The sequence below is a fragment of the Callorhinus ursinus genome, unplaced genomic scaffold, assembly GCF_003265705.2.
Source record: "Callorhinus ursinus isolate GAN/ISIS: 27379988/994484 unplaced genomic scaffold, GSC_fseal_2.0 scaffold18, whole genome shotgun sequence".
NCBI classification, from domain to species: domain Eukaryota; kingdom Metazoa; phylum Chordata; class Mammalia; order Carnivora; family Otariidae; genus Callorhinus; species Callorhinus ursinus.
Window position 1 is genome coordinate 12939282 of NW_027397080.1, and position 67977 is coordinate 13007258.

The following is a 67977-nucleotide window of genomic DNA, read 5'->3' on the forward strand; positions in this document are numbered from 1 at the left end:
CCCTTGACAAAAACCTACCATATACCTGGCATAATGCTGTGTGCCAGGGGATCCAACCGTGAATGGAGGGACAAGGTCCCTGCCTTTACAGAACTCATAGTCCAGCAGGGGAAACAGATGACATGTGTAAATAGACAACATATTTTCAAATAATGATGCTGTGACGGAAATGCAAGGCCATGGTTTGGAGCGATTCGGGGTGGGTGGGTAGGGCTGCTTTAGAAGTGTAATCCCGGAGGCCTCCTAGAGGAGGTGATGTTGGAACTGAGACCTTCCTGGCGAACTGGGGCAAGGGCCAGGGGAAGAAGGATTTGGACTTTTTCAAGAAGACCCGTGTTCCTCCAATGTTCCTCCAATGGGGATGGGGTGAAGGTGGGGTAGTGGAGATGGCTCTGGGGAGGCTGGTAAAGGCCAGATCATGTGGAGCTTGGAAGGTCATGGTGCTCAGTGCAGCAGGAAGACATTGGAGGGTTTAAGAAGAGGTGCTCTGATTTACATGTTAAAAAGAGGGCTCAGTGGCCTCCAGGAGAACAGATTGGGGCTGGGAGGTAGAAGTGGGAGCGTGGAGATTAAAGAAGGGAGGTCCAGGCACCAGATGTTGGTGGATTGGATTCCCGTGTTGGCAGTGGGGATGTGAAGAGTGAAGAGATTTGGGATATTCTGGGAGGTAGAAGCAACAGAACTTGCTGATGGCCTGGATCCCAGTGCCTAGAACACAGTAAACACTCAATAAATATTTGTTGAATGGGTGAGCAAAGGCACCTTCTAGGTGGCAGGCTCTTGCATGCACCCTCTGGTGTAAGGTGTGTGTGAGGATCACCCAGGACCCTAAAGATCTTTCCTGCCCCCTGCCCTGGGGGCCAGAGAATGCAGCACTGCCCAGAGGGCTGCATACGAACCAGATGTTAAACTTCTGGGAGGATCTGGCTAGAAAGCAACTAATCCTCCCTCCTCTCCTTGATCTACAGCACCAAGAAAATGACAAACACCCAGCCTGGGCTGCCCCAGGCTCCTAACCCATTTGGCATCTGCAGCAGGAAGAATGGAAGTTAGACATGCAGGACCTCTCACAGGCAGAGCGGGACAGTCCACCTTTTCCAGGTACCCCTCCAGGATCCATGACATCTACAACAGTGAGGTATTTGTCACATGAGCTCCAGGACAGACCCTGGTAGAAGACTGTCACATGGATTTGGGTGTCTTTGGGAACATGTTATGAGCTTCTGATCGGTATCTGGGGTGGGGTTGGGGGATTCAAAGGGGACCTTGGTACTCAGAGCTCTGGGCTGCCATGGGTGCCTGGCTGAGTGTCAGTGGAGAGTAGGGGCTGAGGGAGGGACACTCCTGGGTCCCACTGGCTGGAAGGAAACCTGACCAGGCTCTGGACCAAATAAATTAGTGGGAAGAGAAGAACATTTTCTCATCTGCTTATTTTATTTTATTTTTTAAATTTTTATTTATTTATTTGACAGAGACACAGCGAGAGAGGGAACACAAGCAGGGGGAGCGGGAGAGGGAGAAGCAGGCTTCCCGCCTAGCAGGGAGCCCGATGCGGGGCTCCATCCCAGGACCCTAGGATCATGACCTGAGCTGAAGGCAGATGCCCAACGACTGAGCCACCCAGGAGCCCCTCTCATCTGTTTAAAGGGCAATGAAGCATAGCAGTGGCTGGCCCAGTGGGAGGCAGGGCTGAGGCCAGGCCAGTGAGGCCAGGGTTGCGCCCCTCAGACCCACTATCCCCTCCTGAGCTGCCCTGTTGAGGGCTGTGCTGCCTCCAGAATGGATCACTGGTGGTTGTCATTGTTAACCAAAATACGAATTAACTGGTACTAAAACAATGATTTAAACAGGCGCCTTTTAGGAGCACAGCTCTTGCTACTCCATATCCCTTATGCCACTGGAAGCTGGGTGAGATCATTTATACCATTTCACAGATAAGGAAACAGAGGCTCTGAAAGCTGGAGGGATTTTCTCAAGATCACCTCGGGAGGCAACGTGAGAGCATGGTAGAGAGTCTGACTTCTAGTTGCCCTTGGGGGATGGGTCCCCCACCTCCCATCAGAGGTTCTAGAGGGAGCCCCAAATGGGGCTAAAGGGCTGGAGGTCATTGTCCTTTGCCCAGTCTTTGTGTTTCAGCGGAGGGGTGGGCGGGAGGTATCCCTTTCTTCTGCCTAAACCCTCCATGCTCAGGCTCTGACTGGGGCCCCTTCCCTTGCCCAGTCTTTGCCCTAGGCTCCCTAGAGGCCCCTCCTAGGGCTTAGACTTGTTCTTCCCACCCCCGCCTGGGCTGTCAGAGAAGTAATTTCTCTTCAACCAGCTGGATTGGAATATGGAAACAATCTGTAATTACTCCAAGTCCTCCCGGGCGGCATTATCACCAGAGTGAGTCTGGAAGGGCAGGGGCTCCTGGGAAAGGAGGTGGGGAAGCCCTGATGTGGGGAGGCACCTCCGGGAGAGCCTTCCAGAGGTTGGCCCTAATCTAGCCTGCTGCTGCACAACCCCTGGGAGGTCTGTTCTCTCTACCCAGCTCCTGCAGCCCTTGCTGCCTTGCTGACCTCGCCACCCTGCCCCGTGAGCTCCCAGGTATGGTGTACCATCTCTGTCAGTCCCTCACTCTGTCTGACCACCTGTCTTTCCCAGGGCATACATTTTTGTGGCTGAAAGAATGGGGTTGAGAAGTCAGAGGGCTACCAAGGAACACAGAAACAGACAAAAGGCTGCTGTCTCTCCAGAGCCAGCCCCTCCCATTACCCCTGCACCCAGCTGGATCCTGGGGGGAGAGGGAGGGCCTCAGGGATCCAGCTGCATTACATCTGCAAGAGACCTGCCTGGGTTTCTCTGGGCTCTGGGTCTCTAGTATGTTAATTCAATGAATACTCATAAAGAGGGAGGCAGGCTCCCTGTGGGAGTGGAAGGGGCTAGAGCGCTGGAGTACAGGGTCCTGGAAGCTTCTGAGGACCTGTCCTTACATCCTTGTGCTTACCTCATATCCTGACCACTCTCCCCACCTTTGCCCACCTCATTAAGGCCGAATTCCAGCACCCCCCACTGCCCTTCGCAATGCCCAAGTAAGGAGGCCTGGGATCTCCCACTGCCCTTGGGGTGGCTCTTGACACACTCTGTAGATGGCAAGGCCTGCCTTGGCTTTCACAGTAGCGGCTGAGCCTCCAAACCCAGAGACCCGGCTATGTTTGAGAGTGCCAGCAAGAACCCAGGAGCCCTGCCTGCCAGTGCCAGGCGTAAGGCACAGGCTTCCTTGGGCTCCCGCTGGGAAAGGAAAGGTGCCAGCCCTCCTCCCTGTCTCATACAGCCTCGTAAATTCCCTTAAGGTGACAGGTGAGATTCCTTCATCGCCCCTTATTACCTCCTTCCATTAAAGTCGATAATCTCTCACAATCACTCACAACAAATGTCACAGAGACTGCTGGGGGGGGGGGGGAAGAGACAGAGGGTGTGAACAGGGGGCTTTCTCTCTGCCTCTTCCTGGTACTGTCCCCAGGGGGACGTGGAGTCTTCTCGTCCTGCCCTGGTCTCCAGGGTGACACAACTCAAGGGGCTTCAGTGGAGAGGTGGGGTTGGGATTGGGTGGACTGGGGACTTCCTTGCTTCCCAGGCTTAGCTCTCTCCTGGCCAGAGAACCTTCAAAAAGTAGGGTTCCTGAAACCATCCCAACCCTCACTGCAAAGCTGCCCCCTGCTGGCTCCTCCTCTGACCAGAGCCATCTGATTAACCTACTTGTCTTTGGCCGAAGTGGTGTGTCCCTCGTCGGCCCACCTTCCTGGTGGCAACATGCCCCAGGCCACAAAACCACCGGACCAGGGCCCTGAGCCATAGGCATCTCCCTGGGAACCACCTTCACCATGTGGGCTCTGGCCCCACCCAACCGCACAGTGCCAGGCTGGGGAGGGGGCAGGTCCGTACATTCCGTCTGCTTCTACGCAAACAGATGCAACATGGGGGCGCCCCTGGCACAGGAAAAGGCACTTGTGGGAATAGACAGGCACTCAGGAAAACATGTAACACACTGCACACGTGTAGCATCCCCGTGCCTAGGGACATGCAACATTGCAGTTCACACTAGAGTATGCACCAAGCATACCACACTGCAGCGCACATATGTGGCTCCTACATACAAGTGACCCAGAGCATTCAGCACGTATGTGGCGCTTGTAAGCTTGAACATATATAGCATCTCTATCTATAGGAACAGCCAACATACATTCCAGACCTGAGCACATGTTAACACACTGTGTATGTGTGTCGCGATTGCATGCACACAGCCAGGCAACATTGCAGTGCACACATAGGGCACCTGTGTGCATAAGCATATGCAAAGTTCAGCGCACAGGAGTGGCACCTGCATGCACAGGGATATGCAATTTGCAATGCACACGGAGGAGGGTGGGGCAAATGTTTCAGCCCCCCCCCCCGCCCCCGGGCCCCGGAGACCCTGTCTTCAGGTGCGCGAAGCTGCCTTCCGCCTGGGGTATCGCTGGAGGGGCGTCGCGGATCGCCGCATCCTGCGGTCCAGGAGGCCGCGGGCGGGGCAGGGGCTTACCCGGGGCTTCTCCCGCGCCGGCGCCTGGGGCCCAGGGCGGGGAGGAGGAGGGTGCGCTTGGCTCGGCTGGCGCTGCTCCCCCTTTAACAGGAGGCGGCGCGCGTCGCCCCCGCCCCCCGCCCCTTCTCCCGCGGCTCCTCGCGCCCGGCCTGGCGCGCGCCCCCTCCCGGGCCCAGCCCGCGCAGGCGCCGCGTCCCGCCTCGGCCGTCAGTCGGCCCGGCGCGCGCTGCGGGCAGCGGCCGGAGCGGCGGGAGGAACCGGGTTTGGCGGCGGCGGCGGCAGTGGCGGCGGCGGCGCTCGGAGATCGAGGATGCGGCGCCGGCTTTTGGAGCCCGGGGCTGCGGCCGCCGCCCGCGAATAGGAGGCGGCGCGCGGCGCGGGCGCTGCTCGGGGCGGGGGAGCGGGGGGGGGGCGGCGCGGCGAGGAGGCGGCGGCAGGAGCCCGCGCCCGGCCCGGCGCCCGCCCGCCCCACGCTGCTCCGCGGCGCCTTTTCTGCACCCGCCGCTCCGCGGAGCGGGAGCCTCGGCCCCTCCGCGCCGCTGCCGCGAGCTGCCCCGCATCCGGCCAGGCCCCCGCCTTAGGGATGGCAAACTTGCGCCCCGTGGCTGCCTCCGCCAGCGCCGGCCCCCGCTCCTGCTGCTGACGGCGCCCAGGTGAGTGCTCGGTCCCAGACCTCGACCCGGCCCTGCACCGAGCCCTCCCGGCGCGGTCCCGAGTTTCCGCACCGGCCCTGACTCGGGGGCGCTCCCCTGGCCCATCTCTGTTGAATCCTCCCCCTCCCGAACTGAGTTCTTTCTGCATCTACCCAATCCCATCTCTTTGGGAAGTTCCAAGCCTGGGGCCGAGGCCCCTTTCATCTCTGGTGAGTCCCTTTTCTACCCCCTTCCCCTTACCCATTTTTGCTAAAGCCCTCCCCCACAATCCTGACCCCGACCTTACCCTCATTGCTGTCTCGAGTCTCTTCCTATCTTAGCCTGGATCCTGGCAGTGCGCCCCCCACCTTCTTTAGAGCCCCTTTCTCCAACCTGCAGCTCGACTGTGTATTTCCCCTTAATCGCCCCTCCTCGTCTGGATGCCGGACCCTGCTCCTCCCCTCCACTCATCTCTGCCCAGAGTCCTTCCTATGCCCATCCATGTCTGCCCATAGTTACTGCCTTTCCCCGCGCCAGTACCCCGACCATGCTTCCCTTCTTATTTCTGTCCCGATGCCTCCTCCCCCATATCTGCCTGGAGTCTCTATCCCTCGCCAATCTCTGCTGCAAGTCTCCTCCTCCTCAGCCTGGACTTGGGGCCGTGTCCCCCATGTCTGCTCCAAGCCCCCTCCTCTCCGGCCGGGTTCTCGACTGGCCCTGCATCCCTGGCTCCCGTGTCCATCTTTGGTCGGAGTCTGTCCATCCCCCATCCTTCTCTTCCCACCCCTGGGGCATAGAGCGGGGCACCAAACGCACCCTCCCGCAGCCCCGGGGTCTGGCATGATGGGGCGGGGGCAGGGGGGGTTGTAGGTTGTGAAGTTGGCGGCCACTCCCGCAGTCAGCTCGGTCCGAGGGAAGTCCTCTGCGCCGCGGCCGGTGCAGAGCGGGCGAAGAAGGGTCTGGTGCCCGCGGGGGGAGGGGCTCCCGGGCCGGAGATACTGCCCGCCTCACCAGCTGCCGGCCGGGCCCCTGGGCGTCCTCTGGCGCCCCCTGCCCGCAGCCCCGGACCCGCCGCCCCTTTTCCTCCCGCGGGGTAACCCAAGGTTTCCGCAGCCGGAGCAGCAGCGGTGGCTGCGGGACTGGCGCTGGGAAGTCCCTGGGGAAGAGGAGGTTGGCGGGCGAGGCCGGGTGCCCCCTCGTGCTAGCCGTGCGGAACAGTTCTGGTTGTCAGACCCTATGCTCTGGGGGCAGGGTGGGGTGGGGTGGGGTGGAGGGCTTATCCCAGCAGGGATTCAGAAGCCCTTTGAGCTATCAGGGACAGACCAGCAGGATTGGCCTCTGGATTTGAGATGGTCTGGATGGGCTTGTTTAGGCTTGGGCAGGTGTCCCCAGGGAGCCTCTGTCTACCCCATGGCAGTCCCCACTAGGTGGTGGGTGGGGGCAAAGGTGGGCTCAGTCTGGTTTGGGCATGGCATAGGCAGGGGAGTCCACCTGGCCCTGGGACAGGGCAGGCACCTGGGGAGTGTCCCCCTTGCTGCCATAGGGGTCAGTGTGGACTCTGGATGGGTTATGCCTTGATGGTGGTGGTGGTGAGGCTTGAGTGACGGTCTTCCCTGGACTGAGACTGACAGATTTCCCCCCTCTTCTTCCCTTCTCTGCTCACCCCCATTACTCTTCAGAAAGGGAGAGGTCTAGCCTGGGGTGGTTGTGTGTCTGGTAGGCATTTCTGTAACTCAAAATGAGGTCTCAGATGGTCTCTGCACTCTTTTCTCCCTCCCAACGCCCAGGTAATGGAGCTGGGTAAGTAATTAGTAACTCAGCTTTTGACCAGATGACCTGGGTTCAAAAACTGTGTGACCTAGGCAGACTATATAACCTTTCTGAGCTTCATTTGGTTCTCTATAATATGGGTCAGTGATAAACGCCTCATATAGTCGCTGGAGAATGAAATTAGATTGTACAGAGTGTTTGGCACCTAGTAATGCTCAACAATGATGGGTTTATTGGGCTGTCTTCAAGGCCAAGGTCAGGCCCCTCTCCACACTACTCCTATTCCCAGAGAAGTGCAGAACAGGTTCTAGTGACTTCACTCTAACCCCCAGGATAATAAAGCCAGAAACTACCCAGCTCCCAGAGTGGATCCAGGGAGCCTGTAACTGTCAGCCTATCCCCTCCCTCACCCATCCTTCACCATCTGGGTGCTCTGGATCTGCTGGACTGCTCTGGGATCAGCTCTGGCCAGAGGGGCATCAGTGAAAGCCAGGCCAAGGTCTCTGAGGTCCTGGTTCAAGTTGGGGAGGTAGGATAAATGCAGGGAAGAAACCCAAGTCAAGGTCCCCAAAAGTAGGCTTGCCTGTTAGGGGAGCCCACGTGGGAAATCAGCACCAGAGGAGCACATGGTGCTCAGAGGAACCTCTTACCTCTCCCCAGGGGGTCAGACGCCATCAGGAACTTTCCAGGACAGTTAGTGCTCCAGGTCAGAGTTAGGGGGCGACCCGGCCTGAGGGCCCCGAGTTTGAAGAAACCTGGCTTTGCCGGGAGTGGCTTGGTGAAGGGCGGGTAAGGGGGAGAGAGGCGCTCGAATCCGTGGCGTTCTGCTGCAGGAAGTCCTCTGGGCAGTGTGGCTGGGCCTGGGTCCCACCGGGGAGTGGCAGCCTCCCAGCCTCCAGTCTGCCCGGGCAGCCCTGACATTGGGGAACAAAAGCTTTCGGTTCCTGTAGCAACGGCGGCTCCAGCTGCTGCAAAGTTCCGGGGAGGCGGGCGGAGGGCGGCTGAGTCACCGCCCCCTCCCCCCGCCGCCCTCGCGGCCCCGCCCCCCGTCTGCCTCCCCGCGGTGGGCGGGAGGGCCCCTCCCGGGACCGAAAGACCCCTGAGCTAGAGGAGGAGCAGCCTTCTTGGCCGGGTGGAGAAGGCGGGGCCGCACTCGGGGGAGCCCCCTCCCCTCGGTCCTGCCCACCAGCTCCAGAAGCTGGATGGAGGTGTGCGCCCTCCTGGGTACCAGAGCTCTGGGAGAGGGGTCCTTGAGGACCCTGCCACCCGGCCAGTGCATGGGCAGGGGACCCGAAGGCCCCGAGTGGGAGGTCCCCGCCCGCGTGGCGGCCTGGACTCGGCCCTGCAGCGAGCGCCCGGGAGGCGGAGGGTGAGTGACGGGCCGGCGAATTGGAGCTGCCAGGTGGATAAACGCGACCGCGGTGCGCACCGCCGCGCCCCTCCCCCACCCCCGCCGCCCCTCTCCTGCCCGCGGCCGGGGCTCCCGGCGCTCCGCCACCCAGCGCCGCTGCTCCCAGCCCGCAGGGCGCAAGGGGCTCGATCCCGGGAATCCCGGAGACCCAGCCCTTGCCCTGAGGTGCCCCCCGCCCCCGCTCTTGTCCCTGCCAGCTGCTGCGAAAGCCTCCGATTCCCTCACTGGGGCAGAAGGGCAAGCCCGAGACCGGGCGGGCCTGTGGGGTCTCAGTGTGCTTGAGCAGAGGGTGGGATTCTCGGGTCTGCGGGCGGGCGGCAGGCATGCGGGGGAGGTAGCCCGAGGAGCGGGGGAGCCCCCCCCCCGCAGCGCACACATCTCAGCCCACTGAAGTCCTGAGGGAGGAGGCCTTTTGATTATCCTCTCCATTAACCTCCTGACCCAGGAAGTTCTTCCTCAGAGCTGAGCTCCATACCTGTCCTCTCCAGCTCTTGGGGCACGTTTGTGATCTTACTGGGCTTGGAGGTGGCAAAGCCATTTCCGTGGTTCAGCCCAAAGGGCCTTTCCAGAGATACCGGTGGACCTCAGCAGGGAAGCAGGGAGAGTCTGTGAGGTTCTCAGGCAGAGGGGAGAAGGGGAAGGGACTGTGTGAGTGCTCTGCCTGGGCCAGGCTCTGTGCCAGGAACTCACTGGGAGGTTGAATGAGAAGGTGGACTCCATTGCACAGAGGGGGAAACTGAGACTCAGGGAGGGGGGATCACGGCTAATAACCACCTGCCCAGCCTGTGAGGTAAGGATCCTTCCAGGTCCCCTCCCAGAAGAGGCTCTCTCTGACTTAGCTTGGAATTGTGCTGTTTGCCTTATTTTATGGATGGGGAAGGATATTAAAATAAAGGGCCCCAGAGGTCTTATGTCACCACAGGAACCACGAGGGTCATACACACCCAGGGTGAAATTCCAGAATTGGTGTGAAGGGGGTGTCTGAAGGAGACTGATTGGAGGAGGGGGCTTGGGCAGGGTTTAGAGGTGGCTCAGTTGTACAGAAGCCAGGCTGTGTCTCTGAGGGTCTGGACATAGCACTTCTTGATGGGTCGGAGCTATGGAGGAGGGAGCAGCTGAGGACCAGGAGGTGGGATTGGGGGGTGGTATCTGAGCCCCCAGCTTCAAGAACACACAAAGGAAGGAGCAGCAAGTCAGATCCTGCCTGACACTTAGCTGGCATGTGCTAAGCCTCAAACAGCCAGCTACCTGTGTGTGTATTCACACGAGAGAGTACATTTGCATCTCTGTACAAGTGTACAAGTGGCTGGATCTTTACACCTTGTACATGTGAGTGCCTGTACCCTGGTGTGCGTATGAATTCACGCATTTGTGGCTTCACTGATCTGTGTGCGTGTCTGTGTGCGCATGTGTCTTCACGTGCAGAATGCCTGGGAACACCTGTCTTTTCATGTGTCTGTGCATATGTGCTTTTGTGTGCATGTCTGCATGGCACAGCAATGTTCCAGCTTCTGTGTGTGTGTGTGTGTGTGTGTGTGTGTGTGTGTGTAGATTCCTTACCCTGCTCTAAGTGGGGGAGGCAAGGCCAGTTATAATGAGCCCCCACCTTCCCTCTGCTGAGCTGCAGCTATGGCCTGAATTTTGCAGCCTGCTTAAAAATAATTGGGGGCAGCGGGGGGATTGGATGTCACTCATCATCAGCTCCTGGCTTCACCGGTGCTGCAGCAGGCTGGGCGGGCTGGACAGTTTGGGACACGCATGATGTGGGGCAGGGAAGGCCAGGGCTCTTGTGTCCCTTTTTCAGTTCTGGCGGGAGGAGTGGAGACACAGCCTGTTCTGACTTCTGCCCAATAACTCCACATGGGTCTTTGGAGGAGGCTGGGGTGGCTCCTCCCCAGGAAATGAGCCTGCCTTGAGCTTGTCCCCCTATGCTCCCTTTCCCCCATGGCTGGGGAGGGGCAAGTGCAGGATCTGGGGCAGTGAGGAGTTCCATGGATGGTGCACAGGGATTGGAATTCTGGGGTTCTAATTCCTGCCCTCCCACCCTCACCCCTCCAGCCACTGTTGAGGCTCCTAAAGAGCCAAGGGGAAATCTGTGCCTGGGGAGCCTCCGGGTCTTGGGAACATCTGGCCACACCTGTGAATTATCCTGTTTGTGACTCAGTTCCCAGGGCTAATGGCTTGTCCATCGGGCCTGAAGCCTGGGCAAGGAAGGGGACAGAGCAAGAGGCTATTGGTGGATGAGGGGGAACCCCAGGCTGGGGCTTCGGGTCCCGGCTTCCAATCCCACCTGGATCACTCTTGTGTGATCTTGAGCAGGTCGCCTCCCCTTTTGGAGCCTCATCTTTTCTCCTCTAATGTGGAGCAACCAGGCTCTAGGGGCTCATCCAGGGCTGTGAGCTCTGCTGCCGGCACGGAGGAGGGAGGCAATGGGGATCACCTCGGGGGCAGGGCTGGAAGCCGGACTGAGCCAGCCCAGGTGCCAGGCTCTGTTTTCTGGACAGCTAGGGTGGAGGCTGTGCAGGCTGTGGGCACTGGCCTGGCCCAGTGGGTGGGAGGGTGCCTGCAGGTGCCCTGCCCGCCAGGTTTTGTCCACTTGGGGCCTGACCGCCCTGTGTGTCTGTCAGGGTATGGCCTGAGCCCCTGGTTGCCTGCCCACACCTGGAGCACATTCACACCTGCTGGGGGTTCGGCTCAGCGCGGCACTTGGCGGGGAGGGAGAAATCAGTGAACTCTGGTCTCCACTCCTAGGAGCTTGAAGACTCCTGAGATGAACGAGCTAGCGCGGGGGAGACAACAGGGGATAGAGGTGCTGACTGGGGCTATGGACTTGCAGGCAAGGGCTGCGGGAGCTGTGAGCTGCGCAATAGCTTGGTGGCCTTACTGGGGGTAGTGGGCCATGAGCCAGGCCTTGGACGATAACCGCATGGCAGGAAGGGAAGAGGGGTTAAGGGGAATACTGCACCCATTTTGCAGGTGCCTCGCCCCGTTGCTTCCACCAGGAAATCCACCACAGCGGTACTCATGACGTTCATACTTGCGATGCCCTCCGTGGGCATGGCTCAGGTGTGCGCAGCCCCTGGCACACCGGTGGTAACTCCTCCCCTTTCTCGCCCACTCAGTAAAAGCAAGCGAGTGAGGATGACATTGTTCCGGGAATAACCTTGAATTGCTCTGATTTATAAAAAAGCAAATCGTTGTCAAACATTGCTCCTTTGACAATTACCGCTGGATTACGCGTGACACGCCTCACAGCTGATCACGATACACTGCGACTGAGAACGGGGGTTCTGGAGAATTCCAGTTGGGTGGTGGGGATGGGGCTAGATCCAGGTGTCAGGCCGGATGCCTGTGGCGGGTGGGACTGACCGAGGAATCACAGGGTGACAGAGACAACAACGGATGTTTCTTAAGGGCTTCCAGAGTCAGGCACTCTCCCGCGTGCCTCCATTTTACAGGTAAGGGAACTGAAGCTCCAAGCAGTCGAGTCCCCTGTCTAAGACCACACAGGTGGATGTGGGTGACTTCAAAGTCTTCCCCCAGAGGCCCACCCCCGGCAGCGAGGAGGCCGCGGGAGACCGAGAGCAGTGCCTGGGACTGCTGACCGCCGTCTCTCTCCACAGGGCAAGGGACATAGGATGACCCCAGCCTGTCCCCTCTTACTATCTGTGATTCTGTCCCTGCGCCTGGCCGCCGCCTTCGACCCCGCCCCCAGCGCCTGCTCCGCCCTGGCCTCGGGCGTGCTCTACGGGGCCTTCTCACTGCAGGACCTCTTTCCCACCATCGCCTCTGGCTGCTCCTGGACCCTGGAGAACCCTGACCCCACCAAGTACTCCCTCTACCTGCGCTTCAATCGCCAGGAGCAGGTGTGCACACACTTTGCCCCCCGTCTGCTGCCCCTGGACCACTACCTGGTCAACTTTACCTGCCTGCGGCCTAGCCCGGAGGAGGCGGTGGCCCAGGTGGAGGCAGAGGCGGGGCGGCCAGAGGAGGAGGAGGAGGCCGCAGCAGGGCTGGAACTGTGCGGTGGCTCGGGCCCCTTTACCTTCCTGCACTTCGACAAGAACTTCGTGCAGCTGTGCCTGTCGGCAGAGCCCTCGGAGGCCCCGCGCCTGCTGGCGCCTGCCGCCCTGGCCTTCCGCTTCGTCGAGGTCTTGCTCATCAACAACAACAACTCCAGCCAGTTCACCTGTGGTGTGCTCTGCCGCTGGAGTGAGGAGTGCGGCCGCGCTGCCGGCCGGGCCTGTGGCTTCGCCCAGCCGGGCTGCAGCTGCCCCGGGGAGGCGGGGGCCGGTCCCGCCACCACTACCACGCCTCCAGGCCCTCCGGCTGCCCACACTCTGTCCAATGCCCTGGTGCCTGGGGGCCCGGCCCCACCCGCTGAGGCCGATTTGCATTCAGGGAGCAGCAATGACCTGTTCACCACCGAGATGAGATATGGTGAGTCTGAGCAGGGCCCTGGTGGGGTTGGGTGTGCCCAGGGGGCCCTCTGGGGCCCCGTCTTGGCAGATCCCCAGGCCATTTGTGTGGTCCTTCACCCCTGTCCCCTCTGTGTCTGTCCTTGTCCCGATGTTGGGGGACTTACTCTCGAAGAGTTTGCAGTCTAGGTGGGTGAATGGGGGGCAGAGATCGGCCAATGCGGTGTGGTGAACCGAGGGAGAGGACTCCACACACTGGGATCAGGGAAGTGTGCAATCAAGGAAGGCTTCCTGAAGGAAGTGATACAGGAGCAGAGATCTGAAGGACAAGTGGAAGCCAGCCAAGCCAAAGAAGCGGTGAGGGCATTCCGGGCAGAGGGAGCAGTGCCAACAAAGGCCCCAAGCTGGGAGTGACCGTGGCAGGTCCTGACACTGCAAGTTGACAAGTTTGCCTGGAGGCTGGAGAGTAGGCAGGGAGCAGGGATGTGTTCCTGTCCTCACAGGTCAGTGATTTTTGGCAGTGGCCCCAGGGTCAGGGCAGAGGGCGGTGCCCGGGTGAAGAGGCCTGGGCTTCAAGGCTGCCTTGGAGGGCTGGGCTGGCTCAGCTCCCAGCATCCCCTCTCTCCCCCTCTGGGCCCATGTCTTCTGGGACCGAGGCTGCCAGCAGCTAGAGCTTCCTGCTGACTGGGCAAAAGCTCTGCGAGCCCTGAGTCCTACAGGCTCTTGCTCCCGCCACAGCCACCTTCTGCCGGCCCTCCTTCCTGCAGCTTCAAGGCCCCTAGCCCCTCATCTGGATCCCGTGTGCCTGCTGCACAGTGCCAGGCCTGAGACTGGCCAGGGGGCCTGGCAGGGAGTGGGGTGGGGAGAGGCAGATCTGGGTTCTGGTCCTCAGCTCTGGTACTGAAAGGGAGTTCCCTTCCCTCTCCGGGCCTTGGTTTCCCCATTTGGGGTAACAGGTCCTGGCCTTACCAGCATGAGGATGTCATGCAGGGCTGGAAGTCAGAAGAGGCATCTAGATCTGCCTGAGAGTATTTACAGGGAGGCAAGGGGTCTTGTGTGAGGGCCACTAGGAGTGTTGGAGTATGACCTGTCCCCTCCCCTGCTTTGGAGGCCAGAGCCCTGGAGTTGGGCACTGCCTTTGACTGTTCCCTTCAGCGGATCCCACTTTTTGGCATCAGTTTCTTCATCTGTAAAATGGGGAGATATCTCTGAATTAATTAGAGGGGCTAGTTATCATGACAGCGGCCTCTCCCAATGCAGTGTGGAGGGAGCTTTCAGCCTCCCCCAGGAAACATCTGGCACCATGCCTATCCACGGCAAATGCCCAGTGGCCTTGCTCTGGCCTCTCCCCCTGGCCAGCTTGGCCTTTAACATTGGTCGATGAAGCCATCCGAGTGACAGCCAGGCCGTGGGCAGGTTACGGGCCCTGGAGGCCGGCCTGGGATTTAGTGCCTGCGGGAAGAAATTGAATTTCTCTTCTTTGTCGAACATCAGCGGAGAGCGCCAGGCGTTTATCAGGAGGTTTATGGCTCTTCCTGCCTGGTGGTCGCTGCCTATCACTCTGTGGGGGCCTCCCCCATTGTGCTCAGCAGAGGGCAGCCTCTTTTGTCTGGCTTTCCCTGTGGTCCCTTGGCCCAGTGGTCCGCAGTGGATGGAGCAATGCTTTACCCTCACGGACGGGCACATCTGGGCAGGCTGCCATGTGGAGCACAGAGCCAGGAGCAGCCAGCTGGGCTTGGTGGAAGCCGGAAGCGGCAGTTGGTTGGTAGTTGGGGTGTCTTTGGGGGTCAGAGAGGGCTAGTGATGGGAAGGCCACCATGGTCCCCATCATCATCACAGCCTCTGCAGGGGCCTCTGAGACTGGGGATGGGTGGAGATTGGATGCTGCCTGTCCCTGGGCATGAGGCCTGGTATCATCTCTGAGCAGGGAGCCCCAGGCTCCCAGCTGTTCCACGTCTGACCTCAGCTCACGCCCCTTGTCCTGCTTGGCCTGTTTTCAGGCTCTTTGTGGGGGTTGCCTGCAGGGAGGGCCCTTGTGGGGAGTTGCCAGGGGGTGAGGTTACATCCCTCTTCCTAAGTGGGCTTGCACAGCACACTGCTGCCCAGACTTCCTTCCTCTCCCCTGGCAGGCAAGAGACTTTTCCCCTCTGCCATCTCCTCCCTTCTGCCCGATCTCTTAGGGGCAAGAGACAATGGACGTATGGCTCAGGTCGTTCCATGTGGCAGGGGACGTCTGAGGGCCAGGGCATCATCAGGGCTCAGGGCACTTTGTGCCTGGTGGCAGCGCCGCCCCCAGCCCACCAGGCCGGCTGGACACAGGTACCAGCCACGGGAGAGCCGGCTCACATGTGGAACTGCCAGATGGAGGGCAAGATTGGTGGGGATGGGGGTGAGCAGGAAGAGGAGGACCCTTGTCCCAGCCCCTCTGCTCGGTACTGCAGCAGGGGAGTTGTGCTCCCCTTCCCTGGGACACCCGGAGTAGAGTCAGTGGCACAGCCAGGTGGAGTGGGGCTGGGTCGCTACTGGAAGAGCCCCGAGGCCGGGAGCTGGTGGGCCGCGCGGGAGTGCCGTGCCCGGGCCCGCCTCAGAGCCGAGTGCGTTTGACAAGAGGGTACAGGCGCCTGTTAATTTCACGCAAACTGCCTTTGATAGATCTCTTGTTATTTTTGGTGAGTTGAGCCATAAATTTGTGCCATCTTGCTGCCGCAATCTGTTAAGTGGGGAGAGAGGAAGAAAGGGAAGGCAGGCAGGAAGGAGCTCGGCGGATGCTGGCTGAGGCCGGGGCAGGGATCGGGGGGAAGAGGTAGAGCTGTCACCCTGCAGTTCTTGCCCCACAGACCCTCCAGACCTGATGAGGCCCTGGCCGGGGGGTTCGCTGTGCTGAGTGATACCTGGGAGAGGGCTTCTTTCGCTCTGGCAGCCCTCCCCCTCCTCTCCCACACACCCTGCCCTCCCCGGAGCCACTGTCCCGTCCTTGGCCGGTTGCTGCTCACCCACCTCCCCATCATCCAGGCTCCATTCCTGAGGCAAGAGTTCAAATCCTCACTCCGCCACTGCTGCTGGGTGACTTGGACAGGGGGGCTGCCCCTGGGGGCCTCAGGACCTCCCGTTATCTGTGCATCACTTCCCTGATCCAGCCCCCAGACTCCCCATCATGGCCCAGACTCTTTTCTTTCTTTTTTTTTTTTTTTAAGATTTTTATTTATTTATTCATGAGAGAGAGAGAGAGAGAGAGAGAGGCAGAGGGAGAAGCAGGCTCCCTAGGAGCAGGGAGCCCGATGCGGGACTCGATCCCAGGACTCTGGGATCATGACATGGCCCAGACTCTTGAGCCTGGCCTTCCAGCCCCACCCCAGACCCCGCTGCCCCCTGCTATTCAGCCTTCGCTCTGAATCTGTCCTGCCTTTGACCGGGGCTCCTCACTGGCTCCCCGAGCCCCTGCTTTCTGGACTCCCTGCCTTTGCTTGGGATGTTTCCCTCACCTGGATTGCCCTTTGCCCTTGGTTATCCAGATCTTCCCCATTCTTCCCAGCGCTGTTCAAGCCCTGTTTCCTCTGGGAAGCTACTTCCACCTGCCCAACCCAGTCCTCGATTGGTCCTTCTCCTCCCAGCGCTCAGGCCCTGCTGTCCTCTTTTGGCCAGCCTTGTCTGGTGGCGGGAAGTGCAGCCTTACCTTCTTGTTTGGGGCTCAGACATTGGGGAGGCTGGGCCTCTCTCAGGGCGGGAGACCCCTCCTGGGCAGGGAGACCTAGCACAGGCTGTACATTTCCTAGAAGGACCTTCCAGCCCCAATCTGTGCTGCTGGAGCTCTGTGTGCTACGTCACAGGATGGGGAGGGGGGCCCAGATTCCTGAGACATCTCGGCAGGGACCCAGTCGCAGCCCATCCATCATGCACATCTTCATGTCTTTATCAGGGTGGAGTTTGTGCCAGGCCTTGGGTCGGCTCTGAGTGAATGAGATCTGAGGTGAACCAGACACACCTCCTGCCCTCTGATGGGGGAGAGTGACCACTAGTGTACGGCTTTAAGGTCAAGGCCACAGGCCGAAGTCGCCCAGCCCTGGGTTCAGTTCCCAACCCCACTACTGACTAGCTGTGTGACTGTGGGCAAGTTTCTTCACCTCCATCTTATCACCTGTAAAATGGGGCTAGTAGAGCTATTCACAGAGTAATAGTGAAGATTCAGCAAGAGACTGTGGGTCAGTGCTTAGCACAGTGCCTGGCACATGGTAAATCCCTAATAAATCACTGCGTGTTGTCCTGATTTAGGGCAGTAGGTACGATGTACATGGGCCGGATGTCAAGGGAGCAGGAAGAGTGAGGGATTCAACCACAAAGGGGTGGGAAGGCTGTCTAAAGGAGGTGATTCTGAGTTGGGTTTTGAGGAAGGAATAGGAGTTCACTGGCCCGTGAAATATTTTTTAATTGAATCGCTTTTAAAATTTAATATATTAGGAAGAAATTTCACATCATAAGTGGAAAAGGAGTATCACTTATTTGAAGTAGAAGATAACAGAAGGGACAACCATAGTGAAAACAAAGCAACGGTAGTAAATTCTCGCTAGCTGCTCGTCTCACCTCTCGATTTGTTAGAAAGAGAAATGAGCACGTGCTGGGGACGTGTTGAAGGCTCGGACTGCACGGAGACTTTATCTTGCGTGCATTTGGAAGGATTAAAAGTAAAGCAACCGTATAATTTATCATCTAAACTGGGACATTTGTGAGGTTTTAAAGCAGGGGAGGGGGTCCTATTACTTGCATCAGGGCAGGCATGAACAAGACCACCCCAGGCAGATAGATTGGCAGGAAGTCACCCTAATTAAAAAAGAGACCTGGAAGGGGGAACTGCCTCAGTCCATGATCCAGGGTTGTTTAATGGCACGTTTGTGAGCCTCCCCAAGTCATTTCCTACCACATGCTTTGGGCAACCCTGCAGGAGGGAGCAGCCCATGCAAGGACATGGAAGTGTGAGCGTGTGGGTACAGGGAGGTCTAGTAGACTGGCATTACTGGGCAGTAGCCCCAGTGGTGGGAGATGGGGTCAAGGCTCTGGGACCCTGCCCCCATTGGCCGAGGGCCTTAAGGCAGCAAGAAGTTGGGTGTCATGGGGGAGGCCAGATGAGGTCGGATGAGTCAGGTGTGGTCCCTGCTCTCCAGGAGCTCCTGGCCACATGGGGGAGGTGGCAGGGCCCCAGCTCACTCTGTTGGGAGGCTGGGCAGATAGGCCAGCAGCTTGGGGGAGGAAGTCATCGGCAGGGAACTGGCATTCTGGCTGGGCATCTGCTCTCATGGGGATACCCAGTTGCATTGGACTGCAGAGGTAGAGCTTGGGGTTTTCAAAGCCATCTCCCGGTACCCCCTCCCCGTGGGGTTCTGAGGCACTGCTGGGGGTGGGAAGCCATGGAGAGACATGACAGAGCCCTGTTTCAAGGGGATCTGTTGGTGCCTACTCAGGGCCTCAGGGCCAGCCTCAGGGAGGATGTAGAGAGCCCTGGGAGGGAGGACTGCTTTGTAAATCGCACTGCTCTCCCCGTGGAAGTGATGATTATCGTGGTTATTTTTAACACATTCATGACAAAGGAGGCTGAGGGGGCTGCACTGTGTGGGGTTTGGGGGCAGGGTCTGCAGAGCATGGTGTAGCAGGTGTCTGTAGTCTGCTCAAATGGCAGAGAGCCTGAGCCCACCCTATCTGCCAGTGCCGGTGGGGAGGGGGGAAGCAAGAGTGGCTTCTGTATGACTGGGGTAGGGGAACGCTCAGGGATATCTGGCCCATGTTTGCTGAATGCCTGTCTTCTGTCTAGCTGCTCAGAGCTAGGCCCTCTGTGCAAGAGGAGCGAGATTGAGACCCTCCTATAGTGGCCACAAGAGGGACGAGCCCAGGATACTCAGAGCTGCAGAGGGCGGCAGCCTAGGGTCTCAGCCACAGAAGGGACCAGCATAGCCAAACTCCTGTGTGGTCAGCCTAGGAAGGCTTTCTGGAGGAGGCAGCATTTAACATGTAGAGGATTTTGGCAGATTGAGGTGGAGGAGGGGCATTCCAAGGGAAGGAAACACCAAATGCAGAGAGGAAAGCACGTAGATAACAAGAAGAAGGTGGCATTCCCTTTCCATGGAGAGCTTATTGTATTCAGGCAGTCCATATCTCTTGTTTCATTTAATTCTGAACCTGTAGTAGGATATATCATTTCTATTTTCAGTTGGAGATGTTTAAGCTCCGAGAGGTGAGGCCACTTGCCCAAGGGCACACAGCAAGACTCTGGTGGAATTGGGAATCAAATCTGCATCTGTCTGGCTCTTAAAGCTACGTCCTTCTCACAGGCCCACATGACCTTGCAGCGTGCTTGGCTGCCTGGTGGGGAGAGGAAAACAGGACTGGACAGGTCATCAGGGGCCAGCGCATGCTGGGCTCTGAGGTTTACACTGGTAGCAGTGGGGAGCTGCTGAGGTTCCTCAGCAGGGGAGGCGGAGTGTGTATGGTTTGAGCTGGGCTCCCAGGGGATCACTTTGGAGGCTACAGAAGAGAATCAGTCTCTCGGGTGGGGAGTGGGGAGTGGATATGCAAAGGAACAATTAGAAGGTGGTGTGAAAACAGGATAACAGTAGCAGGTGTGAGGGGCTTTCGGGGGGGGGGCGCGAGCAGGTGGGCGGAAATGACTCAAGGTCCCATGGGAATTAAGAAAGGCGTCTCTGAGGAGGTCCAAGTTGGACTGCATTTTGTTAGAGCCAGCGCCGTTCAGTAGGAAGAGCGCGGCCTCCGGAGGAGTCAGGCAGGCCTGGGTTCGAATGTCACTCAGCCTCTCTCGGGCAGGCGACCTCGGAGCCACTGTCCTCATTAGTAACACGGGAGAACCCATCCTCATGAGGATGAGATGAGGCGAGGTAGGGTGCGCGGTGACTGGCAAGTAGGGGTTGTGTAGTAAATGTTACCTTATTCAAAACAAAACAGAGCAGTTAGGAGGTCAGCAGGGCTTGAGCAGGGAAGCGGGTTCCAGGCACTAGGTCCGACCCGCCCAGGGCGGGTTCCCGGGTAAAAAAGCCAATAGATTGCAGGACTGTGAGCATCCGAGCCCTGGGTCCTCCAAGCTCGTGCTGCTCCCTGGACAAGACACTTGGAAGTTCTGGGGGTGCTCACACCCCCTCCAACAGGACCCCCTCTTGTCCTGTTGGCTCAGCTGCCTCTTAGACTCCCCCAGTGGGGGCCCCGAGCCAGCTGGGGCCTGCACATGCTATATGCTGAATAAACATGGTTTCAGTGGGTAACTCCTCTGGTCTTACCTGTGTTCCTCCCCTTCAGGCAGAACTGCCTTTCATCTGTGGGGGACATGAATTGCTGGCTTCCCTTCTGAGGGAAGGGGGGTGGGAGTGGAAGGGGGGCCAGTCAGTGTAGGCACCGTGGCCTTGGCCTTGTCCCCACCCCCCGTCTCTGGTCCAGCCCAGGAGGCCTGGAGAGGGACTCAAGAGCTGGGCCTGTGACACGTTCTGATTTTCAAATCGGGTGGATTCTAGAAACCACCGACATCACCTCTGGTTCCATCTTGGGGCTTGACGGTCAGCAAAGGGTTGGTGCACAGTTTGTAGAGGCCATGGAGACCACAGGAAGTGGTGGGCGTCCGCGGCGAGCGGGTCAGACGGCTCTCTCATCACGTCCAGGTTTGTTGGCCCTCCTGGATGCCAGGCTGACGGCTGGGGATTGCCACAGACACAGAGTGAGGGTCTAGATGCCAAGGCAGGAGCTAGTTGTTGGGATTCTCAGCTGGATTTGTGATAGGTTGGGCAGCGTCTGCAGAATGTTTACTAGGACCTGGGTGTCAGGATGGGGCCTGGTCTAGGTGGAGGACTGCTGGGCGGAGCTGATCCTCAAGATTTACAAGGGACCATATCCGGTGACCCCCGTGGGGTCGCGGGGTGGGGGAGCTAGGAGCTGCATGTTCGTTGGCGTTTATCGGTATGCCTCTGGGCCGGATCCAGGGCCAGTGTTCACTGTGCTCAGGGAGATGGCTTCCAGGGCCTGCTTCCAAAGGGCCCACGGGCCCAGGGAGGTTCAGACGGTCGGAGGGTGGAATCCTCTGTGGCGACAGGGCACACAGAGGAGGGGACAGCTGACTCTGCCTGGGGGGGTGGGGGATGAGGAAGACTTCATAAATGAGAAGCCACGTGAGCTGGATTTTGAAAATCAGGTAGAAGTTCTCGAGGTGAAAAAGGTGGGAAACAAGCAGGTAGAGATTTGAGAAGAAATGGTGGTCCCATATTGGATGAGCTGACTTTGAGGGCCCCTCATCAGGAGACCTGTTCAGAAGGCAAGAGGCTACACAGGAGCGAAGCCCAGCGTGGGGTTGCTGTGGGTAATGCTTCGGGAGCAGCCATTCAGAGGGGCTAAATTAGGGGGGGGGGGGGGGGGGGGGGGGGGGGGGGTGCAGCGGAAACCCGACAAAGCGTGGCTGCCCGATGTGGGAAGCAGCAGGAAGATGGAGCAGTCAAGGAGACTGAGGTGGAGGAGCCAGACAGGTAGGAGGAAAGCAGGAGAGTCGGGGAGGGGAGTGTTTCAAGGCAGGAAGAGTCAACAGGACCCCGTGCTGCCGAGGGGTCAAGTGGGACGAAGCTGCAAGCGGCCATAGGATTTAGCAATAAGGAGGGCGCTGATGACTTTGTCAAGAACAGTTTCAGCAGAAAGATGTGGTCAGGAGCCAGACTGCAGTGGATTACCAGGCGAGGTGACATTTGAGCCAGGATGTGAGCGGCAGGTGAGAAACTAGAGTGCCAGCTGTGGAACACTTATTGATGGGGAAGAGGAGCCGGGGGTGGGGGGACAGTAGCTGGAGGAGGAAGGAGGGCTCCCCCCAGAATGGAGGTCCATTCTTGGGTGGCCATGAGAAGACCATGCTGACCAAATGCTGAGCCAGAGGGTAGTGGGTGGAGCCCTCCTGGGAGGTGGGAGGGGGAGAAGCAGGGCCAGGGTGGGCAGGTGGGCGGGTGGGGAGGGGCTGGCCTTTGTAAGAGGGACTGCAGGGAATTTGGGAGTTGGATGTCTGGGACAAGAAGTCAGGGGTGAGGGTTGGGGGGGCTCCTATGTCACAGCGTTTGCTTTCTCTGTAAAGGAGCTCCTTGCAGAGCAAGGGAGCAGAGATGAGCTCAAGGAGAGAGGTCAAGGTCTGGCACAGCGAAGGTGGGGAATGGGGAAGGCGGGGAGCCGGGGAGTGCTGCTGAGAAGCCCCAGGCGCCCAGCGGATATGCAGCCCTGAATCTGTCCTGGTGCCAGTTGGCACAGCTGTGGATTTCTTCAGCAGCCTGGGGGTGGGCGTGGAGAAGGCGGCTTGTCACAAGGCTCCGGGGCTGGGGACTGGCTGAGCGGGTGTGGTGGAAGGGCTGGGTGAAGGGATTCCGGAATGGCCAAGCATGGCATGGGCACCTTCTCTGTGGTCCTGCTGGAGGCAGGGCCCAAAGTGAGGCCGGGAGGGGTTGCAGATGCCGTTTAAAGGGAGGAGGCCCCGGGGAGGGGGGGCTGAAGGTTGGCAAGTGAGGGTGCACAAGAGGTGCAGGTTGTGAGGGGAGGAGGAGATGGTAAAAATAAGCCAGATGGGTCCTGCCTTCTGGAGCATTCACCACATGCCAAGCAGGGTGCCAAGGGCTTCATGGCCCCCCTCTCAGGGAGTCCTCAAGTCAGCCCTCAAGGGAGGGGGTATTCCAAGTACTGTTCTACAGAGGGGAAAACAGAGAGGCAGACACTTGCCCAAGGTCACACAGCTGGTCAGTGTCCGTGCCCCAGTTGGGACATGGGGCATGACTCCAGAGTTGTCCTGAGCTGGTGAAGTTTTGGGGAGGATGTGGATTGAGTTCTGTGACTAGTGGCTGAAATGGAGGGAGGGGTCCTGGAGTTGATGAGACCGGAAGCTGGGCTGAGTGGCACTTCAGGGCCCCCTGCCCAGCAGGTTTGCTCAAGGTGGTCCTCTTGGCGCCTGGTTGGACAAAGCTTTCTCTCGGACTCAGAGCCTGGACTGGGCCGCAGGAAGAGCATAGCCCTCTTGGGTTCCTTCAAACACCGTGCCTGCCTGGTGCTGACTTGGCTTTCCAATATAGAAGAGGTCCTGGGGCTGGGGGCCAGCACTACCTTCTAGTCCGGGGACAGCATGGGCTGAGTCCTGTCCCAAATGCTATTCCCACCTGCCCAGCAGCCTCTGCATGGGCTGGGTCTTGCTCCTCTGTGCTCATGTCAGCTCCCATGCATGTTCCCTAGCCTGTGGGAGAGGGCTTGGATGAGCTCATGTCTGAGCAGGAGGGGCCAGCTTTGGAGAATGGGAGCTCCCAGCCCCTCCTCCAGCACTGGTGGTGCTTCCAAGGCCTAGACCAGACACATAAATCAGGGTGGTCAGCTGAGAGCCTGCTGAGGCTGAGGCTGAGGCGGCAGCGGCCTCCGGGAGCACCTGCTGCTCTCCCAGCCACAGGGGCAGGGGGGAAGAGGGTCTGCGAGGTTGTAGACACTTGCCCGAGGCCCTGGGGTCTTAGAGGAGCAGCATTCTGACCTGGGCTTCTAGGTCACAGTCCAGTGATGCATGGGGAGCAGAATCCAGGCCTGATACTCAGCCCCTGGCTTGGCATGAGTCACGTCCCGGAAGCAGGCATGGGGGGTGGTCTGTTTGTCAGCCTGAGGAGTCAGTCCCGTGAGGGGAAAGAGCCTGGGCCTCAGGCTTACCAGGCTGTGTGCTCTTGGACAAGTCACTTCCCCTCTCTGGTCCTCAGTGTCCTCATCTTTAAACAGAGACAGTGGTCCCTGCCTCCCAGAGGAGGATTGGAGGAGCTAGGTATGGGTAGCCCATGGCCCAGAAGCCTCCTGGAGCCCGTCGATGTGAGCGGCCACTCCTCTCCAGTCTCCCTCAGTCCAGCTAAGGCAAAAGGAGAAGACGGTTGTAAGGCTGTGGGCGAGTCCTGTGTGGCCTTCTGAGCCTCAGTTTCCTTATCTGTGAAATGATGGTGGTGGGGCAGGGGCAAGGACTTGATGCTCACTCAGCATCGCCTGCAGTCGGTTCCAGACCGTCGGGCTGAGGAAGAGCAAGGCCGCCCTCTCTGCGCCACTCTGGCAGGACAGAGCTGGCCTTTGCTGAGCCCCCGCCACCACCTCCGTGTTCCAGGTGAGGAGCCGGAAGAGGAACCGAAGGTGAAAACCCAGTGGCCAAGGTCTGCAGATGAGCCTGGGCTATACATGGCGCAGACAGGTAACTCGGGCCCGCCTCCCTTCCTTTGTGGCGGGGGCCCGACGGTGTGGCGTCTGGTGGCATGTGTGCTTGGCGTGTGCCTGTCTGTGTCTGTGTCCTAGAGCTCAGTCACATCTCTGCCACGTGAGGCCTGTGGGCAGGGATGGGCGGGCTTGACAGGCTCTGAAGAGCCTGTCACTTGGGGTCAGGGTAGGAGGATCCCTAGGAGGCTGAGTGCTTGGGAGGTGCCCCCTGCCGCCGACGCTGTCCCTCTCTCGTAGGCGACCCGGCGGCTGAGGAGTGGTCCCCGTGGAGCGTGTGTTCTCTGACGTGTGGGCAGGGTCTGCAGGTGCGGACCCGCTCCTGCGTGTCCTCCCCCTATGGGACCCTGTGCAGCGGGCCCCTGCGGGAGACCCGGCCCTGCAACAATTCAGCCACCTGCCCAGGTATGCCCATCCTCCCGCCTGCTCTGCCTGCAGGGGTAGGTCCTGCCTGGGACTTGGGCAGGTTCATCTTCCAAAGATGGTGGGTTGCCTCCTTTTTTTATTCAGCAAACTTGACTGTCCCCCACACCATGCCCAGCCCCACACAGGGCACTGGGGACGCAGATGAATCAGACCAGGGCCCGCACCAGTGGGCTCGGTTCTGGGCCCAGCACTCCCTTGATGCCTGTGTCCCGGTAATCAAGGCTCATCTTTTTACCCCCATTGCCCTCTGTGTTCCCTACGCTCTGGCCATACCAGCGCCTCTTGCACTCTCCCATCCCCCTGCATTGGCTTATTCTTATCCTCTCCCCACCTTGGCTATTACAATTCAGCCTGCCCTTCAAGATCTAAGACAAATGACACGTCTTTTTTTTTTTTTTTTTTAAATGAAACCTTGCCTGACCATCCCCTCCCTCCTCTGATGCCCCATCCCAGTCCCCAGGGAGCCTCCTCAGTCCAGCATGGAGTACTGAGAATGTGCATGCGCCTGCCTGGGACAGGTGGTCTGCCATGGGGAGGTGGGGGGCCGCTTCAGCCAGTCCTGTTCCTTGTTCCCTGAGGGAGTGCAGCGGTGCCTAGACCATGACCAGCTCCTGGCCGTGGACTTAGAGTAGGGCTACCTGGGAAGGGGTCTTGGCACCCGGGGGTGTGGCAAGAGCTTGCAGAAGGCTGGGGCAAAGCTGTGTTCTGGAGTGTGAGCTCTCTGTGTCACTGTCCGTGTAGAGGTTCATGTCTCTTTGTGTGTCCATGCGCTTGGGGTCGGGATGGGCACTACTCTTGCCCCAGGCCTGTCATGTTGGATTCTTGCTTTGGGTCTGGGGATCGGGAGGGCTCGGGCGGATCTTGAGCCCTTTCCTGGGCTTTCCTGTGCCCCCAGGAGAGGAGGAGCCCCGGCTCCCTTACTGGGTCGGTCTTAGTCTCCCTGTCCTGGTGTCCACAGGAGGTATCCTGTGTGAGTTGGGACTAGAAGCCTGTGTTTTCCATTTCCTCCCCCCAAAGGGCGGAGTCCTGGGCCCCAGTGCAGAGCCAATGAGGAGCTGTCGCAGAGCTGCCGGAGCTCCTGATTGGTGGGCGGATGGGCAGTGGGCGGGGCCAAGGTGCCGCCCAGCCACCGGCCACGTGCTTCCTTGCAGTGCACGGCGTGTGGGAGGAATGGGGGTCCTGGAGCCTGTGCTCCCGCAGCTGCGGGCGGGGGTCCCGGAGCCGGATGCGGACCTGCGTGCCCCCCCAGCACGGCGGCAAGGCCTGCGAGGGTCCCGAGCTGCAGACTAAGCTCTGCAGTATGGCCGCCTGCCCGGGTCAGTAGCGCCCGTGGGCTTCCAGGCGGGCGCTGCCCAGCCGGGTGGGGGTCGGGAGACCCAGGGGAGGCAGTCAGGTCCAGTGCCCTGCCCTTGGGGGCCCATGAACTTGAACCAAGCATGGGGAGACTGGCGAAGCGTACCTGCCAGCGTGGGAGGTGATGTGGCCCGGCCCTGACTTGGAGTTGGCACACAGTAACCCCAACAGAAGAAGGCTGCCCCTTCCCCTGCGCCCTGTGATACCCTTGCTGTTCATTGCCCTTTGGTGCTCATGGCCAGCCTGGCTGTGAGGGGACACAAATCTGGGCTTAAGAGTGGGCAGAGATCCAGAGGTGTCCCTGGGGCCCATTTCCCTTACCAAGAGAGAGCAAGTGCCGCCTTGGTGCTGAGTGCAGAGGTATCCTGAGTTTCTGGAGCTGGTGACAGGCAGGCAGGACCAGGCCCAGGCACCACCTGCTCACTGCAGCCCCCCTTCATCCACCCCTCTCCCGTGGGTCTGGCCTCGTTCAAGTCTGAATGCCTAACAGGCTCTGCCATCTCCCTGCCCCCGCTGGTCCCCACAGCCCTTGCTCAACGGCCACCCCTGCTTGTGTCTCCCCATGCAGTGGAAGGCCAGTGGCTAGAGTGGGGTCCCTGGGGCCCGTGCTCCACATCTTGTGCCAACGGGACCCAGCAACGCAGCCGGAAGTGCAGTGTGGCGGGCCCAGCCTGGGCCACATGTACGGGGGCCCTCACAGACACCCGCGAGTGCAGCAACCTCGAGTGCCCGGGTGAGTACTCAGAGCCGGGGGGGGCAGGTGGCAGCCCGGCCCCCGGGGGACAGCTGGGGCCACTCACGCCCCCCTTCTGCAGCCGCAGATGGCAAGTGGGGGCCGTGGAACGCGTGGAGCCTGTGCTCCAAGACGTGTGACACAGGCTGGCAGCGCCGCTTCCGCATGTGCCAGGCCACGGGCGCACAGGGCTACCCCTGCGAGGGCACCGGAGAGGAGGTGAAGCCTTGCAGTGAGAAGAGGTGTCCAGGTATCGGCCACAGGACGCTAGGGGGTGGAGGGACAAGCCTGTGGGCCTAGCTGAGCCCCTCCACTGTCCCCACAGCCTTCCACGAGATGTGCAGGGACGAGTATGTGATGCTGATGACGTGGAAGAAAGCAGCTGCTGGCGAGATCATCTACAACAAGTGCCCCCCCAATGCCTCAGGTGAGCGGTGGGGTGGCTGTCCCCGAAGCCCCCACCCCCGCCTTTCCTGCTCACTCCCTTCTGCCCCCCCCCCCCGCCTGTTTGAGCCTCCGTGCTCAGGTGTGGAGTGAAGCGTGCTCAGGTGTGGAGTGAAGCGAGTAGGAGTCCGGCCCCCACACCCAACCCCGTGGCCCGTCCTGTCCCCCTGCAGGGTCTGCCAGCCGCCGCTGTCTCCTCAGTGCCCAGGGCGTGGCCTACTGGGGTCTGCCCAGCTTTGCCCGCTGCATCTCCCACGAGTACCGCTACCTGTACCTGTCCGTGAGTGCGCCCCGCTGGGCTGGGGTGGCGCAGGATCTGTCCCAGGCTCGGGTAGGGGGTGGAGGGAGCTTGGCTTCCTGCTCTTGCCCGTGTGCCTCGGCATACGTATGCTGTGCCCACCTCTGCCTGCCTGTGTCTGTCCTTGCCCCGCGCACTCCTACTCATCCCTCAGGGCCTGACTCTCGAGTGTCTTCCCTTGTTCCTGGCGCCTCCTTCTGTTGCTCCTCTGGTCCCCCGAGCCTCCCAGTCGTGAGGTGTAGTGAATGCTCATCGATATGTCTGTGTCCCGTTAGACTGGGAGCTCCTTAAAGGCAGAGGCGAAGTTGGATTTATTTCCGTGTCCGCAGTGCTCAGCCCAGGGCCTGCTGGGGATGCTAAGAATGTTGGCAGTGAATGTGGCCTGGGTGTCATGCGTGTCTGACTGTATTTGGTACTTGTGTGTTTGCACTCGGAGCTCGTGTCTGAAAGAGGGAGTGATAGTGAGGGTGCGTTACACTTCGGAGCGTGCATGACCCCTCTGGGATGGGGAGGTGCCTTGTCCCTGTACTGTGCTTGTCATCTTTTATGTACACATCTGAGCGCTTCCCTTCTCTAGCTGTTTCTATTTTGGTCTTTTTCAAGTATCTTTAGGTCTTTTTCTTGGACCCTGTCTCCTATGAGCCCCTTTGAGCAGCTCTCTCTGACCTGTTCCCCCTCTTGGATGCAAGCAGTGGGTGGACTGGAGTGGGATGGGCCCGAGGCCGGTTCCAGCTCCTGACCCCGTGGTGACAGCAGCCCACCTGTCGCCTGCAGCTTCGGGAGCACCTGGCCAAAGGGCAGCGCATGCTGGCAGGGGAGGGCATGTCCCAAGTGGTGCGCAGCCTGCAGGAGCTGCTGGCCCGGCGCACTTACTACAGTGGGGACCTGCTCTTCTCCGTGGACATTCTAAGGAATGTCACTGACACCTTCAAGAGGGCCACCTATGTGCCCTCGGCGGACGACGTGCAGGTACCGCCCTGCCCCACCAGAAGGAAGGAGGGCACCCTAGCCTGCAGTGGGGGGTTGGGCCCCTGTGGCGGAGTCTACAGAGGTGACGTGTGTGATTATATCGGGGGGAAGCCACCATCCCTGGGGATGGGACCTCCTGACACCCACGGCTCTTGCCCCCAGCGCTTCTTCCAGGTGGTGAGCTTCATGGTGGATGCAGAGAACAAGGAAAAGTGGGATGATGCTCAGCAGGTGAGGGGCTGGACTTCCAGGCCTTTTCCCCCAGGACCCACCCCTGCCTCGGACCCTTATATACTCTCTGTCTCCAGGTATCCCCTGGCTCTGTGCACCTGCTGCGTGTTGTGGAGGACTTCATTCACCTGGTGGGCGATGCCCTCAAGGCCTTCCAGAGCTCTCTGATTGTCACAGACAACCTGGGTACCGGGAGGCAGGCTAGGGAGCGGGGGCTGGATCGGGTAGAACCCAGGCCGCTGTGGGGGAGGGGTGGTTTCTGAGGGCTCTTCCTATTTTTCTGTCTCTCTGGGTCCTCTCTTTCCCTCATTTAACCCCATCTTTGTATCTCTGTCCCTGTCCCTTCCCCACCCCACCCCCCGGGGTTGTTTCTCTGTGTGCGTGTCCCCCACCCGTGTGTTCGTACCAACCTCGCTGTCTGCGTCTGCCTTCCTGGTGTGTCTGTCTTTCCCGTTTCTGTTTCTTCCCTTGTGACTCTCCCGGCCGCCTTTGTCCCTCTATCTCTGGTGCGGGTCGCAGTGATCAGCATTCAGCGCGAACCGGTCTCGGCCGTGTCCAGTGACATCACGTTCCCCATGCGTGGCCGCAGGGGCATGAAGGACTGGGTGCGGCACTCGGAGGACCGCCTCTTCCTACCCAAGGAGGTGCTCAGCCTCTCCTCCCCGGGGAAGCCAGCTGCCTCCGGCCCAGTGGGTAGCCCTGGCAGGGGGAGGGGCCCAGGAACCGTGCCCCCTGGCCCCGGCCACTCCCACCAGCGCCTCCTGCCGGCAGACCCCGAGGAGTCGTCCTCCTACTTTGTGATTGGTGCTGTGCTCTACCGCACGCTGGGCCTCATCCTGCCGCCCCCCAGGTGAGTCCCCGGGAAGGGTGGATGGGGCTGCCCGGGTGAGAGGAGGACTGAGCCCGTGCTGGCCGCGGGGAGCTCTCTCTGCAGCCTCTTGGACCTTGGGCTCTGTTGCCTGGCTAGGGACACAGGGGCTTCTCAAAGATGTCTGTGCAGCCCCTAGAGGCTTCCCGGAGACTGGGGCTGCTGGACTGAGCTCTAGACCTCACCTGAAGTCCCGGGCCCCGCTGAACTCTGGGCCTTTCCCGGGCCGTGGCTCCCTGGTAGCCCCCTGCCCCTGATCCAGAGCACCTTTGGGGTTCCTGGGTTCTGGGCACCACTGGCAGGAGCTGACCTCAGCACCTGTCCCCCAGACCCCCGCTGGCCGTCACATCCAGGGTGATGACAGTGACTGTGCGGCCCCCCACCCAGCCACCAGCTGAGCCCCTTATCACAGTGGAGCTCTCCTACATCATCAACGTGAGTGGGGACCCAGACAGTAACCCTGGGGTACCCCATTGTGGGCAGCCAAAGGCCTGTCTGATGGCCGGCTGCACCTCCGGCCTGTGTGGGGCCTGCTGCGGCAGGAGGGGTGGTGGTCCGGGGTGGTGCGCTCCCTGCCCCACGCTGCGCTCCTCGCTTCTGCTCCCCAGGGCACCACTGATCCCCACTGCGCCAGCTGGGACTACTCCAGAGCGTGAGTTGGGCTGGGGCTCTGTGTGGGGGGGGTGCAGCGCTAGCACTTCTGTCGGGGGACTGTCTCACCTGGAAGGCGAGTGGGTTCCTTGGGGCTGTCCTCGGCCTGCCAGGTCCAGGGCACATCTGGGGACTCCCAGCCACCGGGCCTCTTGGGTGTGGCCTTACCCTGGATTTCCTCCGGCACCAGGGGGTGGGGGGCCACGGAGCTGGGCTGGGTATCACTCCACCTCTTCCCTGACTCCAGAGATGCCAGCTCAGGGGACTGGGACACCGAGAGCTGCCAGACGCTAGAGACACAGGCGGCGCACACTCGCTGCCAGTGCCAGCACCTGTCCACCTTTGCTGTGCTGGCCCAGCCGCCCAAGGACCTGGTGAGTGGGAGGGAGGTGCCTGGGTTGGGGGGGGGGGGGGCGGGGGCGTGCTCCGTCCGGGGTTGCCAGGAGCCATCCGTGGTGGTGTCAGCAGGGACCCAGGTGATCCCGCACGTGCATCTGAGCGGGTGCACTTGGGGACTTGCACACAGAAGTCTGTGCCCCCGGGAGGGTGCTCACAGGGACGACATGTGCCTAGAGATGTGTGGCGGGGGGGGGGGGGACGACTGCATGCGTGTACACACACATGCGTGTCTGGTTGTGTGTAGTAAAGTGCAGGTGACCGAGCATAAATGCACGTGCATGTGTGGATGTGATAGTGAGTTCCCTCCCGTGTGTGAGTGTGGGGAAAAGTATAGGTGCCAGTTGGTGCCAGACAGGGAGTGGAGGGGGAGAAGGTACCCCTGCAGCTGCCGGGCCCGTGACCTGGTGGACCGCCTGCTCATCCTCCCTAGACCCTGGAGCTGGCAGGCTCCCCCTCGGTCCCCCTTGTGATCGGCTGTGCCGTGTCCTGCATGGCGCTGCTCACCCTCCTCGCCATCTACGCCGCGTTCTGGAGGTAGGTGGGGCGCTGGGCAGGGTGAGGCAGGGGGTGGCCAGCCAGCCCCGCTTGGGCAGGGTGGCTAGCTCCTCTGCCCGCCGTGCCCTCTCAGATTCATAAAATCCGAGCGCTCCATCATCTTGTTGAACTTCTGCCTGTCCATCCTGGCGTCCAATGTCCTGATCCTCGTGGGCCAGTCACGGGTGCTGAGCAAGGCAGGTGCAGGTCACGGGCGCCAGGGTGAGAGAGGCGTGAAAGGGCTGAGGGCGGAGAGCGTTTGCCGGGGCCGGTGCGTGTGTCTGCACGTCTGTGCCCACGTGGCGGCTGTTCGTATACACCCGAGCCCTGGGTTGGGGGAGGGCACGAGTGGGAAGGAGGGATGTGTGTGTCCCCGAGTGGTGAGTGTCTGTGTGCCTCTGGGAACACGTATGTGAGCCGAGCTCGTGTGCGCATGCGTTGGGCGGCGGGCGTTTGTGGAGCCGGGGCCTCCTTGATTCTGTGGGAGCCGGAGCAGGGCCTCTCGAGCCGCTTGCCCGTGGATGCCCTCGGCTGGCCGTGCCCTCTGCCCCGTCGGCCGGCTCTGCGGTGCCAGCACTACGAAGTTCCAGGCGTGGGGCCCGCCTGGCCGTGACGCGACAGCCGCTCCTGTCTGTGCCCCTCCCTGCCAGCCCCGTCTGTGCGTGGGTGGACTGCCCGCCCGCCTCCCGGATGTCGGGTGCTGTGTGCGTGTCACCGGGCCCGTGTCGTGCTGTGTGTGGGTGCAGAAAGGCGGGGGTGCCTGACAGGGCTTTGTGGGGGGGCGGAGCTCTGGTGGGCGGCCGGGGCAGTGCCCAGCGGCGGGTGTGGGAAGCCTGGCACCTCCCACCCTGGTGGCTGCTCAGGGCCACTCCCTCCCTGCCATCTCCCTGCAGGGTGTATGCACCATGACTGCCGCCTTCTTGCACTTCTTCTTCCTCTCCTCCTTTTGCTGGGTGCTCACGGAGGCCTGGCAGTCCTACCTGGCTGTCATCGGACGGATGCGTACCCGCCTCGTTCGCAAGCGCTTCCTCTGCCTGGGCTGGGGTGAGCAGGGCCCTTGCTGGACTCTGTCGCTGGGCCTTGGGGGCAGGAGCCGCCGGACAGGGTCAGCTTTGGCCCTGGCCCCCGCTCTCTGGGCCCGGGGTCAGCTGCGCTGGGGCTGGGAGGATGAGGGGACTCTGAGAACTCACAGCCATCTCACTGTGGCCCCCCCACTGCTCCTGCAGGTCTGCCGGCCCTGGTGGTGGCAGTGTCTGTCGGCTTTACCCGCACCAAAGGATACGGTACATCCAGCTAGTACGTGGGCCTCCCATGGTGGGCAGCAGGGGGATTAGTGGACCTGTTTGGGCATCCCACTGGGCATGGGGTCTACTCAGGCTACAGTCCTGGCCCGTGCCTGCCATGCTGTGGGCAAAATCTTCCGTGTCTCCGAGCCTCTGTTTCCCTGACTGTAAAAGGATGTGCTGGGATTGGGGATAATCTTTAAGCACCATTTAGCTCAGGGATCAGCCTTGTTCGACACCCACGGTGGGCTCAGGGCTGGGTCTTTGTTAGAGGGGAAACTGAGGCTCAGCAGGAGCCCCTGGCTCACTGTCACCCAGCTGGAGGCTCTGCCCCATTGATAGCCCAGGGGGCACTGAGCGGTGGTGTGTCTGATGCCCCCTCTTTTCCCTCCACCCCAGCTGCTGGCTCTCCCTGGAGGGCGGCCTCCTCTATGCCTTTGTGGGCCCTGCAGCTGTCATTGTCCTGGTATGTGCCCCTTTAGCGTCCTGGGAAGGGTGTGGCCGTAGGGGCTCCACCTTCTCCCTGCACTCCAGCTCCCACTTGGGGGTTTCCCTGCCAGGAGGGCACCTGGTAATCCTGTCTCTCCCCCCCTCCCCACACACACACACTGGGCCCCCAGGTGAATATGCTCATCGGGATCATCGTTTTCAACAAGCTCATGGCACGTGATGGCATCTCGGACAAGTCCAAGAAGCAGAGGGCCGGGTAAGGGGGATGTGACTTGGCCTTGTGGGAAATAGTGCAGGGAGGGAGGGCCGGGCCTCTTGGAGACTCAGGGCTTGCCGATGGGACCGGGGCTCCCTGACCCTGGTGCATCAAGGGTGCAGGCAAGGTGGGCACCTGGAGTGCTCCGCGGCAGCCCCTCGCCCACCCTAACCCACCTCTTTCTCTCTCGTCTGCCCTCCCCTCCCACCCCACTTGGGGCTCATGCTGCCCCGTCTCCTCCCGCTTCCCATGTGTCTCCCCCTCCTTCTCCCGTGTCTGTGCCGCCCCCGAGGTCGGAGCGGTGCCCCTGGGCCAGCCTGCTCCTCCCCTGCTCAGCGTGTGGAGCGGTCCCCAGCCCCCTGCTCAGCTCAGCCTCGGCCAGGAACGCCATGTTAGTTGTGCCCCCCGGGGGGGAGGGGGTGGGGGCGGGCGGGGGCAAAAGAATGGGGGGCAGTGCCCATGGTTGGGGGGAGGAGGGATATGAGCCCAGTGCCCTGGAAAGCTTGCCCTGCCCTGCCAACTGCCCCACACTCTCAAGGGCTTGGCATTGATGTGGCAAAGGGCAATGGGGAGTGAATGTCTGTGCCTCTCGGAAAATGCTGGGTTCCTGTGCCCACCCCTTGCTCCCACCCCTGCCCCCACTCCCAGCTTGTTTTATCCAGGCACAGCTGCAGAGCCCTCCTTACACCCCCCAACCTACAGAGGCTTTTAGAATCTTAGGCCCTTAGAATTTTTGAGCTCATAGAACCTTAGAATGATAGAATCTTAGAATAAAACAGTCAGAAGCTACGAATGTTAGAATGCGTGAATCATAGTCTTATCATTTGTCAAAGAATCTGAGATTTAGAATTTTAGAGGCATTGGCTCTCACAATCATTTGGGGGGGCAGAGAATCTCAGCGATTCACCACCATACCCCCCGGAAGCTAAGGATCCTAAACTCAGAGGCACGTAAGAGCAGAATGAGTGAATGAATGAATCCACAGGGTCCTTGGGCCCAGCCCAGCTTCCCACCCAGGGCCAGAAACCCATCAGAGCCTCCCTGACCAGTGGGGGTCCAGCTTTGTCTTGCACACCTCCGGGGTCAGAGAGGCTCACTGCTCCTGGAGGCAGCCGGCACCGTCTCTGGGAAGCTGTGCGTGGTAGGAAGCTCCCTCGCCCTCGGGCAGCCGTCTGCCTCCCCGACCCAGTCTCTCAGAACTAGCAGTGAAAAGCCTGGGCTTTGGAGGCGACCAGGCTGGGTCTGCATCCCAGCTCTCTCTCTCTTTCCCAGTTGGGCACACTCCAGTTTCCTCATCTGTAAATTGGGATAATAATCCCCATGCCTGTTTACTGGAGTTGTTTTGATCACAGTGTGAACTAATGTATGTAAATTGTTCAGTGTAGGGCCTGGCAGAGGATTGGTGGTTAATCAATGGCAGCTCTTATGACTGTGATTAGGCCCCTTTCTGAGTCTTGGCTGCGCCCCCGGGGGCTGTGGAGACCACTGTGCCCCCCCCCCCCCCCCGCCAGGCTGAATAGCCCCCAGCTTCTCTTCCTAGGATGGGTCTTGGCCCCCTGCCCATCTCTCTGCCTTGTCCGGAGCCGTTCCCACCCCTGCCTGACTCTCCTACTGGGGTGCTCACAAGGCAGAGTAGGCTGGGCGTGGCACCTGGCCCAGTAGGGCAAGCCTGCCTTGCTCTACCCACGTGGGCTGTGGCTGGGGAGGGCGGTATGGCTCTGGGGCCTGGATGCCAGGGCCCGTCTGCCTCTTCCCTCGGGCGTCCCGAGTCAAGGAGGTGGGGGATGCGTGGGTTTGGTCATGACCCCAGCTTTTCCGGCCAGCCCCAGCTATGCTCTTTCCGCCCAGGGCTCTGAGTGGGCCCCCCACCACCCCCAGGAGCCTGGCACCACCTCCTTGGGGACCTGAGGGGGAAGAGGCTCTGCTGCACCGGGCCTGACCCCATGCCCAAAGATGTGTGCGCTCACGCCCTCCATGCTCTCTGACTGTTGGATCTGTGTGTCGGACCGTCTCATGCTCTCTCCCTGTGTCTGCCATCTCTCCTGTCCAGCCCCGTCCCGCCTCTCCTGGAATCTCTGGGGGTGCAGCCCAGGCCTGTGATTCCACGCAGATTGGGGTTGAAACCCACAGCATCTGCATCTGCCTCCCTCGCTGTCTTCTGTCCCACGGGCTCTTTCCACCTTCCCCGTCTCCGTCCCCTGACGCCGCCTCAGGCTCAGCCCCACCGTGTTGGCCCCTCCCACCTCTCCTGGTTCCCGCTCTGGCCCCGCCGCCGCTCTCCGCTCTCTGTCCCTGTTCTCTGTCTCTCTGCCTTTGGCTCCTCGGCCTCTGTCTGCTTGGGGACATTGCTGAGGTCTTGGAGTGTGGAGCCCTAGCCAGTCTTGGGCAGCTTAAGGGCCCCAGGCCTAGTGCAGGCCTGGATTCATCCCCCCACCACCCCCCAGCCCCCTGGAGTGTCACCCTGACGGGCCCTCTGCTGCCGTCCTCAGGGCCTCACTCTGGAGCTCCTGCGTCGTGCTGCCCCTGCTGGCGCTCACCTGGATGTCGGCCGTCCTGGCCATGACGGACCGGCGCTCCGTGCTCTTCCAGGCCCTCTTTGCCGTCTTCAACTCGGCGCAGGGCTTTGTCATCACCGCCGTGCACTGCTTCCTGCGCCGAGAGGTGGGGCCGGGCTTCTCCCGCCCTCTCCCGTCCCCCTCACCTGGCAGATGGGGAGGAGCCAAGCCCCTCCCGGGGGCCCCCCCCCCCAGCTGGGTGTGGAAGCTGGCGGCCTGGGGCAGCCTTGGCCTTGGCCTTAGGGCCTCCTAGGACTCCTCCTCCCCTCTGACCTTCCCCCACGCCCGCATGCATTTCTTTCCTTCCACACCCACCTGGGTGCCTGGGGTGGGAGGCACAGCCAGCTGTGGCCAGGGGCCCTGTGGTGGCCTCAGGCCCAGCAGGCACCCGCTGCCCCCAGGTCCAGGATGTGGTGAAGTGCCAGATGGGTGTGTGCCGGGCCGATGAGAGTGAAGACTCCCCTGACTCCTGTAAGAACGGGCAGCTGCAGATCCTGGTGAGTGAGGAGGCCGAGGCAGGGTGTGGTTGGGTTCTGAGTGTGCCCCCCCCACCCCCAGTCCTCCTACCCCAGGCTTATCTTCCCATCCATGGAGGGGATGAGAGACAGGGAGGGGACAGAGCCCGGGTTTGATTCAGGCCCAGTCACTGACAGCTTGGTGGCATCGGGCAAGTCTTTTCCCCTTTCAGTGTTCCTACCTGTCGGGCGAGGCTGGACAAGACCCTGTGTGGGCCCCCCCTGGGCTCCGTCGGGCAGTGTGCCAAAGGCAGCCCCTCTGGGTGGCTGGGGAGGGGCCTGAGCCCCCTCCCCCCCACCCTGATACATGGATCCTTTCTCTGCCCATCCGCTCTGTTCCTCTCTGCCTATAGTCAGACTTTGAAAAGGATGTGGATCTGGCTTGTCAGACAGGTGAGTCTGCCTGAGAGCCGAGAATGTTCCCCAGGGGTGGGCAAGAAGGGAAAGCCTCCAGCCCGATCATGGGAGGCCCTGTTAACGGTCTGGTTGTGGGGTTTAGCTGTAGAGTCAGAAAGCCCTAACTTGGAGTCGAAGTTGTGAACACTGCTTCCTGTGTGACTTTGGGCAAACGGCTTACTTGTCTGAGCCTTAAATGAATTAGGGGACATCAAATGCCTAGCAGGATGCTTGGCATAGAGTGGCTATCACATTATTATATCATTTCCATACTTCTTACCAGAATCTCTTTCCAGTTCTGGCTCCTGGGGAGGAGCTGCTGGAGGGGTGGGGGGAAGGGAGGAACAAGGCCATTTTGACAGCCTTGGGGCTGTGGGGGTCAGAGGTCAGGACCTGCACCAGGCGCTGACCTGTGGGACCTGGCCCTTGGCTTCATCCCTTGCCCTGCCTTGCTATGGGCCTCTGGGCCGGTCTGACCCCTCTTCTTAGCCCATCTGGTGTGTGAGAGAGTGCCTCCCACCTAGCCATCTCTCCGGGACTCAGTTTCCTCTCCTTGGACTCAGTCCAAGCTCAGGGGCTTGGTACCTACCCAGCCTGGGCCAGGGCATCAGGGACTCTTCCTCCTCAGGACTTACCTCTCTCCCACTCCTGCCCTCAGTTCTGTTCAAGGAGGTCAACACTTGCAACCCATCTACCATCACGGGCACACTGTCCCGCCTGTCCCTGGACGAGGACGAGGAGCCCAAGTCCTGCCTTGTGGGTCCCGAGGGCGGCCTCAGCTTCTCACCACTGCCCGGGAATATCCTGGTGCCCATGGCGGCCTCACCAGGGCTGGGGGAGCCACCGCCCCCCCAGGAGGCCAACCCCGTGTACATGTGTGGGGAAGGCGGCCTGCGGCAGCTGGACCTCACGTGGCTTCGGCCCGAGCCGGGCTCCGAGGGGGACTACATGGTGCTGCCCCGGCGGACTCTGAGCCTGCAGCCCGGCAGCGGGGGCGGGGCTGGCGAAGAGCCCCCAAGGGCCCGGCCCGAGGGCACCCCTCGGCGGGCTGCCAAGACACTGGCCCACCCTGAAGGCTACCCCAGCTTCCTGTCTGTGGACCACTCGGGCCTGGGGCTGGGCCCTGCCTATGGGTCTCTGCAGAACCCCTACGGGATGACCTTCCAGCCGCCCCCACCGACGCCCAGTGCCCGCCAAGTATCTGAGCCGGGGGAACGCAGCCGGACCATGCCCCGTACTGTGCCGGGCTCCACCATGAAGCTGGGCTCCCTGGAGGTGAGGGGCTGTAGGGCATGGGCTGGGGGTGGGAGGCCTGCCCCCCGTGCGCCCAAGGCGATGTCTGAGTCGCAGGCGGCAGCAGTGGCGGGGGTGGGGGGGGCGGGGGGGGGCAGCCAGCAGTGCCCCGCCCCCTGCCCCGAGCGGCCCCTTTGTACGAAGTGGCTGGGAGTGTGTACACCGTGCCTTCCTTCCTCGGTGTGTGCTCCCGCCAACACAAGGGAATTCTGGCTTCTCCGAGCTCCTCAGATGGGCTGGGACTCTGTGCCCGCGTGCCTTCCTGCATGCTTCAGGGCCTCCTTTGGGGTGACTGGTTAGAACGGGTCTTCCTTGAAGGGGCCTGGTGTTGGGTTGTGAGGGAAGCTACTGGGGGCTGGGAGCCTGGGTCGCTGAGTCTGGCAGGTCTGAGTGTGGATCGGGCGCTACTGATCAGCCGTGAGATCGCGAGCATCCTCTCTCTCTGAGCCTCAGTTTCCTCATTTGGGAAGAGGGCAGCCTCTTTGTAGAGTTGTTCCTAGGATTAATTGAGTGTTAGAAAACGTCTGTCTCTGTGTGCAGCCAGTGGAAAGTTCTAGGTAATTGGAAATTGATGCTGTTAACATCCCTGAAATCCGCCTTGGGCACTGCCGCTAGGCCTCTGGTCATTGACCCTCTCTTCCCGAGAAAACACGAGCCCCTTTGTCTCACTGCCTGTGTGTTTTCTGTGGATGTCCCACCTTCTCTCCGGCCTCCTCAGAGAATCACTGGGAACAGGCAGGTGACAAGCAGTAAGCCACTGTAGAACTCCAGAACACTCTAGAACTCTGGGAGGGATGATGGAAATGCGGATAAGGGCAGGGTCAGGAGTCACAGCTCAGACGCCATCAGCTGCTCATGTTTGGCCTCCGACACCTCTCCCCATCCTCCGCACAAAGGAAATTAAGTTAGCAGCTAGAGGTTTGCAAGTTTAGTTTCTCTCCCAAAAATGCTTCTTGAACATTTGGTGCCCGCTCCTGCTGCAGATGGCAGACACAGGAAGGCAGAACAAAGGCAAAATGACAGCCGCGCCGGGGAGGGGCGCGGTCCGCGTCACGGCAGGTTTTGTTCTGTGGACACCTGCCCGGGGTTGGGCCACGGAGGAGGGGCCAGTTTGGGGCTCTGTGTGTGGGAGGTAGTAAATGTGGCGGTGTCTTGAGGGGTCAAGGATGACGTCCAGAATTCTGGTGCAGGCAACTGTGGTGGAGTGGAGGCGGAGGAGTGGGTTTGGGGCGGGGAATTCAGAGTTTTTTTAGTTGGGCACAGCTGTGTATGTGGTGCCTGTGGGCATCAGGGGACGGGAAGAGATGTCCTGCTGCCTCCAGAAGGAGAGATGTGGCCAGAACAGGGAGGGCACACACATGTGCGTGGTCAAGGGCAGGAGAAGGTCTAGGGCCAAGCGTGGAGGGCCTGGTGCTGGGGAAGCCAGGGATGGTGGGGAGAAGGGGCAGGCAGGGAGGTGGGAGGACCAGGAGGGAGTGGCGTCATGGAGGCCAGTGGTGGTGACCATGTCTGCTGGGCCCAAGACTTGGAAGATCTTAGTTGGTGGTCTTAGCCTCCTCCCTGATGTTTCCCCAGTGTAACCCAGGACAGTTGACTTTGCTCTCATGAGTGCTCCTGGTGCCAACATGCTAAGACTCTAAGGCCTCCTGCTTGAACAGCGCTGGATGCTGCATAGGTCAATGGGGCCTTGAATGTGCTCTTGGGCAAATGAGGGCCTGGAGGGGTGCAGAGGCCAGGGAGGCAAGACCTGGTTTGTCAAGGCAAGGTCAAAGGAAGGACTGGAATCCCGACTCCTTGTGTTTGCAGGGCAAATGGAAGGTTCCAAGGAGAGGGGAGCTTGTGGCTGGCAGAGGATGGGGCAGGATGGGGCGGAGGGGCAGAGTCCGGGGCACAGAGGAAGGAGGGTCTGCTCTGTGATCCCATGCAGGAATCCATGTCTCTGTGACACTTGGCACCACGGGCAGACATGTGTCTGTGGTGTGTCTGTGTGCGCGCACTCCCTGTGAGGGTCTGCCTGCAGGCTTGGGCATGTGTGGGCCTTGCAGGAGCGGCGGGAGTGTGGGCCTGTGGTGGGGTCACGCCTCAGCTCCTCCTCCCCCAGGCCTCTGCCCTGGTCCTCCAACCCCAGAGGGCTGCCCTTAAGGATTCCTGGCTCCTGGGCGCGGGCTGGCGGGGAGGTGCGAGGCAGATATTCGGTACCAGGGTTCCTGTCTCTAAAGCCCCCGCATGTGCTAAAAAACTTTCTTCTCCTTCACTGTTACCCTGGTGCTCCCTCCCAGCGAAAGAAGTTACGATATTCAGACCTGGACTTTGAGGTAAGTGGGGTGTATGTGCGCGCGCGCGCACGTGTGTGTGTTGGGGAGCATCCGTCTGTGGTGTCTGTTCCCGGAGGGTCCACTGTGTGTGTGTGTGTGTGTGTGTGTGCGCGCGCGCATGTGTGTGTTGGGGAGCATCTGTCTGTGGTGTCTGTTCCCAGAGGGTCCACTCCTAACAGGAGCCAAAGCCCCATTGCAGAGCCTGACCCAAGGCCCCGAGCCTGTGGCTTCTGTGGGGTCTTCCCACCATCCCCCCGACCTGAGCCCAAGCCCAGAGCTGGGAAGTCGAGGGAGAGCCAGGCCTTGACCTAGGGGGCCAGCAGCAGGCAGAGATGCGGGGAGCCAGGATGCTGAGTGACGGGGGTGGGCAGGGGCTGGCTCACAGTGCCACCGGTGCGGTCTGCCTCCTCTCACCCCCTGTGGCCCCCAGAAGGTGATGCACACCCGGAAGCGGCACTCGGAACTCTACCACGAGCTCAACCAGAAATTCCACACTTTTGACCGCTACCATAGCCAGTCCACAGCCAAGGTGAGGGCTCCTCCCAAGTGCTCCCTGCCCACAGCTCAGGGCCCAACCTGACAAGGGCCCCACAGAGTCGGACCCTGACCCATGGCCCCCGTTGCAGAGGGAGAAGTGGTGGAATGTGTCTTTGGGTGGGACAGCCGAACGGAGCGTGTCTAGTGTTAAGTCCCCCGCCTGGGCTGGGTCAGGGTTAGGTGGGCTCTGAGGGGCTTCTTCCCTCCCAGCCCTCCTCCCCTTCCTGGGCAACCTCACCCTGCCTCACCAAGGGCCTACCCATGGCATAAGTGACAATTCTGGGGCTGCCTGGGAAAGGGGGGCAATGCCAGGGGCTCTGACAGGATCTTGAGGAGGGTGGGCACAGAGAAGGCACAACCCCAGGGGCCTCTCAGAGCACAGGGCTCAGGAACCCAGCTCTGGAGCCGGGCGGATCTGGGTTTGAACTCTGCTCAGGTGCCTGGGTGCTGGGTAACTTTGGGCTTCTCTGGCCCTCCCTGGGCCTCCTTAGCTTGTGCTGTACAATGAGCGAGGGGGTATTGGCCTATCTGCACGGGTCCTTCCCACTGCCTCCCACAGGAGAAGCCCAGCCCTGGGGAGCATCCTGGCTTGTCCCAACAGCGGAGACACCAGAGCTGGAGCACCTTCAAGTCTATGACGTTGGGCTCGCTGCCCCCCAAGCCCCGAGAACGGCTGGGCCTGCACCGAGCAGCCGCCTGGGAGCCCACAGAGCCACCTGATGGTGACTTCCAGACAGAGGTGTGAGTGCCACACCGGACTGCCCACTGCATATAAATATATATATCTCTCTATTTTCACACTCCACTTTGGAACCACCCAGGAGCCGGCGCCCCCTCCCCTCTCCCGAGGGCTGGGCAGGGAGGCGCAGTGGACTCAGCCGGGCTGGGGGAGCCAGACACGGCATGGCCTGGGGGGCCAGGGCCCTTCCCTGTTTCTCAGAGGCCCCCCATCTTCACCCCAGCTATCTGTCCCTGTCCCGGGCTGGGGAGGGGGGAGGGAAACTTTGTCGGGAATAAACTTCACTCTGTGGATTTTGCTGCTGAACTGTTTGCTTCCCCCCGGGGGAAGGCCCAGCCCTGGGACCCCAACTTTGTTCCTCTGTCTCCATGGTTCACCCCACTGGGTCTCATCAAACCGTATAATGAGGTCAGGCCTGCCCTGACTGGGAGGGGGCACCTGGGCTCTGACTCTGTCTTGGCCCCTGACTCCCTGGATGACCTTGGGCATATCCTGTCTCCCATCCGGGCTTGGATGCGATAAGCAGATTGGGAATGTGGAATGGGACCCCTGGCAGCTGGCCTTACCCCTTGGCTATGATGGTCATGGCTGCTATTCACTGGGACTCAGAGGCCAGACTGCCTGGGCTGGAGCCAAGGCAGAGCTTAGTGACCTTGGTCTGTGTGAAATAGGGCTGGTAATAGTACCTACCTCATAGGGTTAAGAGGATGAGACATGTTAGTATGTGCAAAGCGCTTAGCGAGGACCTGGCATGGAAGACACTTCTAAAGATTTAGCTGTTATCACTTGGCACTTGGTCTCATGCTGTGCTCTGTGCTAGGAGCTTCGCACACACAACCCCTGATCCCTCAGAATAACCTGGAAGGTTTTAGGTCTGTGGATGGGAAAACGAGGCCAGAATTGGGAAGTGACTTGCTCAAGGTCGCTATCAGAGTCAGAGCTGGGATTTCAAGCCCAGGCTCGGTGGACAGTGGAGCCACCCCCCTTCATCTTTATCAGCCTCCCCTGATAGGACAGGAAGCTAGAGTTCAGTTCCCTGGGACCCGACCTTCCTGGCTGCAGGGGAGCTGCTGGGCACTGGGTGACAGTGGAGCCTCGGGGTCCAGGGCTCAGGGTGGGTGTAGAGAGGAAGGGGCCAGGCTGGCTTGGGGCCAGAGGGCTAGGGTGTGAGATTCATCCTGGGGTGTACTCCTCACACGCCCGAGTGGATGATGGCACCCGGGAAGAGGGGGTGTAGGATCGGCATGTGGAAATGTCTTGCGGTGTGTGCGGTGGTGCTCCTGTGGTCAGGCGGCATCGGGAGCGGGGGCCACAGGTGTGCCTGCTGGCCTGGTCATTCAGCAGCACGGGCACCCCTGGGCCGCTCCCCAGGGACTCAGAGAGTCTCGGGGGGTGGCTGACCCATCAGAGGGAAGGGCTAGGTGCTCTGGGGGCCTGGATAGGGGAAAAGGGGGAAGGGACTGGCTGCTGTGGCAGGGGACACAGCTAAAAGCCCCCCTGGAGGAGGGGCTGGCCACAAGGTCCAGGCTCCCCCAGTCTTCTCTGAATCCTGCCTGCTGTGGGCCTGGTCAGAGGAGCTGGAGCAGAGTCCTCAGACCTGTGCCCCTAGACCCTGGGCTTTTCCAGGCCCCCTGCATTCCTGTGAGCCTTCCAGGCCTCCCCAGCCCCCCTCGGGCAGGCCAGGCACGTACTGTGCACAGGGCTCCCTCAGGCACAACCTCATTTGAGCCTTCAAGGTAGGTACTGTGACTCCCCCATCTGACAGATAAGGAAATCAGGGCTCACAGAGGGGGCATGACTTTCCCAAACTCCCACACCTTGTAAGTGACTATACTGGGGCTTGTGGCTGTGAATGGCAGAATCTTGATCCTGGCCAGCCAGCCTGGGTAAAAGGGCACTTTGTTCACTCAGGAGTTGCAAGCTGCAGCGAGGACAGTGGTGGGCACGTGTGGCTGTCCGTAGGTGATGGGACCCAGGGTCAGAGTGCCTCCAGATGTTCTGTCCCTTAAAGCTGTGTCAGCTTCATTCTTTTAGACAAGCTTCCTCACCTCCCCGCCGCCCCAGGCCTCCTTGCAGCTCCCATCACTGGCTTTGCCCCCAGAGAGGAAGAAACTTTCTCTTAAATTCCCATCAGAAACTCCCCAAGGAAGGGCTGTGATTGGCCCAGGCAGAGGTTGGGGTGCTATGATGGGCACGATTGGCACAACAAAGCTCCTGGCCGTGACCCTGTGCCAGCGGGTCCCCCCCGCCCCTCCTGCCAAACACCACGGGTCAGTTTTCCTTGGAGCAATCACCTAGAGCCTTCTCAGTATCTTTCCTGTATTCCTGTCTCCTTTCTTCCCGGCCCTGGGCTCCGCTGGCCACCACTGGGATCTCTGGGGCTGAGCTACCATGTGCTTACTCCCCCCACCCCTTGTGGTTTCTTGCTGTGCATCTGGTTTGAGGCAGCTTAGTATTCACCTTGTTGATTCTGCTCAAGCAGCAACCACAGCTGCAGCAGAGGCTCCTGAGGCGGGAGACTCACCACGTCTGTGGTCGGGGGCAGAGTTTTCCTGGGCTGAGGCTCTGCGCCTCTCTGCCCCGTAGTCCTCACACCCCCAGGCACTGCCTTGGTGGGAAGTGTGACCTTGGACAGGCCCTATCAGCCTTGGGTTTCCTTATCTGTAGGCCTGATAGCCCTTCCATTACGGCTGATAGCGAACAACTTGTCATTTCTTTCCTGGACTTGAATTTCCCACGTCGTCGTCCTTACTCTCTCTGCCTCTTGTCTCCAGGCCTTTATCCACCTGGCCCAGCCACTGCCCTGCCCGGAAGCCTCCTAAGGATCCTAGAACTAGCCTAGAATGCAAGGGCCTTGGTGATGTGACCTTTGCCTACCTCTCCTGACCCCTCTCACCTCCGTGCGTAGGCACAGCCATTTCTCCCGCTTGGAACTCCCTCCCGCTCGCACGCACAAACCCCTTCACCCTTCCAGCTCCAGCCCAAGTGGCCCGTCTGTGAAGCCATCCCCGAACTCCCCATCTCAGCAGTCGGCACTCGCCGGGCTCCCTCAGCCCTGGCACACACTTTCACTGTCACACTGCTCGCAGAATTGGTGTCCTTCCCGTCGACCTGGTTCAGGTTTGTGTGCTCAGTCGAGGGCCCCACACGGAGTAGGCATCAGTGGATCTTTACTGAGTGAACGGAGGGAATGCACAAACCGACACTGGTTTCCTTATGTGCAGAATGGGGATATCGATAATTCTTACCCAGCCTTCCTCACGGATATTGTTCATGGGGAGCATTTTGCAGGTGACATCAACCCCTTTCCCAGTTATTCCTTCCTAGGCCTTGATACTGTCTCTACAAGGCACCAAGGGGAAGCCGCGGTGCTCTCCAGGGTGCTGAAATGGACCTGGTGCCCCGCCCCCCCCAAGAGATGAGACAGCCCCAGAGGCTCACCCAAGCTCAGCAGCAGCTTCCCTTGCCTCCCGGCCGTGGCAGGGTCATGGGTGAGCCGACCAGCCCTACCGTTGTAAGACCAGACCCTGGGAGAATGTCCAACAAAAAAATGGAAAACTACATATGTAATTGTAAATTTCAAATTCTCTAGTAGCCATTTTTAAAAAGAGAAAGGTGAGATTATTTATTTATTTATTTATTTATAATAAGATTCTTTACCTATTTGTCAGAAAGAGAGAGAGCACCAGCAGGGAGAGCGTCGGGCAGAAGGACAAGCAGGCTCCCCGCTGAGCAGGGAGCCCGATGCAGGACTCGATCCCAGGACCCTGGGATCACGACCTGAGCCGAAGGCAGATGCTTAACCGACTGAGTCATCCAGGCATCCCAAGATTTTTTTTAAAATAATATATTTAGCCCAATATGTCAAAAACATCATTTCAACACATGATCCGTAAATTACAAATGAGGTACTTTATGTTCTTTCTCATACTAAGTCTGTGAAATCTAGTGTTTGTTTTACATGGACAGCACATCTCAATTCAGCATGGCGACATTCTGAGTGCTCAGTAACCATGTGTAGCTAGTGGCTACCATACTGGACGGCACGGCTCTAGACAGAATAAAGGCAGTGACCTTGGACAAGTCAGTTCAGTGTCACCTGTGGAAAGGAGGTTGCAAGTACTACTTCCTCACTGGGTTGTGGTGAGGGTTCAAGAAGGTGACGCAGGGAAAATTCCCAGTACAGTGCCAGCATGAAGTAGGTCCTAAGTCAGTGTTCCTGGAATCTAGGTATTCGGGGGATACAGGTGGACAGGGAGGGGGTGTCCCAAGGAGACCGTCCCCCCACCCCACAGTCTGTCTGCCTTCTACCTGCAGCCCCAGACCCTGGGAGAAGGGAGGCAGGTTAGGACTGGCACTTGAACAGACACATTAAAACTCAATAGGGTTTAATTCACTTCCATTAGGCACCAGTTACAAGGAAATTAGGTGACCAAGGAGGCCTGAGGGAGACCCTGGGTGCAGGATGTTGCCAACTTCTGCCTCTCTGGACTTCTTTCCCTCAAGGCTTCTTGCCTACCCTGGCAATTTATGGGGTCCCACAGTTGCGGCTTTTTAGGGCCATCCCTAGCACCCCCTATTATTCCTCCCTGTACTTCTCCAAGGCCACCAACCCCAGGAAGACCCCTACCCTCTCAGGCCCTCAACATACATCCTAAGTGTCCAGGGCAGAGGAGCCTCCCATAAGGGCTTTGGCATGCAGGCTAGTAGGAAGTCAAGAAGGGTGTTGAGTCGGACACTGGCAGGATCAGATCTATATATTAACAGGGTTGCTCTGAGTGAATGGGGAATGGATGGGGTGGGTAATTAGTGAAGAGTAAGGATGGATGCAGAGACCAGTGAGGAGACCATCCATGAAGGGAAGTTTCAGTGGAGGGGGCATGGAATTGATATGTATGTAGTGAGTGCGGTTCTCAGCCCCTGATATGGACAGTATGGGAAGGAGCCAAGGATGACTCATGGGCTTCTATCTTACGCACTTCGATGGACAACTGTGCCATTAGATTTGGAGCACCAGAAGAGAACCAGCTTTGGGGGAGACACCTTATGACTTTGGCCTTGAGCGTGTTAACCTGGAAATACCTTGGAGATGGTCAAAGGGGAATTTCAAGTAGGAAGCAGGTGGTTAGACACACAGGAGTGGAACACAAAGAGCTGGACTAGGGTCTTGGGTATGGCAGGAGGCCGTATCGAAGTGGCCGTAGAGTAAGGGAGGTGAAGAAATGAAGACCGGATAGACAACTCTTGAACTGGGGCTGTGAAAAGGGAGAGGAAGTTCAGGGCCCGCTGTAGGCTCTGAAGGTGAATTAGCTGGCAAGGATGATGGAATGTTTCCAAGCAACGAAGAGGTCATTCTTACCCCCTCCCCAAGATCCTACATAATGACAGACCAAAAATAACCAGCTCTGCCATTCTGGGAGGCAGGGTCCTGAGACCTGGTAATGGATATCATCATGGAGATTGATTCTGCTCATTTGTTGGGCTGCTGGCCAGCTGCAATTCCCGAAGAGGGGATGGGGGGTAGAGGTGGGTGCTCAACAAAACCTCAGCTCTAAGACCTCTGGGAGCAGGAAACTTTGGATTCCCTGGGGAGTTCCCAGGGTACAAGATGGAGATACGGGCATGTGCCCTGGGCTCCCTGCAGCCCTCTCAGGCTGGTCAGGAAGAGCGGGGGAGGGGAGCTCCCCGCAAGCCTCCCCACTGGGCCTGCTCCAGGCTGGTATGTCCCCATCCCATGCGGTGCATGGCACAGCCCCAGCCATCAATCCAGGCATCCCTAGAGTCAACGAAGAAAGTCAATATTTAATTTGGGCATCATGTTAATGCTATCGATCGCTGCCTCCCCTTCTCCGCTTCCTCAGGCTCATTTGTCACTTCCCACCCACTGGGGGTTGCGGGGGTGGAGTGTGCTGCAGCCCAGTGGTGGCAGAGCTTACTCTGGGGTTGGCTTGGGAAAACTGGCCTGTACGTAGGGGTGCTGCCCTGAGCCACCCATCTTCCCATTCTCCCTGAGAATCTCTGATCTACTTTGTTTGAGTTTCCCGAGCTCTGTCTCCAGGGAGCACACTGAGGTGGGGAAGGGAGGTCAACCTTCCTCCCAGGCAGGGACTGAGTCTAATTCCCTGCAGGGTCCATAAGTAGAGCAGGTGCGGTTGGAATTGAATGATGGATAGAACCTGTGAAGTCCGCCACTGTGGGAGAGAAGTGAGAGAGAATTCTGGGACTCAGAGCCCAAGGGCTATTCCGTTCAAGCTTCTGGAGCCCCTCTGGGTGCCTAGCACTGTGTCTATATAATGCTGTGGGACCCCCATGGAGACCTTGAGACAAGAGTCCAGCTCTAGGCCCTGGGAAGGGCTTGGGAGTGCTTTGAGCTTAGAGCTCAGCTGGGCAGCAAAAGAGGCCAGGGGGAGGGCAGAGCCCACGGCAAGGCTGAGCTGGGTTCAGCTCCACAGTTTGTTCCTGCCATCTCTGGGGATCAGATGTGGACAGGTAGGCTGTGGCCCCTGGCACTCTGGCCTACTCTGGCCCACCCACCATCAGCAGCGGAATGGAGACAGCTTAGGGGCCAGACATGCTTAAATTGCAACTTGATCCCCACTTGCTGAGTGACCACAAGTTAAATAACCTTTCTGAGCCCTAGATTCTTCCTCTGAGAAGTCTCTTAGTACCTTGGTCACTTTGTACGGTTTTCAGAGGGTCAGAGATGGGCAGGGGCAGCAAACCTTGGTGGCCCAGGGGGTGTTAGGAGTTCTTGCACTGAGCAGCTGCCACATCTGGTGAAGCCTTGAGAAGCTGCCAACAACGCTGCTATGCGCCACTTGCTATCAGTTAGGCCTGGGCCAGTCTGGCACCTTTAGCACTCCTCGTGGGTCTGAGCCCAAAGCCAAGACCATATCACTGAGGGGACCATTGCGCCAGGCCTGCCTTCTAGCATGGTTGACCTAAGGGGCAGATAGTCCAGCGTGGGGCACCAGCAAGCTGACAGCAACACGCACACGCACACACAGAAAGAAATTCTGCTTCAATGAACTTATCCAGAATTTTGCAATTGAAAAATCCAAAAAGAAATTGTCTCCATTTCAGCATGCTTGTAAGTATTATGCTTCACAGAATAGTATTATTTCTATTATGAATTATGTATGAAGAACACCAGATTCTTTTCAGTGGGCAGGGCACCTAAATATATTAATCTCGCCCAGATGACTCCCATCTGAGCTGCCCAAGGACTCCCCAGTGGCCCAGCTCACCCACTCTGAGCCACTCATTCAAGCCTTGAGCCAGGAGAGCCTGAACTGGTCATTCATTTATTCAGCAAATGTTGTCTGATGTCAGCCCGTGCCAGGCCCTGCGCTGGGAACTGATGATGTGAAGATGAGGAAGACATAGTCTCTAACAAGGATACCAGGGAAGAGAGATGCAGAGAGAAGGGATGGATTTTGTTTCCTCTGCCCAAGACCTTCTAGGGTCATTCCCTTGGTCTCAGAATAAAGTTAAGTCTCCCTACTGTGGTCCAAGCTCTGATGTGTCCCATACCACTCTCTCCTCACTGATGGAGCTCCAGCTATGTGGCCTCCTTTCTGCTCCTCAAACACTTTTCATGCTTTCTCCTACCCCAGGGCCTTTGCATGTACTGTATCCTCTTTCCCAGTTATCTGCTTTGCTGGCTCCTCATCTTTTGATTGAAGCCATCCCCTCAGAAAGGCCTTCCTTATATACCCCTTGACCCTCTGAGTCATTTTGTATCACATCAGCCTAATCCTTCCTTAGTACTGCTTTCCCCCTATGAAACTACAGCACCTGTTTCCTGTTTATTGTCTGTCTCCCCCACTAGACTGTGAACCTCTGAGTGCAGGACAGGGTGATATTCATTGACATATATACCACCGCCTGGCACATGATGTGAACTTAATAGATATTGCCGAATGGATGAAGGAATGAATGTGGAGTTTAAGGTTCCCATAGGACATCAAGAGGGGGATGCTTGGAGCTAAAGCTCTGGCCCTTCATGCCACAGGCCAGTCGTGTCTGTGTCTAGACCTGGGGGTAGAGGGAGGGTATTGCATGTGCAAGCCTGGAAAGGAGAAAGCCCCACAGGACATCAGCCTCAGGGTTTGCATATTGCAGGAGGCTCGTTCCTTGCATATTAACTTGCTGCGGGACTGGCAGCTCTGGCTCCTGCTGAATTTTTCACTGTCAAGGCCAGTGGCTGATTGGGGATGGGGGTTGGGTGGACAGAGCATTGATGTCCAGGAGTCCATGCACGCTTTTGTGCGAGAGTGTCACGTGCACCAATATAGGCAGGGACTTGCTCCCAGGTGGCCGCGCCCGGGTGCTACAGATGCAGCTGCATGTCTGAGCGTGCTCTGCCCTTGGCCAGCCTGCAGGGCACACAGGTGAATGGTGTTCTACGCACCATTGCTGCCCAGCCCAGCTGAGAGAAAGAAGGGCCCTCAGAGACCACTGAGCTCCACTCCCACCCCCATTGTGCAGAGGGGAAAAGTGAGGCCCACAGAGGGGAGAGGTGGCTCAAGGTCACATCATGAGTCTATGGAGGGTCAGGGCTAATGTTCAGTGAACAGTGAACATTTCTGGAAAGCCTGTGGTGTACGTGGCAGGGTGCGGGGCACTGGGGACTCACCACGCTAGAGAAACTGCCATCTGGGAACTAGGACTAGGGGAAGAGGGAGTCAGACCAGGACATGAGCAGCAGGCTCCAGAGCTGGAGGGGTCTCCTCCGCCTTTGTGGGGAGGACATTAGGGAAGGCTTCTTAAAGAAGGAAACACTTATGCTGAGCTTTGAAGACTAATTGAAAGCTCAGCAGGCGGAGAAAGGGGCAGGGGCCAGGTAAGCAAAGGAGGCACAGAGGCATGAAACAGCCTGGCAGGTCTGGGAAGCTGTGAATCGTGTGGTTTGGCTGGAGAGGAGAGGAGTGTGCAGGGGTGGGGGGGCGGTGGGGCTTGTGGGCTGCCGATATGAGGCCAGGAGGGAGGCAGGTTCTGATCACGGTGGGCTTTCTGGCCACGATAGGGGTTTGGATTTTATTCTGAGGGTTGCCGGGGAATCACTGAGGCAGACCTGGGTTTTAGAAAGATTTCTGTAGCTACCAAGGAAAAGTGAGTTCAACATATACATTTTGAGCACTATGGGCCAGGCACCCTGCTAGGTCCCGATGATTCAGTTCTGAATGAGGCACAGCCCCAGCCCCACGGTGCAGATACAACAGACAGGTGTGGCAGGTAGAAATCTTGGTGCACAAACTCAAGAAATACTCCATATCTGTATTCTTGTTAAGTCAGTTCCAATCTGACTCACACTAAGCCTATGAGTTGGCAGCAAATGCAATCTCAACCATCCCTGGGGTCCCCCTGCCACTTCCTCCAGAGTCTTGTGCAAGGACCTTCTGTCCCACTTGGGCCTAAGCACGGAGGAGGTACCACCTGTCATCCATCTACTGTGATCACACAGAGATGCCCATTGTCTCAGGTCACGTGGTCGCTCGAGGTTCGAGGTGCGGCAATTCAGCTGTTCCTCTGCTACTTCGGAGCACTGAGGCTAGAACCCTAGTGCCTGGGCTCCAGCCTCCCCCCCCACCCCGCCCCGTGCACCACTTGCTGTCCTCCACAGCTCCCGCCACCAGTCAGGGGTGGGGCTGCTGGACACACGTCCCTAGCACTCCCAGGAGCCCCCTTCTGCCCATTCTGTAGCTAGCTGCTCTGCCTCAGTCCCCTTCTCCCCATCCCTTGGGATTACCCAGCCCAGTCACTCCAGAAGTTTAGCTTTTTCCAAAGTCAGGATGAGCCATCGGACTTCAAACAGCTGTTGTGTTCAGCCTTGCACAGTTCCCCGAGGCTAGGAAAACCAAAGGGCTGGGCTATCAGCATGGAACTGGGAGGGGAGCAAAACAATGAACATCTCAATAAATTATCCTGTCACAGGAGTGCATAAGTGATGAGACCCAAGCAGTGAGGCTCTGAGAGGGGCAGGGATGCATCCGGGACGGGGGGGGGGGGGGGGGAACTCGGACAAGGGGCACCAAACTCATTCCGAGGGGATCAGGAAAGGCCTCCCAAGGAGCAGAGTTTCTGCCAGACTGAGCCTTGAGAACAGCAAGGAAGAGTGTTCCAGGAGAAAGGAACAGCAGGTGGGAAGGCCTCTTGGTGAGCGCCAGCAGGGGTCTGTGAAGAACTGACAGTTGGCCTGTGTGAAGGAGGTGGGGTTAAGTGGTGAAAAGCCTCCTAAGTCCCCAGCCAAGGTTTGGCTGTTCATCTTGATCATAAAAAACCTTTGAAAGAGATTAATCAAGGAAGTGACACGACCAGATTTCTGATTCAGAAACGCTAGTTGGCTAGCAGTAGAAGAATGGAGGGGGAAAGGGGAAATTGGAGGCATGGACAGCAGCTGGCAGGAGCTGCAGCGATCCAGGCCAAGGACGGCGGCTGCCTGAACCCGGGGCGGCCACCTCGATGGACAGAAGAGGACACCATCCATATGGATAGGGGGAAACGGGGGGGACCGAGCTTCAAATGACTATCTGGGGTCGATCCCTGAGATGGAGCCGATTGGCTGGGGAGGATGGTGGCGGTAGGTGCCAGCAGGACACCCAGGGAGAGGAAGGATTCCAAGTGCAACGGACCCCTCCCCCCACGCCACCTCGGCATCCCCTCTGCGATTCCCAAACTTCCCACTAGATGGAGGGCTGGTGCTAAGAGACCGGCTCCCCTCCCATCTTCTGCCCCTCACCCCCTCCCCCGACCAGGGGATGGGCCTTCACTTGGGCCTCTCCAAACCCCAAGTCCCTGAACTCGCCAAGAGAGCTCAAGTATTTGGGGCCACCAGCTGCCCCCACTCCCCAGGACTGTGACCTCAACCTCTAGGATCCAGTAGTGGGGGTATCAGCCCAGAGACCTCTGCCTCAGGTGCCTCGGCATACCGCTCTGTGCCCGCGAATACAGCAGTGTTTCTGTGTTTCGAGGGACCTCAGCCACTTGGGCTTCTAAAACCGCTGGGGTCCCACAGATAACACCCTCAGCTTAGAGACCTCCCTGTCAATGGCGCTGCGGTTGACCCCCACCCCCCGAGGCTCTCCTTTTCCCCGACCCCACGCTGGAGGAGGAGGCACCCATTCCTCTCACTTCTGTCCCGGCCTCCCGAGGCAGGCCCAGGTCCAGTCCCAGGCCGTCATATGCCTGGCATCTCGGCCTTTCTGGACCTTGGAGACAGGATGCAAGGTTGGCCAGGGCCGGGCGGAGCCAGATAGGAGGCGGGGCCTAGTGTGGAGTCTGGGAAGGCGGAGGCCGTGGGTGTGGCCTAGGGGGCGTGGCCAGAGCGGGCTGGAGGCGTGGCCGACGGAGGCGTGTGATCGGGATCCCCCAACTTGGAAGCTTCCTCTCCTCCTTCCCTAGCCACTTGGGTCTCCCGGGAGCCCCGCCCGCCCTGGCCCCCAGTCCAATAGCCAGACAGACCCGCCGTCGCGAGGCTCCCGGCCCTACTTAACAGAGGTCGTTTCTCTGGGGAGGCCGCTCCCGGCTCCCTGGAACTGCCAGGCCTCGCAGGGAGGCGGGTGGAGGGGGGACGCATTCTCGGGCTTACACCTCACCTCCTGCAACTCCCCCCCATCCCGCCCCGTGTTTCCATTCTTTTCTAGGTAGACAGCTGGAGGGCCTGGGGCTAGAGCCCCAGCGGGAGGAGCTGGTCAGGCGCCTGCGCCCCTATGAGGCGCCCCCCTCCTGCTCCTCTGCGCTCAATCCTGGAGCCGGCTCTAAAAATAGACCTGGGCGTCTGACCTGCCCACCCAGGAGGGGATCTGGGATGCCTGAGTCACCCTGCCCGCGGGGCCTCCCCTCATCTCTGGGAGCCGGGGCCAGGTTGATGGCCAGGCATCACTCCGGCTCTGTTGGCTGGACTTTGCGCTCTCGGCCGGCCGTGCCTTGTCCCCATCCCAGGCCCCGGGAACTGGCGAGGCGATGGCAGGCCAGGCTGGGCAGGCGTAGCGGTAGCAGCCACAGCCGGGAAGAATTAGGAGTTCCCGGCCCTGATTTATTTAGTTGTTTTTGTGCGTCTGGCGGCGGTGTCCCCCCACCGCCCTGGCGGGACAGTCAGGTCTACACCTGCCCTTCTCTCCCGCCCAGGCCCACGGGGCTGTTCTAGGCTTCTGGGTGGGGACCTGGGCTCAGAGCAGCAAAAATATCCCAACTTGGATCTTACAGATTCTGGGGTTTCCACCCCATTTTACAGAGGAGGGAACTGAGTCCCAGAGAGAGGAAGGGGTCTATCACAGAGCAGACTATTGTAATAGCCCTGGATTCAAATCTAGCTCTGCCTCTTAGCAGGCCACTTCCTAGTGCCTGTTTCCTTACTGTAAAGTGCTCAACCTCAGGATGACAGCCATTCACTTGTAAAATGAGAATCATGATAGACACTTAGGATTGTCCTAATGACGAAAATTACTTTTTATTTTTAAAAGGATTTTATTTATTTATTTTAGAGAGAGAGAGAGAGAACACGAGAGCCAGGGAAGGAGCAGAGGGAGAGGGGGAGAGAGATCATCTCCAGCAGACTCCACGCTGAATGCAGAGCCCTATGTGGGGTTTGATCTCACGACCCCGAGATCATGACCTGAGCTGAAACCAAGAGTCAGACGCTTAACCCACTGAGTCACCCAGGCACCTGGAAAATTCCTTTTTAGAAAAGAGCAGAGGCACATTGGGAGTTTCTCGCACCTGGGTTGGATCCCAATCCAGCAAGTTCGTGAGCATATCTGGCAACTATTTTTCTCCCCTCCTGATGTGCAAAAGGGGATGAATGGATGAGCTCCCCTCCTCAGAGCCGCTCAGCTAAGGTGGTGTGGCATGGGACATGGGGATGGGTGTGGAACACTTGGCTCCGAGTGGGTGGGATGGGAGAGGTGAGGAGTGGTGGCATTGCATCGTAGGCTTTGCACAGGTCTGGCTCACCTGGCTCTATTCCCAGTTCCGAGGAGGGAGCATGTTGGGTTCATTACAGGTTTAAGACCTGCAGACTTGGGGGAATGGAAGGGGCTCAAGAGTCCCCAAAGTTCAGCTTTACCTTGTTGCCAAGGGACAGCCTCCCCCACACCCCCCCACCAAACCAAACAGTGCATCAAGGCAGACCCTGGCCTTGAACCCAGGTCCTCAGTCTTAGGCTCTTCCCCCCTACCTTCCAACCACCTGCCCTCTTTGTCAGGCCTTCTGTGAATGGCCAAGTCTGACAACACTCCAGGTGATTTTATTTCTGTATATATTATTTGTTATTTAGGCTTCTTTGTGGAGAAAAAAAACAACCCTGTCTTATATCTGTCAGAAATGTCATTGACCTCTCAAAGCGACATGAAATCAGCTATGTAAATAGTGAAGGGGACTGGGGGACTGTCAGATATGAATGTGGGTGTGAGGTATGGGGCAAGAGTCCCTGGTGAATTACTAGCCCTCCCTAATAATAATAACAACAATAATAATAATAATGTTAATAATGAACATTTTTGAGTGTTTATATGGGCTTGGCTTAGTTTCATGCGTTATCTCATTTAATCCTCCCCAAAATTCCATGTGGTTTGGTGTTATCATTATCACCCCATTTTATAAATATGGAAACTAAGGGCTCAGAGACGTGAAGGAATTTGCCTAAGAGAACAAAGCCAGGAAATAGGGCCAGGATCAAACTTTCTTCCAACCTTTGATTTGACTTTCTGCCTTGGTGAAAAAGTTGCATTTTTGCCTTCAACTTTCCCTTCCCCTGCCCACTCCCTTAAGTCCCCTTCCTAGCCCAGTCCTCAGGCCTCCCCAGCACCGCCCCCCCCCACCCCGTACTACTGGGAGGAGGTGGGGCTGGATAACAGCAAAGCTTCTCTCCACTCAGAGTTTCCAGGATTCAAAGAATTCCAACTGTCTGAGGCTTTTGCATGCAAAGGAAGAATCTGGGAGTCCCTGGATGCTCCCCTCCTAACCACACCTCCCCCAGAAGACTCCTTGGCCTGCCCTCCAGGGCCGGGAGTGTGTCCTTTAAAGGAGCTGGGCTCTTCTTTCATTCATGCAGCAAATATTTGTAAGGCACGTAGTCTCTGTCATAGGCTTTGGGGATAAAATGGTAGCAAAAGCAGCTCTTTGTATGGCTTATAGTCTAGCAGGGCACAAAGACATTCAGATAAATCAATGGCTGATAAATGATTGCACCCCTCGTTTTTCCAAGCTTCTGTTGGGATTTACCTCTTGTGAGAGACTGTACCCCACCCGCTACTGGTGAGGTGATTTACCAAAAGTCATACAGCTTGTAAGTAAGGGGTAAGGTGGGGTGTGAACCCAATTATCCTGGGGCTGGAGACCCCACCCTTAGCTACTATTCTGAGTTCTTGTTTAATTTTTAGGTGAAGAAACTAAGACCCAAAGGGAACTAGAGGTTAGCTCAGAGTCCCACAGTACAGCAGGACTGAGCTGCGTTGGCTGGTAGCCAAAGGAATGCTTGGGTATAAACTCTCCCACCGGGGCCTTGGGATGCCAACACTTGCCCCCACAGGGATCCTTGGGGGGGTGGGGCAGATCTTGGAGGAAGGCTGGGGGCCAGGTCAGCCTGGGGGTCTATCCCCACCCTGCTCCAGGAGGCCCTGTGCTGTGGGGCCAAGGCCCCTTGGGAGGCCTTGATAAATGAGGGCTCCATCCCACTGCCCCATCTGCTTGTTCTGAGATGTCATCTCTGTGCAGGCCCGGCGAGGTCGCCCGTAGACAAGAGAGGAGGAAGTGTCAGTCCTTCACCTTCTGGGAGCTTCCATTCTGTCTGCGGAGCGGAGAGTTGCCTGGCTTGGGGATCGTTATGCCAGCCAGCGTCTTTGAGCATTGGCTAGGTGCCAGCACCTTGAGAGCAGCTTTCCCTTCGTCATTATCCCCTTCAATCCATCCAGCAAACCCCAAGTGATAGATGTTGCCATTATCTTTCTGTTTCTCAGAGGAAGAGGTTAAGCTTCCCCCACCCCCCACCCGTTACAGAGCCAGGATTTGAACCCAGGGACAGGTGATCTAAGACCAGGTTCTACTGCAGGGGTTCTCAGTATGGTCCCTGGGCCAGCAGCATCCGCATGGCCTGGGAACTTACTCAAAAAGCAAACTCTACTGGGGCGCCTGGATGGCTCAGTCGTTAAGCGTCTGCCTTCGGCTCAGGTCATGATCCCGGGGTCCTGGGATCGAGCCCCACATCAGGCTCTCTGCTCAGTGGGGAGCCTCCTTCTCCCTCTCCCACTCCCCCTGCTTGTGTTCCCTCTCTCGCTGTGTCTCTCTCTCTGTCAAATAAATAAATAAATAAATAAATAAATGCAAGCAAGCTCTACTGAATCCGAAACCCTGGGGATGGGGCTGTGTGGGACCAGTCCTCCAAGCTTGAGGACCTCTGCTCTCATGCTCTGTAGCACTTGGGGGACTGCAGGTGACCTGATTCAGAGCAGGAGCCCTGGGGTCAGGCAGAGCTGAGTTCAAATCTCTGCTCCACCACTTCCAAGCCCTATGACCTTGAGACTTCCGTCTTGAATCCTTGCCTTTCTAGCCCGTGAAGAGGTAAGAATAGTGCCTTATCTCCTAGAATTGCTGTTGGCTGCGTTACATGAGAGAGTAGATCCCATTTGATGGATGAAAAAACAAAGAACAAAAACAAAAGTCAAAAACCGGGAGGCTGAGAGAGGCGAAAGGCCTTGCCCAGGACCGGGCTGCGTGGGCGCTTTCCCAGCAAGGGCCCTGCCCTGGGGTCTGTCCCCAAACGACCAGTTCGTACCCAGCTCCATCCCTGCCAGATGGGGGATCTTGAGCTGACGCCTCACTTCTCTCCGCCTGCATCCCCACACTTAGAATGGGCATCTGGCCGGTGCCTGGGCCTCCTGCGGATTTGTGAGACTAACATGAGTTTCTCCATGTTGGGTACAAGCCTATGCTTTAGAAGGGCTCGATCACTCTTAGCGGCCGCTGTGAGAGGCAGGGCCAGGACCGCCGCTAGTGTCTTCTAACGCCCCCCACCCCTGCTCAGAGTATGATGAGGACTTTACAGGCAGTCCAAGAGCGTGGGAATTCCGAGGAGCAGAATTTTCCCCTCCAGGGAGGGCAGAGCTTCTCCACCTTGCCACTGCTGGCAGGTGGGCCTGATAATTCTTTTATTGTGAGGGACTGTCCTGTGCCTCATAGGATGCATCCATATCATATCGACTCATGGGATGCATAGCAGCGTCCCTGGGCTCTACCCCCCTAATGCCAGTAGGCACGCTCCCACGTTGCGACAATTAAGAGTGTCTCCAGACATTGCCCAATGTCCCCTGGGGAGCAAAATTGCCTCAGCGGAGAACTACTGAGGTAGAGTCATCAGACAAGGGGCTGTGAGGTGCTTTAGCACACCAGGTGAGGTGGGTTAATGTGGGAGCCTACAGTTTACCTTATGCTACACTGGGGACGCGGGGGCCCAGGGTCACACAGTGGGTAAAGGTAGGACTGGAATCCAGGGCTCTTGTGCCTGTCACCTCCCCATAGGTCCCTCAGAACAAGTGGTCCGAGCCCAGGGGACAACCAAGTCAGGCCCCAAGATGCCTAGGGTGCTCTCCCTTCTCCCCCCAGTGACCACCTGCCGGGCCATCACCATATCTGCAGCAATGCCCGTGAGAGTCTGTGCCTACCTCTCCCAAGGCTCCGGGCTGGTCCAACCAAGCAGGTGCCTGGTGCCATGAGCTACTGAAATCAGGCCCCCTGGTTGGGCATCTGTAGATGTTGTTGGGGCCAAGGCCGTCGGTGTGAGCTCGCCACGGCCCTGCAGGGCAGGTGGGCATCGGGATCTGCAGAGTGGAGCACCGGCCCCCCTGCTGGGACCATAAAGCTGCTGCCGGAGGTGAAAGATGGGTCTCCCCGCCGCAGGGATGTGGACAGCTGTGGAGACACGGTGGCAGGGCTGATTTCAGGCAAAGAGATGGAGGGAGGGAGAATGAGAAGGAGTCAGAAATATAGAGCCCGAAACAGAGACCCAGGCAAAGACAGGGAGAGACAGAGACAGGGTGAAAGGAAGCAGAGAATAGGGCAGCTTGAAGATAAAGAGAGACAGGAGACAGGGACATGAAGATACAGGAAGGGGGAGAAAAAGACCGAGACACCGAGAGACAGAGATTCGGAGCTAGAGATGTCGATCCCCAGACAGAGGCACACAGGGGAGTTCGCAGCAGGGAGCAGAGGCCAGAGGGGGCAGTAGGGAGGCTGGCAGGCTCTCCCTAGTGTGCTCTCCCTTCTCCCCTCCAGTGACCACCTGCCGGGCCATCACCATATCCGCAGGGAAGAGGGCAGGCTAGAGGACTCGGGGGTGACACAGACACAGAGAAAAAGGGACAGAGACATTGGGAGACAGCCAGAGTCATAAGGAGACGGGACAGAGACACCCAGAGAATTCAAAGGAGGCAGGGAGTGACCTTGGTCCTCTGGTCTCAGGCCCAGAGACCTCTGTGGCCCAGAAGCTGCACGCGTGTGGGTATTTCTGCCCGTGTGTTCACTCACACCTGTCCTGGCGTGTGATCGCTCCTGTGGGTGCGCGTCTGTGCCCACGTGCTGGGACAGTGCCGGCGTGCAGCTCTCCACTACTTCACCAGGGAATGGTTCCGGGGCACCAGGCTCCGCGGTGGGCTGGTGAGTACCAGCGGACAGGCCTCTCGTGGAGCCTCTTGCTTATTAGTAGAGAAAGACAACACACACACACACACACACACACACACACACACACACACTCTGCTGCTGTGCAGAGATCTAAAAACAGATTCATGTGATCAGGAGCGACTTGAGATTCCTCTGGATCTGGTGGTCAGGGAAGGCCACCCTAGGAGGTAACTTTGAGGTGAGACCTATTAAAGAGCCAGCCCAGCAAAGATCAGGGGCAAATGCTTCCAGGCAGAGGAAGGGGGTTGGTACAAAAGCCGCAAGGGGAAAATCCACCTGGCCAATTCAGGACTGAGAATGGAAGCCAGTGGGGTCCCAGTTTCTGGGATGAGGCTGCTGGACAGGAAGGCGGAGGCCAGATTGTGGCGGGCTCTGAATAGGGCCAAGGAAAGGATTTGGGTTTTTATTCTGGGTGAAATGAGAACTGGAAAGTTGAAGCAGGAGAGTGAGTGAACATAAGAGCTACAGATTTGGAAAGGCCTTGCTGGCTGCTGGTTGGGAGGTGGGGGTCGGGAGGCGCCTGCGCTGGTCCAGGCAGAAGCGGGTGTGGCTTGGGTGAGGGTGGGGAGGAGTGGGGGATGCAGGCTGTCTTGTGGAGGTAGAGTCAACAGGACTGGATGGGGGCGGGGGAGGAACCAAGGATGACTCCTAGTTTTTTGGCCTGAGTGTCTGAATGAATTATGGTGGCATTTACCAGAATGAGGAGGACGGGAGGAAGCAGATCTGTGGGGAATAATCAGGAGGTCTGTTTGGGCCATGTGTGATATGCATGCGTGTGTGCGTGCGCGCACACGTGTGTGCCCATACGCCAGGGCCCAGGTATGCACGTGTGCATGCGGGGTTCAGACCACCTCTGCTTGGCTTCGTGGGAGTTCCTGGGCCTGTCCTGGGACAAGGCCCTGTCTTGGCTCTTCATTTTCCCCCAGCTTCTGGTGCTGCCCCTGCCAGATGGGGATTCCCCGATGGCCAGCTGGGACGGTGGGGTGGGCAGCCCTTGGGCCCAGCTGACATCTGGGCATACTACTCTGGGCCCAGGAGGCCTCGGTAGCCCCACCCGGCAGCGGCAGTCAGGCTCCAGGGCAGCTGGTGGCGATTAGCAGCGTTGATTACCTCGTGGTGATGCCATCTGGGGTGAGGGCACTGAGCCCAGCCCCACAGGAGACCCTGCTTGCTGGTGTGCAGGGCTTTCTGGGGCAGACGCATATAAATGTGTGCATGCATGTGCGTGCACGGTCAGTGTGTGAAGGGGGGGTGTTCTGCGGGAGCCTCCTGGTGTCTGTGTGCACACATATGTATGCACTGTAGGTCTGCAGCTTTCTCTGCTCACATGTATGAGTAATCACACCCGTGGGCACATGTGTGCATGTCTGTGTATGTTTGTGCAGACGTATCTGTGTGTGTGCATATCCAGGTATACGTAGGGCTGTACCCATGTATTCTGAGAATTATGCACCTGTGTTGGAGTATGTCCAGGGATATATTTCTGTGGGTTCATATGTGCTCCCATATGTGTCTCTGTGCATCTGTTTATGTGCAGGACCATTGTGTGTGTGTGCGTGTGTCTGTGTACATATAGGTGCCTACATGTGCATGTGAAGTCTACACGTGTGTTGTGAGACAGTGTATCTGCACGCTCCTGGATGTGTGCACACACGCATCCGAGGGAGGGAGGGGCAGAAGCACCTTTCTAGACTGTGTTTGCAGTGTATCCAGGCCGGAGGAGCACCCCAGGCTTGGCGGTTCTTGGGCCTACCCTTGGAGTGCTGGAGGGAGGTATCTGGGTTGCCCCTTCTCAGGTCCGTCTGGCTCTGACTGCTCTGGGTCCAACCCTCCCCTCCTGCCTGGGAGAGTCGGGTATGAATGCGGGGGAAGGGTAGGAGTTGCCCAGGATGGCACAGTAGTTAAGAACTTGTGCTGTGAGTGCAGGCTAGCTGGGCGTGGGTCCCTTTCCCACCATCTTCTAGGCATGTGAGCTCGGGCAAGTTGTGTCGTTCCTACACTCCAAGTTTCCCCATCTGTAAAATGGGGATAAGAATAGAATTCTCCCTCCTGGGGTGGACGCGAGGAGTAAAGGAGTCAACCTATGTGAAGTTCTTAGCACAGACCCTGACCTATTCGTGTTGCCTATTGGTTCCCAAGTGCCCATCTCTGGGACAGCACACTCTGGGAAGACAGAGCCTGTGCCCCCCCTTCTCAGGCCGGAGTGCCCAGAAAGCCCCACCCCTCCGCTTCCCGCCTGCTGAGCTCAGCGCTTCCCAGGCCCCACCACTGTCGTAGCCACATCTGGGACAGCTCCCGGGACCCAGACCACAGTGGGGCTCCTCTGTGGCCTTGGTTGGGGTTTCCGCTGACTCAGCGCCTCTGGGTCTTAAGGCGGGAAATCCCCTGCTCCCCCTTCTCCCGGGTTAGATGGGGCCACAGGGCTACGGTACAACCATGTTGTTTCTACAGGAAGTCTCCCCTCATCAGGGGATCCCAGTTGCTCCCTCTCCCCCACACATCCATTCCTCCCATTCATGGGCCCCTTGAACCCAATTCTCTGTAGTTCCTTGGGCTTGCTGCCCAGAAATTTGTTTGCTGCCTGTGGCGGGGTACCCTTGGGAGGGTCACCTTGATCATCCCCTGCCTCTGGATAGAACTGGACACCGTACCTGCTCCTTTTTGCTCACAAGTCCCATCAACGGTATATATGCTTGAATCCCAGCTGCCCCCCCACCTCCTGCCAGTGTTCATGGTAAAAATGATAATAACAATGAATATTTATTGAGCTTTTTTAAAAAAAATACCATTTTTATCACTTGACAATCCTGGTCTCTTACAGCTTATCTTTTTGGCTTTTTTTTTTTAGCTATTTTTTTTTTAAGATTTTATTTATTTATTCATGAAAGGCAGAGAGAGAGAGGCAGAGGGAGAAGCAGGCTCCCAAGGAGCAGGGAGCCTGACGCAGGACTCCATCCCAGGACCCTGGGATCATGACCTGAGCGGAAGGCAGACGCTTAACCATCTGAGCCACCCAGGCGCCCTTTTTTAAGCTATTCTTGCATATTTATTTTTTGAAGTAAACTCTACCCCCAAGGCGGGGCTCAAACTCCTGATTCCAAGATCAAGAGTCCCATGCTCCACCAGCAGAGCCAGCCAGGCACCCCATATGGAGCTCCTCTTTTGTGCCAGACCCTGTATAAGCCCTTTGATAGACTTCCACTCCTTTCCTGCTCACAACAACCCTGTGAGGTATAGAGATCATTATCCCATCATACAGATGAAAAAGGGAGTCCGAGTTAAGTAGTAAGTTCCAAGCCACAAAGCTAGAGCAGAGGACAGGGACTGGAGCCCTCCTAACCCCATGGAGTCAGGAAGAAGGGAACCTGCTGGGCTCCACTTCTCCGGGGCCTGAGGCTAGTGCAGAACGGGTTAATGCAGCGCCCACCCCCACCCCGGGAGGACCCTACCCGCACCCCCTCCAGACCCGGGAACAGACTAGCTGGGAAAGTGAGGCTGAGAAACTGGAAAAAGCTGACCGAGGAGGCCTGGGCAGTAGCCACGTCACCGCTGCCACGGAACTGAGGAGGAGGGTCTGCAACCCCCCGCCCGCCCTCCCCAGCCTTCTGGAGGCCCAGCCAGGAGAGGGGAAGGGGGTGGCACCGGGGAGGCCCTTCACGCTCCGGCCGGCCGGGCCCTTAAAGGGCCGGCCTCCCTGCACCACCGCCCCCCCCACCTCCCGCCCCGGCGGCCGCCGCCGTCTGCGGAGCCCACTCGCAGGGCCGCTCCGGGCACGCAGGGACCCGCCCCCTCGCTGCAGAGCTCACCTGGCGGGGAAGCGGGCGGGGCGGGCTTGGGCGCGGGGCCAGGCCCGGAGCGGGGCCGTGCGTCCCGCCGGCCTCCTCTGCCACCGCCGGAGCCCCCTCCCCGCCCTCCTTCCCGCCTCCCGCTCGGCGGGCGGGTCCAGCTGTGTTCCATTAGCCGCCCTGGCATGTCCCCAGCCCCCTGGAACCGCCCCTCTTCCCCCACCCGGAGTGGCCGGCGGTCCCCGGCAGACAGGCGCGCGCTCGCTCGCGGGGCAGCATTCAGCCCCCGGAGCCAGCGACCTGGGAAGTCGGGGTTTCGGGACGTCGGAAGTGATCGAGGACCTCCCCGCGGGCCTGAGGAACCCAGGCCCCGCTCCCCTTGGCTGGCTGCCCTGGGCTGCCTGGATTACTCAGGGAGGTGGGGGATCCCCAGCCACGGTAAGTGTGTGTGTGTTGGGGGGTGGAGTGGGCTGCCTGGGGGCTCTGTGCTGAAGCGCCTCTTTTGCCTCCGACTTGCTGTGTGACTTGGGCCAAGTGGCGTCCCGCCTCTGGTCCTCAGTCGCCTTCTCTATAGGAGAGCTCTAAACATCCCCATTCTGCTCTCCCTGCCCCCAAATCTGCGCCTTTGTATTAGGATGGGATCACATGGTTGGAAGCTTCTCTCCTATCCCTGCAGCCCCGGCTCTGGCTGGGGCCGGGGGAGCGGAGGCTGGAGGTGAGGAGCAGGAAGAGGACAAGCACACCGCTCTTCCCCCCTCCACATGTGTTCACATGCCTCCCACGGTTGGCTCTTGAGTGATGGGACGTGCCTACCACTAGGAAGGCGAGTGAGGGGGGTGGAGGAACAGTTCTGCCCCAGGAAGAAGGGGATCAGGGTCCTATCTCCAACTATACTGAGGTGAGGGGTCCTTCCTGCGCTCACTCCCTATTCAGGACTGAGGGAAGGGAGATAGAATTCCATAACAGCTGGGGGGAATGAGGTCAGACTTGCATAAGAACTTCCCGACAGGAGGGCCTACTGGAGGGATAGTCATAGGCTGGCTATGTGCTCGTGTGTGTGTACGTGTAAACTGGTATGTCTGGGTAGGTCGGTGAACATGTGTCTCTGTGAGCGAGTCTGTGTGCAGGTAGGTGTGTATGCACGCACTGGCACAAATGTGTCTGTGTGGACATGTGCCTGTGCATCTGCGTGTGTCATGCTGACACATGAATGCCTCTGTGTGTGCACGTGCAAGCTGCCTGTCTCAGGGGAGGCCGGATGATGTATGGGTCTGCTGGCCGCTTGCTGAGCCTGCATTGATTTATCTGGGCCCATCCATCAGGGTTTAATAAAACTAAAAGACGAGCATCCATCAGAGGGAGAGGTTGGCAACGAGGTCCTGAGCCCGGTGACCTGCTCTCCCACCCACTGTACCCATGGGGGAATCTTCCTTGGCCCACACACAGCTCTGTGATACCTGCCACGAGACTCAGCCCTTGACCTTGTGGGTGCCTGGCAGGACTGCGGGGCTGAGCTGGGTGCAGCGAGCCAGGTACCAGGCTGGTATATAGCAATACAGTGCTATACAGGTTGATAAAATATTGAAATACTTCTAAGTGTCTTGGTAAATAGTCTCTCTCTCAAGCCCCCTCACTATCCCAGTTCACCTGGCCTTCTAGGACCCTCTAGATCTCTCCTTAACCCAGCAACTAACCACTGGCGCCATCCAACGCTGCCTGGACCCAGAATGCTCCAGCCAGCATTCTGCTCTGGCGGGTTGGTGTCCATGCCATACCGGTGGTTAAATATTTTTAATATCACCCTGGCCCAAATCCTAGCCCAAGGCCTGTGGTTGGGCCTCTGAGAGGGATTGATGCCTGGCCAGCCCTCCTGCCACCCCAGTACTAGGGCCTGGGCCCCATGGGCTGGCTGCTACTTGCCCATGTATCGTGCTGTGTGAGCTCAGGAAGCCACCTTCACGGTCTCTGTGGTTTTCAGGTGCTGTGGCTGTGGCTGACCTCTCTGGACCAGGATGTGGGCATCTTGGGTTCCTGGCTTGTGGCTGCTCAGTCTCTGGGCCGTGTGCAGCCGGGGGGCAGATACAGGTGAGGTGCCACATGAGGATCGGGATGCCATCGGCCTGTGACTGGCTCCCTGAGATGCTGGGGTCCGATGTACAGGTGTGACCATGTGCCTAGGTCACGTGGGCATTTATGGAGATTCGGAGGGTGGGCTCAGCGTGGCCTGGGGTGTGGGTACAGTGTGAGCCAGAGTGTCTGTGTGCTTCTGTCTGCATGTTTGTCCGTCCTGGAGCCTTTCTGCATCACAGAGTGTCTCTGTACCTATTCCTGTGTCTCTGTGTGTGAACGAACAACCCTCCCCCCACCCCCACCCCCGGCATATGAACCCATCCTGTGCACACAGTGCTGGCAGGGCCAGTGAGGTCTGTCCCTGAAGAAGGAAGCTGCAGCTTGAAAGAGGCCCAAGCCCTTCCAATCCTTTTCATGGTGGAGAATCCATCCTCCAGCCCACGTGCTCCTCCTCCTCTGCAGCTGGCCCTGGATCCCAGATAAAGGGCCCTCCTCGAGGCCCAGATGCTGGATGGGACAGAGGGCGCAGCTTTCCAGGGCCCAAAGCCAGAGGAAGTTGACCGGGCAACTTGCCCTGCCCTGATGGGTGCCCTCTGGGCTTCGTAGCTTAGCTGCCCAGCTGAGCAGAAATAGAACTCCTAGAACCCAAATCGAGCCAAGGGGGGGCAGAAAAAGCAAGGTGCAGATGTGAGAGGGGTGTGCAGCCAGGGCGCATGTGACTGCCTGAAGGTTGTGTGTGTCTGTATGTGTTTCCGCATGTGTGTGCATGTGCCTTGCTCTCTCCCTCACTGGGTCCCCGGGGCACTGAGGCAGAGAATTTCAACATCTGTAAGGAATCTGGGCCCATTGCCAACGGGTGAGTCACCCATTGCTGCTGCTGATGCTGAAGACAGTGATCGTCTTTCTGGCCAGACCTGGGGGAGGGAGACTTCAGTGGGGTCACTGGGCTTAGGGATCCAAGATCCCTTCTTCCAGCCAGGCGGTCGGGGAGTCCAGTGCCCAGCTCCTAGGGGCTGTAGCCATTGTTGTGTCCCAGCTATCCCACCTGCAGCGATGGGGAGGCCTTTGTGAGTCTGGCCTTTATCTCCTGTTGTAGCATCTTTCCTGACATTTCGCTCAGTCAACCCTAAGAGGAGGCAAGCCCACGACTGCCTCTCTGTCCCTTCAGGGTTTTGGAGACCATAATTAAGCTATCCTTCTCTAGGAGCCTTTACCCACTTAATATACCCTGTCTGGAGCCCCAAGGTCCTGGTGGTTCCCTTGAGCTTGTGGTCCCTTCAGGCCCTCAGTCTCTTCTTCCTGTTTGTTTCATAAGGTAGTTATCCAGGTGAAAAGTCATTCTGTTGCCTCAGCCTTGTGTCTGGTCTGCTTTTCTGCTTTAGATGTAGGAAGTAAACCCCTCCCACTGCAGAGAACACGTGTACCAGCTGCACATGGCATCCCCGGTGGCACGGGCATCCGTAACTCACACGTGTGCAGACATGCTCAGGTGCTTGTATATAACACAAGCGTGCATAATGTGACTTTCTTTACCCCGAGGTGCCCCTTGCCCCCTGCTGGGTGTATATGCAGGAGGGAGCACAGGTATGTATCCAGCTCTCTACCCCATCTGAGTTCTAGGGCCGCCCAGAGTTTCTTTTGCTCTTTCTCTTGTTCACCTGCCGCCTGACTTGGTATCTTGGGGGAATTTGGATTCCAGGAGTTCTGGTCCTGCTCTGCTGTGAACTCGCTTCATGGCCTTGGGCCCAGCCTCAGTCTCTGGGCCTCAGTCTTCCCATCTGTATACTGGGGGTCCTCCTGGCTCCCAGGGCAGCCAGGGTCAGAAAGCAAGAGGTAAAAGCAGCCCCAAAGCTGGGCCCGGTTAAAGGTCCAGAATGGGGTACAAAAACTTGCTTCTCTCCAGGTTCCCCAAGAGCCTGGACTCTTCAGCCAGAGTCCACTGACTGGCCCACTGCCAATTCTCTTCCAGGCGAGCAATGCCCACCTTCACAACAGGAAGGACTCAAGTTGGAACACAGAAGCCATTTATCGACCAATGTGACCGGTGAGTGCCCATCTCAGTCGGCTGTCCCCTCTCTCCCATCTTCCTAGAGTGGCTATTACCCCCTCCTCCCCTGCCCAGCTGAGCTCTTCATCTGGTGTCTCCCCCAAAGGCTTTAACCTCATCCATCGACTCGGCCTCCTGAAAACATCTGCCATTAAGAAGATCCGCAACCCCAAGGGGCCTCTCATCCTTCGACTGGGGGCAGCCCCGCTCACCCAGCCAGTGCGGTAAAGGCCCCAGTGTGAAATGGGAATTAATACTCTCCAGGAACTCTGGACGTGGGGCCTAAACTCAGGGGCGTACCTGGGGGGGGATGCCAGATGCCACAAATGACTCAGGCCATTTTACCCCACCTGTTGCTGGGAGTCAACCTGGTTTCCGCCCCTGGGGCTTGCAGGGTAGGCACAGAGGAGATGCGTGGCACCCCCACGCTCTGTCCCTCCCCTCCCTCTGGCTAGCAGTCGGGGGACAGGTCTATATCCTACAGGCGCTGTGGAGACCCCAGGATGGGGGTGGGAACCTGGTAAGAGTCGTGTGTGTGTGTGTGTGCGTGTGTGTGTGCGTGTGTGCGTGCATGCATGTGGGCGCACCCACACGTGCCTGTGGGTGAAGTTCAAACTCCCACAAGGCCCGGGGGGTCTGGCCCCTGCTTCCCTCTCCAGCCTCACCTTCCAGAATGTTCCTCTTACTTGCTGCTCCAGTCACGCTGAATGCTTTTTATCTTTCGCCAGCACCTCTTCCCCCCCCCCCCCCCCAAGTCCCGGTTATCCTGGATTCCAGGGCATCCTGGATTCCTCAGAAGAACTTCACCACAATTATCTTGACATAGTGACATAGTCATCCTGGGGATTCTTTGTTTAGGGTCCTACCTTTGTTTAGGGCCCTACCACTCCCCCATCAGACTTGAAGCCTCCACGAGGGCAGGAGCCTTCTCTGTGTTTTCACCACTGCTACCCCCAGCAGCCGGACCCACCTGGCACATAGTAGGCACTCCATCAGTGTCGATAGAGCGGATGGACATGCATATGTATGTGTCGGTTTGAAGGTGTGGGCCTGTGTGAGTCACACGTGGGTTCGGCAGTCCTGAGGGCCCGGGGTGGGCAGAAGGTGGTCTCTCACCTGAGCCTCAGGGTCCCCTCCCT

The 67977-nt window shown here is 58.8% G+C and overlaps 2 protein-coding genes across 16 annotated transcripts in view; both read left to right on the top strand.

Moving 5' to 3' along the window:
* The first annotated feature begins 4982 nt into the window (after positions 1-4982).
* On the top strand, positions 4983-41546 carry ADGRB2 (adhesion G protein-coupled receptor B2). Of its 9 annotated transcripts, none has more exons than XM_073903022.1 (30): positions 4983-5211; positions 11995-12811; positions 23912-23995; positions 24256-24420; positions 25593-25757; positions 26363-26527; positions 26610-26777; positions 26853-26954; positions 27145-27251; positions 28044-28238; positions 28401-28469; positions 28547-28655; positions 28989-29319; positions 29667-29772; positions 29946-29989; positions 30236-30362; positions 30818-30921; positions 31016-31118; positions 31815-31965; positions 32148-32217; positions 32604-32670; positions 32825-32910; positions 33203-33301; positions 35400-35571; positions 35867-35962; positions 36334-36373; positions 37035-37651; positions 39949-39984; positions 40415-40513; positions 41081-41546. In XM_073903022.1, exons 2-30 carry the CDS (start codon positions 12010-12012, stop codon positions 41264-41266), a joined length of 4665 nt encoding a protein of 1554 aa, XP_073759123.1. In that variant the 5' UTR covers positions 4983-5211; positions 11995-12009; the 3' UTR covers positions 41267-41546. The 9 variants fall into 9 exon arrangements, with proteins under 9 accessions (XP_073759123.1, XP_025712244.1, XP_073759125.1 ...); XM_073903027.1 differs by lacking the exon at positions 4983-5211 and adding an exon at positions 8200-8329; XM_025856459.2 differs by lacking the exon at positions 33203-33301.
* A 21264-nt stretch (positions 41547-62810) lies between these two features.
* Positions 62811-67977, top strand: part of COL16A1 (collagen type XVI alpha 1 chain) — a 54497-nt gene continuing 49330 nt past the window's right edge. For 3 of the 7 annotated variants that reach the window (XM_073903031.1, XM_073903034.1, XM_073903033.1), the window contains exons 1-3: positions 62811-63159; positions 66761-66835; positions 66945-67062. In XM_073903031.1, the coding sequence (XP_073759132.1) occupies positions 62907-63159; positions 66761-66835; positions 66945-67062 (446 nt within the window). In that variant the 5' untranslated portion in view covers positions 62811-62906. Of the gene's footprint in view, positions 63160-64699; positions 64807-66760; positions 66836-66944; positions 67063-67977 lie in introns of all 7 variants that reach the window. The other 4 variants (XM_073903035.1, XM_073903036.1, XM_073903030.1 and 1 more) reach the window with 2 other exon arrangements.

Coding starts and splice junctions, on each gene's coding strand:
- ADGRB2 (XM_073903022.1), top strand. CDS start 12,010: ATGACCCCAGCCTGTCCCCTCTTACTATCTGTGATTCTGTCCCTGCGC. Junction 31,966..32,147: donor CTTCCTCTGCCTGGGCTGGG/GTGAGCAGGGCC, acceptor CTGCTCCTGCAG/GTCTGCCGGCCCTGGTGGTG. Junction 32,218..32,603: donor GGATACGGTACATCCAGCTA/GTACGTGGGCCT, acceptor CCTCCACCCCAG/CTGCTGGCTCTCCCTGGAGG.